The sequence below is a fragment of the Chiroxiphia lanceolata genome, chromosome 13 (genome assembly GCF_009829145.1).
Source record: "Chiroxiphia lanceolata isolate bChiLan1 chromosome 13, bChiLan1.pri, whole genome shotgun sequence".
In the NCBI taxonomy this organism is placed as follows: Eukaryota; Metazoa; Chordata; class Aves; order Passeriformes; family Pipridae; genus Chiroxiphia; species Chiroxiphia lanceolata.
Genome location: NC_045649.1, coordinates 20,961,834 through 21,033,922, shown reverse-complemented (window position 1 = coordinate 21,033,922; position 72,089 = coordinate 20,961,834).

The window sequence follows — 72,089 nt, the reverse complement described above, 5'->3', positions numbered from 1 at the left end:
AACTGCCTCCGATTTCATCAGAGAAACCAGGGCCATCTGCAGAGGAACCTGTGAGGGAAGAGGCCGCCCCTCCCCTCCTCCGTTCCCCATGTTGGCAGCAACTCATACCCATCAACGAAGGGAGGGAATCCCAACCAGAGCCAGCCGTTGGCAGCGTGAGTCTGTGGGAAGAACTCCTTTTCCCCTTTTCCCCTTTCCCCCTTCCCCTTTCAGTGGGTGGAAATCTCCATTTCGGCTCCTCCCTCACAGTGGGGCCCAACAGCGCCTCCTGCTGGCCAACACTGAGCACTGCAGGGATCCAACAGCGTCCCCTGCTGGCCAACACCTAGCACTGCAGGGATCCAACAGCGCCCCCTGCTGGCCAACACTGAGCACTGCAGGCTCTACTCCCCCAGCGATCCAACAGTGCCCCCTGCTGGCTGTGGTGAGCATTGCGCCAAAAGGCAGAAAGTACCAAACTGTTTTTGGAGAGAGCCTTGGGTGCAGGATTGTTGTTTGTTTTTCTTGTTCTTTTTTTTGTGCTGTCTATACACATATATCCTTTAATAAAGGGCTGTTAGCTTTTCCTTCTCCATATTTCCTCAACTGGAGCCTCTTAATTTCTGATTTACAATTGCTTAGAGGGAGGAACTTGATCTTCCTCTTAACTCATCCTCCTCAACAAACACTTCTGTCTCATTAAACTGAGACAGGCTTGTAGCTGACTTGTATTTTGCAACCAATCTTGGTTATGAGTTAGTCCCTTTAGTGCCCAGTATCCAAAAGATGAACTAATTGATTGTTTTGTTGTAAATAATTCCCTACCTTTTTTAGATTGTGACTGTAAATTTTTTGTGTGTTTCTGCCACTTGGGTGTTTATAATATGTTTTCATAATTCTCCTGCTCTGCTCAAGTTTACTTAGCAACAAGGGTTTAGTGTTTGCCTTGTCAGTTTCAAGGAACTATTTTGACAATTTTACCCTTCTTTTCCTGATATTTACTCCTGAAAGACAGTGTAATGTGCTACTCAAACCTTTCAGCTGTTCAGTGTGCTGGAATTTCAAGTCAAGTATTATTTTTTTTGTAAATCCTTTCCTGTGCTTGGTTGTAGTTTAATTTTTTTGGCAGTATTTTGGGACATAGTGTGGCTCAGAGCCATTCAGCACTATGGAATTGGAGGTTTGCACTTTTCCTGATGGTATCTCGTTACCTGGAGTTTCATGATTCTTCCACAGGAAAGAAGAGGTTTGGGTTTTGTTATTTTTCTTTAGAATATCCACATCTGACTAAAACATATTGTTCTCATTTCAAAGCTATGCAAACTACAATATAGGCACTTGTAAGTTCTATTTTATTTGCAATTGCATGATGAGTTTGTGTGCTGAAAGAACTGAGTTGTACAAGATGCATCCATCCGTTTTCCTCTCAGGTACTCCATGCAAAGGAACAGAAGAAAATCAAATGCCTATTGGGGGAGAGGGGGGCATATGGAATTACTGGAACTATTTTAATCCTAATTGCTTACTTTTGGGCTGGAAGTCAGCTTAAAGAAGACAGAAGTTCTCTATCAACTGGCACCTCAGGAAGTCTTCCATCATCCCCATATCACCATTGGCCAATCAGACCTCAAATCAGTCCAGCAGTTTAATTACCTAGATAGCCTCATCTCCTCAAATGGTAAGATTGATGGAGAGATAGACAACAGGTTAGCAAAGGCATATAGTGCCTTCGGAAAACTCCATAAAAGAGTTTGGTGAAATAAACACTTGAAGAAAAGTACCAAGATCAACGTTTACAAAGCCATTGTGCTGTCTACTCTTTTATATGGATCTGAATCATGGGTCATCTACTGCAACCACCTGCGACTCCTAGACCGCTTCCATCAATGCTGTCTCCACACAATCCTAAACATCCACTGGTCAGATTATGTGACCAATACATCTGTTCTAGAGCAAGCAGCAGTCACAAGTATAGAGGCCGTGTTGCTGAGAACACAGCTGAGCTGGGCAGGGCATGTCTCAAGGATGAAGGACCACCACCTTCCTAAGATCCTGCTTTATGGTGAACTTGCCACTGGCTGCCGCAAGAGAGGAGCCCCAAAGAGGAGATACAAGGACTCCCTGAAACAACATCTCAGCCTTGGCCATATTGATCAACATAACTGGTCTACTCTGGCCTCAAATCAGGAGGTCTGGAGACACACCATCTATAACGCTGCTGCTTCCTTTGAGAAAGCACACAGGATCACTCTTGAGGAGAAAAGACAAAGCAGAAAGAATCGTGTCTTGCAGAATATACCACCTAAGGAGTCTTTCTGCTGTGCCTTTTGCAATCGGACACATCTATCTCGTATTGGCCTTATTAGCCACCAGCGTGCTTGTAACAAATGTGGATAGAGCCTTTCCCAAATCTTCTTTTGTGAAGCCCAGCCATGATGATGACTAGCAGCAGTGGCACGTCTATAATGATGCATCTCACAGAACTGAATTCAACAACAATAAAACAAGTAATTCTAATCGTATAAGGCTGGTAGGAGGTTTTGAGGTCATTTTCTGCAAGTTGATCAATAAGAAGTTCATATCGTATAATCCACATTGAATTTATTCCTGTAATACATCTTAACTTCAAGTGCAGCAGTGGTTAATTGCTAATCCATATTCATTGAACAGAATAAATGAGGACAGCAAGGGGAGATACTTCATGTACCATCACATCAAACGTGTAAGTTCTGAGCTTGGTTTTTCATTCAGATCTCTTGTGTTTGTGTATCTTCTGTCCCCATGACTTCAGAAATACTTTAGAGATTTATCACAGAGTTTGACCAGCTACAGTTGGTGCTTTTGTTGACAATGCCTGGTATTTGCATAGGCACTAATTAGATATTTTGAGTTATATATATCTTCCTGAGTGTAGTTATTGTTGATCATCAGAATGTGTTTGCATTTTATAAGATGGATTGTATTTTAGTAATTATTCTTTAGAGTGCCCTTTTAAATCTATATTTATTTCATCTGCAATGTATTAAGCTTGCCATTGAAGCTGCCTAGTTGTTCTTGGCATTGCATAAATTTCATTTTCAGGTTCACCTTTGAGCACAGCATGCTACATTTATCATATAGTTTTTAGGGCTTAATCGAAAGCCCATTGAGGTTGACATTAAAAAAAGAAAAAAATCCTGTCTTTGACTAGTCAGCTGTGGACAACATTCCTGCTCTTCTCCCTTATGTGTGTTATTCTCAGATTGATCCCAGCTGGGTACGGTTTTATCAAGTATTTGCCAAGTAGTTTATGCATTTCAGCAAATAGATTACTTGCCACATATAGGGATGCAGGAATCATTTTCTGAATTATATTTTGTTCACTCTCGCTGTTGTTTGATTTGTAACAGAAAAGTTTTCTACTTGGTAATGATTTGAGCTTTTAATAGGTGAGGAACGAGAAATCGATCGTAGTAACGCAGACACAAATAATGAATATCCTGTAGAAATACTTTTCCTCTGAAGAAAACACAGATATTGATATGAGGAATTGTGTTCTCCAAAATTGATTGAGAAAATAAAACTGATTTATATGAATTTATGTAATCTTCAGTACTGATAGTGTTTGTGATCTATGTCTTATACAATTCAACTTCTGTTTTATTAATAAGTCCCTCCATTAATAGAAAATGGTTTAAATGGAATATTGTTCACGGAATTAAATCCATTTGTGGTGGTTTGGGCTAGGCCTTCCTTGGTGACCAGTTTGTAACCAAGGAAGGGTCCAGATTTACCCAGTATTCCCTACGATTTTTACGTAAACCAGATTATAAGAAGAAAGGAGGAGAGGCCTTCGCCCTCTTTCCTTCCGGCGGCTTGGAGGTGCAGGTTCCCTGCTGTTGAGTCTGCCGTGTTGGGGAGCGAGGCCTGGTAGGGCCTTGTCGACCTTGGGAGGCGGAGGTTGCCGGCGATCGTACCGGAGCGACTCTCGGTTGTCCCAAGGAGAGTGGTGGGATATTTTCTTTGCTAACTCTTAATTACTAGAGCTTGGGCTACTGATTGGGATATATATATATATACATATATTTTATTTTGGTTTTGTTCCCTTTCCCTTCCCCCTTCCCTTGTGAAATTCTATATATTTTAAATTGTATATATTTCAATTGTAACATAAGTGTAAATATATTTATATATATCACTTTAGCTGTCTCTCTTGTTTCGGGTTTTCTTAGTTGGTTATTTTTTCTCCCTCTTCTCCCTGAGGTTTGGGGGGGACTTCTGGTGGTAAGGTTTGGAGACTTGGCAGGGAGCCAGCTTCAAACCATATCACCTTATGTGGTGTTTCTGCCCGGTTTATCTCCGGTTATCTCAGTTTGTTTTGGTTTTGCCATGGTTGTTTAGGAACAAGTCTGGGAAGCGAGCCAAGTTGGTGCAAACACTGCCCATTGTTTGGGAACACTACCGGGAGAGCTGCCAAGAACCTATTGTTTATATAAATATAGCTTTGTTTGGGAACAAAGAGAGAAAAATATATAAACATGGCCTTCTTATTCATTTTCTTGGTTATTTTGGCCGTTTTTATATATGCTGCTGGGTATCCAGTGAGAACTAACCCAAAAGGCATCTACCAATATCTGCCTTTCCTTAATTATGACATCAAAGGCCTGGTGGCTGAGGTCCCTGGAATCAAAATTGGCCCCAATCCTTACATAAATTGTTTGGCAACAGTTATACTATTCCTAAAAGCCATGGAAGTGGTGTTTAACATCGGAAAGGTGGTGCGGTACTGCTTTTCTTGTTGCAGGAAACGCCAAAACTCAAAGGGATTTGCTGGAACTTTGGGAAGGGCCTTGAGAAAACCAGTCCCTGGATGGCAAGGAATCTGGGTCAACTTTGGTAAATTGGTAGGGCACGTGACACCTCCCATTAGTTGGGATTTCACACCAGAGCAGGTGTTTGATCCTGATGAGGTGGCACGTCGTCTGGCAGAAGGGTGTTTATTTTATGAGGACCCAAATATGCAGTTTTTTGCTTTGTACTGGGGCCTGGCGAGTGCCTATCTAGCTGCTGTGGACTATGCTCGGAAGACTAAGGCTGAGGCGGAAACTCAAACCCTGCCACCTGAGACCAATGCCACCTCTACTACATGCACTGAAAGCGGAACCCAGACTACACCACCTGAGATACCTCTCACCCCTGTAGTGAAAAGGAAGTCATGGGTATCGGCGCCCAAAACTTTAAGCCTACGACCAGATGGAGAGCAAAACAGGTCAGAAGATAACGGAGAGGGGACTGATACTGATGCCAGTGCCAGAACTCCACCTCCACGAGCAGCACCATCCCCAAAAATGGAAACTACAGAGTTGCGGTCAATGACCCCATCAGAACTACGGGACTTACAAAAACATTACACTCGTCAGCCTGGTGAGCGAATTCTATAGTGGTTGCTCCGATGCTGAGACCGTGGGGCTAGAGGTCACATATTGTCAACTGCTGAAGCAGAACAACTACCTTCCATCTCTGGAGACCGTGAACTTAATCGCTTAATTGCAGAGGAGAAACCCGACCTCAGTCTTTGGGCACGACTTGTTTTAAGTGTGAGACAAAGGTTTCCATTTAAAGACTATTTACCGTACCCCATGAGGAAGTGGACCAAGATAGAAGACGCCATCCAGTACCTAAGAGAATTGGCATTGCTGGAACTTATGTATGATGACCCTCAATACGATCCCGTCACTGATGACCCAGAGGTTATTGCTTGCACAATGCCCATGTGGAAGAAGATAATCCAGGGTGCTCCTGCATCATATGTCCATATCTTGGCAGGAGTAATGCTTCCAAACATGCCAGAAACGCCTGTGAGCATGCTGTGTACGGTTCTGCGACATCTAAAAGAAACAGTAGAATCTAGGAATGAGTTTTCTAGAGACTATTCTGATTCTAGTTACAGACAAAGACCTGAGAGAGATGGGCCTTACGGGCGCTCTGACTATGAAGATGACTACGAAGACCACAGGGACAGACGCTACAGAGATAGATCAGCAGACCGGTCTCGACCACGATCTCGATCTTGGTCCCGGTCCCACTCACGATCTCCTTCTGTCACACGCAGAAGGAGCGAAAACCCTAAGCGTAGATCTAAACGCAGTGAACTGTGGTCTTATCTGCGCGCCCAGGGAGAAAACATGAGGAAGTGGGATGGTGAACCTACTTCCAGACTTGAGGCCAGAGTGAGAGAACTAAAACGCAAGGAAGTCGATAAGAAAGTTGTCTACGTAGTAGATGCAGATTTCTTTGAAAGAGAACTGAGATCTCCCAGACGCAGGGGGCCTGGAGTCCGCTTCCAGGATGACAAGAAAGCCTCTGAAAAGCCGAAGCAAAGATCCGATGGTGAATGCTCTGACCAGAACCAATAGAGGGGCCCTGCCTTCTGCCAGGAGAAGGAGAGGGATGAGAAAGATAACAGAGTTTACTGGACTGTGTGGGTTCGATGGCACATTGGATCCTCAGAGATACCAAGCTTTAATAGATACCGGCACACAGTGTACGTTAATGCCCTCAGGACATATGAGCACAGAGACTGTTTCAATTTCTGGGGTGACAGGAGGGTCTCAAGAGCTGTCGGTGGTAGAGGCTGAAATAAGCCTGACAGGAGACCAATGGGAAAAGCATTCCATTGTAACAGGGCCAGAAGCCCCTTGCATTCTTGGCATGGATTACCTCAGGAGAGGATACTTCAAAGACCCGAAGGGGTACCGATGGGCTTTTGGTATAGCCGCGGTGACTGAAGAGGAATCCAAACGATTATCTGCCCTGCCCGGCCTCTCAGAAGATCCTTCTGTTGTAGGATTACTGCAAGTTGAGGACCAGCGAGTGCCAACAGCCACTAAGACAGTGCATAGGCGACAGTACCAGACGAATCAAGATGCTGTGATCCCCATCCATAAGATGATCCGCAAGTTGGAAAGCCAAGGGGTGGTTAGTAGAACACACTCACCCTTCAATAGCCCCATTTGGCCTGTACGTAAGTCAGATGGCGAATGGAGACTGACGGTGGACTATCGTGGCTTGAATGAATTCACGCCACCATTGAGTGCTGCTGTACCAGACATGTTGGAGCTCCAATACGAGCTGGAGTCCAAGACAGCGAAGTGGTATGCTACCATCGACATCACCAATGCATTTTTCTCCATTCCCCTAGCAGCAGAGTGCAGGCCGCAGTTTGCTTTCACATGGAGAGGTGTGCAGTACACGTGGAACCGACTGCCCCAGGGGTGGAAGCACAGTCCAACAATCTGCCATGGACTGATTCAGGCCACACTGGAGAAGGGCAAGGCCCCAGAACATATCCAATACATTGATGACATTATCGTATGGGGGGACACAGCCGAAGAACTTTTTGAGAAAGGAGAGGAAATCATCCAGATTCTCCTTGATGCCGGTTTCGCCATTAAGAAGAATAAGGTCAAGGGACCTGCCAGAGAGATCCAATTCCTAGGGGTGAAATGGCAAGATGGACGACGTCAGATACCAACAGATGTCATCAATAAGATTGTAGCCATGGCTCCACCGACCAACAAGAAGGAGACGCAAGCTTTCCTGGGGGCCATAGGTTGCTGGAGAATGCACATCCCTGGGTATAGCCAGATTGTGAGCCCTCTTCACTTTGTGACCCGTAAAAAGAATACCTTTCAATGGGGTCCTGAACAGCAGCAGGCATTCAAACAGATCAAACAAGAGATTGCACATGCCGTGGCTCTTGGACCAGTTCGGACGGGACCAGACGTGAAGAACGTACTTTACACTACAGCTGGAGATAAAGGTCCCTCCTGGAGCCTCTGGCTAAAGGTGCCTGGTGAGACGCGAGGGCGACCACTTGGCTTCTGGAGCCGAAGCTACAAAGGTTCTGAAGCCAACTACACTCCTGTGGAAAAGGAAATTCTGGCGGCCTATGAAGGCATACAAGCAGCCTCAGAAGTGATTGGCACTGAAACACAGCTCCTCCTAGCACCCCAACCGCCAGTCCTGAGTTGGATGTTCAAAGGGAAGGTGCCCCCTATGCATCATACCACTGATGCTACGTGGAGCAAGTGGATAGTCTTGATTACGCAGCATGTATGATTGGGAAGCTCAAATCACCCTGGAATTCTGGAGGTTATCACAAATTGACCTGAAGGTGGGAACTTCAGTCTGGCAGAAGAAGAAGAAGAGCCAGTGAGCCAAGCTGAAGAAGCTTTGCCATTTGATCAGCTGCCAGATGAAGAAAGGCGTTATGCCCTTTTCACTGATGGTTCTTGCCGTATTGTAGGAAGGAACCGGAAGTGGAAAGCAGCCGTTTGGAGTCCCACCTGACGAGTGGCAGAAGCTGCTGAGGGTCAAGGCGAGTTGAGTCAATTTGCAGAACTCAAAGCCGTCCAATTGGCCCTGGACATTGCCGAACGAGAAGGATGGCCAAGACTCTACCTGTACACCGACTCGTGGATGATAGCCAATGCCCTATGGGAATGGTTAGACCGATGGAAGAAGATGAACTGGAGGTGTGGAGGAAAACCCATCTGGGCTGCTGACTTGTGGCAGGACATCGCTGCCAGAGTAAAGAGTTTGAATGTGAGAGTCCACCATGTAGATGCCCATGTGTCCAAGAAGCGAGCTAATGAAGAACACGATAACAACAGAGAAGCGGACCGAGCTGCACAGATAGGAGTGTCACAAGTAGACCTAGACTGGCAGCAGAAGGGAGAGTTGTTCTTAACTCAATGGGCCCATGATGCTTCCGGTCATCAGGGCAGAGATGCCACCCACAGATGGGCACGGGACCGAGGGGTGGATTTAACCATGGATATAATTTCTGAAGTTATCCATGATTGTGAGACTTGTGCCACTGTTAAGCAGGTGAAAAGACTGAAGCCCCTGTGGTATGGTGGACGATGGGATAAGTATAAGTATGGAGAGGCATGGCAGGTTGATTATATCACACTACCACAGACCCGCCAAGGTAAGTGCTATGTGCTTACCATGGTGGAAGCAACCACTGGATGGTTAGAGACTTTTTCAGTGCCCCACACAACGGCCCGGAATACCATTTTGGGCCTTGAAAAGCAAGTCCTGTGGAGACACAGGACCCCAGAACGTATTGAGTCGGACAACGGGACTCATTTTAAAAATTAATTAGTCACCAATTGGGCGAGGGAACATGGTATCGAATGGGTGTACCACATTCCCTATCATGCACCAGCTGCTGGGAAGGTTGAAAGATATAACAGACTGCTGAAGATGAATCTACAGTCACTGGGTGAGGGAACTTACAAGAACTGGGATAAGAACTTAGCCAAGGCCACCTGGCTAGTTAACACCAGGGGTTCTGTTAATCGAGCTGGCCCTGCACAAGCAGAATCCCTCCACATTGTTGATGGAGATAAAGTTCCAGCAATCCATTTGAGGGGAATGCTAGGGAAAGTTGTTTGGGTTACCCCTGCCTCAGGCCAAGACAAACCCATTCGTGGGATTGTCTTTGCTCAAGGGCCAGGACATACGTGGTGGATAATGAGGAAGGATGGAGTGATCCAGTGTGTGGACCAAGGAAATTTAGCCTTGGGAAAAAACTAATTGTATGTCCTGAGTTGTGTTTTTACAGGAAGCCAGTCACCAGATGAGAGAGAGAGAGACCTGAACTAAGGTGATGCCAATATCCAGTGATGAGACAGCTCGGAATGATGAAACAGCCCTAAAATCAGAACTGCAATTGTGACTGAGGAGACCAAAGATCTGGACTGAACTGAACTGATGTCAGTATTGATTTCCAATGACGAGACAACTGCGCCGAGAGACCAACAAGGACTATATATGTATATGTGTTTATATATGCGCGGAATGTAGGCGAACATGAGACATAGGTGTTACGTAAAAATAGTATGGAATAAGGGGTGGAGAATGTGGTGGTTTGGGGTAGACCTTCCTTGGTGACCAGTTTGTAACCAAGGAAGGGTCCTGATTTACCCAGTATTCCCTACGATTTTTACGTAAGCCAGATTATAAGAAGAAAGGAGGAGAGGCCTTCGCCCTCTTTCCTTCCGGCGGCTTGGAGGTGCAGGTTCCCTGCTGTTGAGTCTGCCGTGTTGGGGAGCGAGGCCTGGTAGGGCCTTGTCGACCTTGGGAGGCGGAGGTTGCCGGCGATCGTACCAGAGCGACTCTCGGTTGTCCCAAGGAGAGTGGTGGGATATTTTCTTTGCTAACTCTTAGTTACTAGATCTCGGGCTACTGATTGGGATATATATATATACATATATTTTATTTTGGTTTTGTTCCCTTTCCCTTCCCCCTTCCCTTGTGAAATTCTATATATTTTAAATTGTATATATTTCAATTGTAACATAAGTGTAAATATATTTATATATATCACTTTAGCTCTCTCTCTCTTGTTTCGGGTTTTCTTAGTTGGTTGTTTTTCTCCCTCTTCTCCCTGAGGTTTGGGGGGGACTTCTGGTGGTAAGGTTTGGAGACTTGGCAGGGAGCCAGCTTCAAACCATATCACCATTAAATACATGTAAAACTAATCCATTCAAATAAACTTACAATAAAATATGACACAAACTGGTATTTATATTTAAAATTCAACACTTGATTCCTAAAAACCCAGTAGAAAAAAGACTTCTTATTTGGACAAAGATATGAAGAAAAGCTGATTTGTTATGGACAGATAAATAAGAGATAAAACAGAATGTTTTGGCTAGGGGATTAGCAGGGGCTTCAAGGAGGACATTTTTTAAAAATAAAGCAGTGCATTCCCTTCTGAGTTTAAAAGAGCAAATATTTTTTTGAAATTTGGAATATTTATTGGAAGTTTCTCAGATTTGCCCCTTATTTGATACTTTAGGGAAGATTTCTTTCTTTCTATGAGAGAAAGTATCAAACATTTTTAATGATCACAGTATATTTGTAGAGTCTGATTAAAAATTAATATTCACTATTACATACTGTTTCTATAAATGTGCTAGCTCAGGTATAAATTGAAGTTTTGTTTATGCATCTCACATAACATCTGCTTAAGCTGGATATAAAGCAAATCTGGAAACAAAAATTAACCAGACTTCATTTTATTATGCACTTGGACTAATGTAATAGGAAGTGTAATTACATAATATCTCATCCACATCTGTGACAAGATACACATGAGCTGCCAAGAACCAATGGGCGTAATGATGGCACAGATCTTTAGGGACAGAGTGCAAGGGGACAGGTTCTAGGGAAGGCAGTCCTGTCTGTGAAAGGCAGCAGATCTTGGAGAAGCAAGAGAAAGCCTACAGGCACTTTGTCAGGGAAGGTTTTACATGTTTGAGAAGGGTTTAGAATGGAATACTTAAAATATTGATTTGATATGTTGAATACTCAAACCGAGTAATGGGAAATTTAGGTTAAATATACGGATGAAATTCTTGGCTGTGAGGGTGGGGAGGCCCTGGCACAGGTTGCCCACAGAAGCCCCATTCCTGGAAGTGTCCAAGGCCAGGTTGGACAGGACTTGAAGCAACCTGGGCTAGTGGAAGGTGTCCCTGCCCATGGCAGGGGGTGGAACGAGATGAGCTTTAAGGTCCTTCCAGCCCAAACCGTTCTGGGATTTGGTGATATAAGAATCCCTTCTTTGCATAAAGATCGATTTAGCACACTGGAAAATCTACAGTTCGCGACTGATTGCATTGCCTACACCTCTTTGGATGCAGCAGAAGCATCAACTTTGTAATAAGAAGTTAACGTGTATTTTCATTTGAAATGCTGGTTCTGAGTAAAATTTCCATGACTGATTTGAATTCTGATTAGAGTGGTTACATTTCTTTTCTGTATGTTCTTGTCATACAATTTTTTAATGATTCATTAGCTCTCAAGTTTCCTGACTAGATGGATATCTAAACATGTGCTGTAATTCAGTCAATAAGCAGCACCACAGAGCAAACCACAGAGATCAAACAACATGATGAAAAAGGTTCCTCTGTCTTCAAATCTGTAAAAAGGTTAATGTATTTGTCATAATACAGTGTTCTGACAAGACCTGGGTTGGCATAACTTGAATTTAGCAAATGAGAAGAGCTTACAGCCATCTTTCACTGAAATTGAGGTTATTGCTCACATTGCCTCAAAACTATGCACGTAAATATTCTGTGAACATTAAATCTACCTTGCCTAGGGTGTTGGACAGAACAATATTTTCTGTTTCAAAAGGTTTTAAATGTTTAGTGTCATGATCAAGTGGATTCACTGTATGATAATAGATTTAACTTTTGTTTATTATAATTTCCTGCTTCTTGGGACAAGTCAACCCTGCCAGCATTTATAAGTAAATGAAAAATTGGTTTTAAATGAACATGCTGTTAATGTTTCACAGAATTCCTAATTTGTTTTACTTTCTTTTGACAAGTATTCAGGAATTCCATGGAAGCAGACAGTATAAATCAAAGAGAAAACCTGGTTTATGAAGCTCAATAATAAACTTATGCCTTGCTGTGAAACAAATTATTCCAAATGCCAAAAATTATAATTTAGACTTCAAAATTCCAGGAGACTTATCAAAATTCCAGTGAATTTTGACCTGACTGTGCTTGGTTTTGAGTGAAGAGATGGAACCAAATGTTTTGTGATTTGAAAATATAACAAGTATGTTGCTGTATTTTAAGTATAAGTAATTTTGGAGGTATCCTGATGATAAGCAGGATTAATTGAAAGGTGCATCTGTCTTTCATTTGATTGAAAAGGGCACTGAATTTACTCTTCCACTGCAGTGCATGAAATGAGACTCATACACTGTTTTTCATTCAATTATTCCTATTTTTTTATTGACTCTCCATACTTTTAGAAGATACTGAGCAAATAAACAATGCAAATGGAAATGACAAATGAAATCACAGAACACTAAAAATGTCAAGACAGTTTGCTCTTAACTTTCTCAGCATATATGCAGTACATATCGCCTTATTTGATTTTTAGTGCTGTGCACTAGCTACAAACTTTACCACAGCAAACAATACAATTTTTACAGAAATGATCATGAGAATAGAATGTATTGCAAATCCATAAAGCTACTATCTAGTGTAACAATAATTGACGAAATAATAAATTTGTTGCAGTCTGTTGAAAGATTTGCTATATATCTTCTGAGTGACTATGTTTGAGAAAATCATAGAATAATAGAATCCCTGAGCTGGAAAGGATTCACAAGGATCACGGATCCAAATCCTGGCCCTGCAGAGACACCCCAACAATCCCACCCTGTGCTGAGAGCACTGTCCAAACCCTTCTGGAGCTCTGGCAGCCTTGGTGCTGTGCCCACTGCCCTGGGGAGCCTGGTCAGTGCCCAACCACCCTCTGGGGTAAGAACCTTTTCAGTGCAGAGCAGAGCAGGACAATCCCGTCCCTCACCTGGCTGGGGATGTTTTACAGTCTGATCAGGGGCTGCAACGTGGTTCTTTAAGATGATTACTTCGAAGGTGGGATTAAGGCACAAACTCCAAATGTTAGGTCTCAAACAGACAATTTGCTTTACAAATAAAACAATGATAAAATTGGGACGGGGGTGGGGAAGTGGGAGAGAGAAAGAGAAGGAAAGGCTACAGAAGGAAAGTGCGAAACGGTTACCACCACCAGGGAGAGAACCGGGTGCAGTCAGCCTCAGGCAGTGAGGGAAGGACCGCTGGAGAGAAGCGGGTGGGGAGCAGACTGGATCCAAGGCAGACAGAAGACGCATGAAGGTGGGACACGAGCAGGACGGAGCGAGGAGTGGGGCCAGCAGCCAGCACGGGACCCTGGGCAACACCGACTGGACGGGACGGGACCCTCAGGTAACGCTGGGCACTGCCTCAAATACGCTCCAGTGGGCGCTCCCTGGCCAGCTTGGCTCCAGGCGGATCCTTCCACGGTGTCGATTGGTGAAGCTGCTGGTATCCAGGCAGGCCGGCTCTGCCAGGGTGGGAAAATGTAACACCTTTCTATTGGAGACTCTCCAGGGGGCCAGCAAGCAGTCCACAATGTCCCCTAGGTCGATGAAGGCAGTCTGCAAAGAGCTAAAGTCGGTGTCCCCACTTTGTTTGGTCGCTGGGCTCCAGGGAGGCTCCTGGTAGCCCTCAAAACTTACACTGGGCACGTACCTCAGCTGATGGAGATAGCTTCGTTAGTGTGAAGTGGTTAATTGCCGCTTGTGCAACTTTAAATGGCTTCGAAGAAGCCTTGCCCAAGGCTCTTACTTGCCCCATTAACACCTCTCGCGGCTCGGCAGGGCACCAATTATCAATTGTTTATTGCACCAGTCAATGTAAAAACAAAGTAGCGAGTCAGAGATGGAACAATCTCTTACAGGATGCTTTGCATGATGCCTGCCAGGACATAGTTGGCCCTCCCGGCTACCAGGGCACACAATTCACTCTTAGATCATTAGCTTGGATACTTTTATTACCACCATTAGTAGGACTCCATTGAAAACTGTTACACCTACTTTTCTTGGTATTTCCCTGGGGCATTAGTTCTCATATCACTCTGCATTTTACTCAAAATAAGCAAAAATTTGAACTTTCAAATTTCAAACCTGCTACATCCTATTTGTCGCTTTCTTCTTGCACTGAGATGCAACACGTGGTTTCACTGTAACAGAGCAATGCAGTTTGATGCCAGGCTCTGCTATCATGAAAACCTGGTGGCTTTGTTTTTGGAACCTAACCTGTGCTTGTGCTCCAGGGAACAGAGAAAACCACCATGGCTGTGTTTTTATAATGACTTTGGTGATATGATAATATTAATATATGGTGATAAAGGTCCATGTCTTTTGTCTTGACCTTTCATGTGTTCATCAGTGCCAAAATTGCATTCTTTCCTTTCCTAGTACCTTCCTGTCAGCTTCTAATGTGTTCTTTCAAACTAAAGAAAAAAATTGATTACTGGGCCTGTTGCCCGTAACGAAAACACAAACCAACAGAGTGCCGGTTTATGGGTGCTTTATTCGGGGCCCCGGGAACCTGAGGACTAGCGTCCCAAGTCAGGATTCCGAAGACCCTCATTTTCAGTTTTTATACCTTTACACAAACATGTCTACGTGCAGTTCTTACTTGTAAGCAGTTACACTTAGTTACAAGCACAAACTCATATTTCATACTGGTAACAATTGGTAATCATCTACTTTTAATCATAAATCTGTTTAAGTTGTCCTATTCCATAGAAACCCCATAGAAACTGTTCAGCAGACCCTTACTGTATCTAAGGTAACAAATCGTTATATACATGCTTGGCTAAATCTTTTGATTATTGTTCCTACCTCTTCAGTACATTCCATTCTCACGAACAAGGCTGCTAACCTACTACTTTGGAGTGCTGCTCTCTAGGCCTACTCTCCTACTAAGCCTTAGCCATTCTACTACTAAATTTGAATCATTCTGCAACATGTCCCCCCTTTTGAGCATTCTTCAGGCTTTTCCTGCAAGGATGCTCAAATGTAGCAATCTTCAAGCTGCAGTTTCTTGATGAACAGGAGGTGATCCATCTTGCGGTGAGATTACTTCTTTTCTTGTTATGGCTTTCATGATGCGTCTCGTATGTTGACCTTCTTTTACAATCATTCCTAAAAGACACTTATAAACAATCATGGCTATAACAATAATTATTACAATCAATATTCCGTACTGGATAACAGAAGATATCCATCCTGACACATGAAGACCTAGGGAGCTGAATAATTCTCCTATCCAATTGTGTTCTGCTTCTTTTTTGTAATTCATGAACATTTTTGTCAATTTGTTCTAATTGACTAATATCTTTCTCTACTTCTTGAGTGACATTTGGGATGTGCACGCAACAATGGTCGTCCTTTGCATGCAGGTATCCACAGACTCCGTGTTCCTTTAATAGGATTAAATCTAAAGCCATTCGATTCTGTACTGTCATCCTAGTGGTGGCTTGTAATTGTAAATTTAGATCTTTAAATCCTTTCTTAGTGACCGCTGCTAGCCTTTCAGTTTGCCCCATTAATTTAAACAACATCTCTCTGTTTCGGTATGTTGAGATTGGTGCAAACAAAGATTCTAATACCCATCCAAATTTAACTCCTGCTGATGGTTCATGCCAATCTCCCAACCTCAAGTCATCAATGTCCTTACTAATTTCTCTTTTTCCCCGTGGTTGTATTTCTACTGATGTTAACTTATCCTGTTTCCAGAATGGACAGAGAGTAGGTACCCCTAGTGTGACAGGCACAACAGGACCATCTATTGGCATGTGGGTGGTCCACTGGCCATGCCCCATTACCCACACTAAATTTCCTGGACTCTTAACGGTGGTGGTACGACAATCAATGTTTCTCACAGATCTTTTAATAGTATGATTATATCCTCGACATTCACATCCTAACTGCAAGAGTGTTTTGACTGGTATCAAGCCTATTTCATCGTCTGGGGTATCGCATGTGTATATTCGAATACAATTCCAATTCTCCTTTGTACGTGTTTCTGTCCTCCAATTATGATTTCCTCTATTACCTGCAGAATAAGTTTGATTCTTTTTCCCTTTCCAGTGAATACACCAGTGTACTTTTCCAATATAACTATAAGTCTCTAGTAGGCTGGGTCCCCAAATCGTTTGCCACTCCTCCATAGTTGTAGAGCTAGTAATATTTTGACATACTTCTTCTTGTTTTTCTCGTTTTATTTGGACTTGTACTTTAGAACATGGGTAGATCACTGAACCTGAGACTAAACAATTCCCTTCTAACTTTCCGATTTTCCCACTTTCTATCCAACTGAAATATCCAGGCATTTGCTCACATTGTTTCTTAGTTATTTTGTCTCTTAATAAACATGCATCTGTCATTTCATTCCATGTTTTGGTTACAAATCTGCAATTCCATGTAGTATTCTTAAACATTCTAGGAATTTCTGGTACTGGAATTATTCCCCATGGAATTGGGTCTCCTGCAGCATGAGGCATAGGGAGACATGCAGTGATTTTTGTGACATTCTGTACTTTCCCAAAATCACGAATTAGGCCTACAACTAGGTTTTCCTGTTCTACTTCTCTATCTGGAATCTGCAGGTTACTTACCTGCCGGGTTATTCTTTCAGTCCTTATGTAGACGGCAGTAATTCCAGTATCCCACCAATCATCTCTACTTATCCAGCAAGTATATTGGCCCTCATCTTCTCCTCTTCGCATTTCTTTGATTTTTAAAACTATTGCATCTGCCCTCTTTTCAATCTGATGTCTCTTCCCGACTTTCAAGTTCTGTCCCTTAAACCACCACCCATATTCAGAATATTGTCCTTCTGGAATTTTGCAACTTAAAATCAGATCTCTTCCTTCCTGGGCCGGGTAAACACTGGGTTCTGGTCTGACTCTCACTCCTTGATGTGGTACGGCTACTGCTGTTCTTATCCCGTAATCTTTTTCCTCTCCACATGAGACCACACAAAGAAATGTACCTTCTGTCTTTCCTACTCTGGGATTAGAAATATTCAGCCATCCTTTACCTCCCTTACTATTTGACCACCAGCTAACTCCTTGATTTTGTGATTCCCAAGATTGATTTGCCATATTCAATTTCCACCATTTTACTTTAACTGATTTTTGACAATCATCAAATTGGAAGGTACAATTGATTTTTAAGGGAGGACCATCCCACATGTCTGATTGTTTCCTAGTGGGCATAACTCGCACTTTGGTCATCGTTTTCTGAGTTGTGTTAATCGTGTGTAATTCTATATCTCCATAATCAAAACTTTCCCAAATCCAAACTACACACATATATGTCCCTTCCATAGCTTTAGACACCTTGGGTACCTGCAGAACGGTGTAACCTTTTTGTTGTGTAGCATCCCAAACTGTTGTCACTCCTTCTGTCATAATTTGATCTTGATCTCTCCATCTCCATCTGATGTTAACATCTCTTAATTCAGCTCCCTGGTCATCAGAAAATAAACAGGTTAAATTCACATCAGTGTGTTCTGGTACAAATAAATAAGGATCTGGGGTCTCAATTCTCACGGTGGTCTCTACTAAACTCATCAACCCCAGAAATACTACGATCCTCAATGGTTGGCTCGAAATACCATCCTTGTAGGTGAGAGAGGTTCTACCGACCACGAGACTGGAACCTTCTTGATTCGGGTGTAATGGATCCAATTGTCGATTCCCTCGACCTTCACCGCCGTGTAAGTGGTCATTATCACCTGGCGAGGACCGTCCCATGTTTCCTTTAACGGTTCCACTGACCAGTTTTTCACATAGACTTGGTCTCCTGGAGAAATGTCATGAACCGGATTCTCCAGGGGCAGAGGTCGATTCCACTGCAGCGCTCCTCTGAGGGCTGTGAGAGTTTTATTTAAGGATAACACATAGTTAAACACTGCTTGATCCCCTACCACATGAGGATCCCCTTGATAGGTAGCTGCATGATAGGGCTTGCCATACAATATTTCGTATGGACTTACTCCTATTCTCTCCCTGGGTTTAATCCTGATTCTCAGCAAGGCAAGAGGTAGCGCTTGGGGCCACGGGATTTTTGCTTCTTGACAAATTTTCTTTAATTGACCCTTCAATGTCTGATTCATCCTCTCTACTTGTCCACTAGATTGCGGTCTCCATGTTATTCCTAATATAGCAGATATTTTTTGCACTATCCCTGCGGTAAAGTGTGGCCCTCGATCAGATGATAACCCTAGAGGTACCCCAAATCTCGGAATAATTTCTCTCAGAAGAGTCTTAACTACTTCCTTTGCTTGATTAGTCCTGCATGGAAAGGCTTCTGGTCATCCTGAAAAGGTACAAACATATACTAACAAATACTTATAGGATTGGGCCTTAGGCAACTCAGAAAAATCTATTTGCCAATAGTCTCCTGGTAACTGTCCTATCTGTAACTTTCCCATTTGTACCTGTCTTCTGACTACTATGTTATTTTTGATACACATGGGACACATTGCAATTACTCTTTTTGCTAGTGTTAACATCTGGTCTGAGAGAACTTCTTTTTTCAAAAATTTTACCATTGCTTCTGCACCCCAGTGGCCCTTATTATGTTCCGTTTCAAGTACTGCTTTCATTATTCTGACAGGTAAAATTACTTGTCCTGCAGGAGTAATGTACCACCCTTTAACATTTTTCCTTGCTTCTGTTATTTGAGCTAATTTCTCATCTTCTTGTGAATAATATGGTTTTTCTTTCATTTCTGCTATTGCTGGATTATTCCGAACGGGTAAAGGAGCCATCTGAGTCCATACCTCTCTCGCGGCTCGTTTAGCTGCTTGGTCAGCTTGTTGATTACCTTGAAATTCTCGTCCGGGATCAGTCTGATGTCCTCTGGCATGCATTATTGCCACTGCCGAGGGCTTGTATATTGCCTCTAGCAATTGTAGAATTTCTTCTCGATGTTCAATCGATGACCCTTGAGAAGTAAAAAGTCCTTTTTCTTTCCAGAGTGCTCCATGAATATGAGCTACTCCAAGAACATATTTGGAGTCAGTCCATATATTAACTCTCTTTCCTTGACTTAGTATTAAAGCTCTCACTAACGCCCATATTTCGGCCTTTTGCGCAGACGTACCTGGGGGTAGTGCGTTTGCTTCTATCACTCGTTGTAGAGTGACCACTGCATACCCAGCATACCTGGTGCCATTCTCCACAAAGCTAGATCCATCGGTATACAATTCCCAGTCAGGATCTGTCAGTGGTTCATCCTTCAGGTCTTTTCTACTCGCGTAGACCTGTTCAATGGTCTCTACACAGTCGTGCTCCAGGACACCTTCTTCCTTTGTAGACCTAAGGAATTCTGCTGGGTTGAGATGGTTAGTGATTTTCAGTTCAACATCATCTTGCTCTCTTAACAGAGCCTGATATTGTAACATACGGCTAGAGGAGAGCCAATGCCCCCCTTTTTGTTCCAAAACTGTTATGACCATGTGGGGCACGTACACCACCATGTGTTTCCCCAGAGTCAATTTTCGTGCTTCTTGAATTAGAATAACCATCGCTGCCACGGCTCTGAGGCACCCCGGCCATCCCCCACTTACTGCGTCCAGCTGTTTGGAGAAATACCCCACCGGTCTCTTCCAGGATCCCAACCGCTGAGTGAGTACTCTTAAAGCCGTTCGTTGTCTCTCACAGACATAAAGCTGGAATTCTTTGGTTAGGTCCGGTAGTCCCAGGGCAGGTGCTTCCTGGAGGGCTCTTTTCAGTTCCTGGAATGCTTTCTCCTGCTTCGTCCCCCAGGTCAGCTTGGGCTCTTTTACTGCTTCATATAATGGTCTGGCAGTCAGCCCAAAGTTGGGAATCCACAGCCTGCACCATCCGACCATTCCTAGAAAAGATCTTAATTCTTGATTATTTCGGGGTACTGGGATAGCACATATTGCTTGTATACGATTTGCACCCAAACGCCGAACTCCTTGAGAAATTTCACATCCCAGATAAATAACTTTCTGTTTTACTAGTTGAGCCTTTTCTTTTGAAACCCGGTAGCCTGCTTGCCCCAGCATGTTTAACAGTTCAATGGGTAGACAGAATCCTTGTTCTGTAGCTCCCAAAAAGATGTTATCTACATTTTGTGGTATTATATGTGAAAAAGGAGATTCTTTTACCTGAGCAGTCTTCCATTCTTCAAGTTCTTTTGCTAACTGATTACCAAATATCGTAGGTGAATATTTGAATCCTTGCGGTAACTGAGTCCAAGTAAGCTGTCGCTTCCGTCCAGTTTCTGAGTTTTCCCACTCAAAGGCAAAAATCTTCCAACTTTCTGGTGCCAGTGGTATGCAGAAGAAGGCATCTTTCAAGTCAATCACTGTAAACCACTGAAATCTCTCAAAAACAGATGTTAACAAAGTATAGGGATTTGCTACTACTGGGTGGATATCTTTTGTAATGAGGTTTACTGCTCTCAAGTCTTGTACTAACCTATACTTACCATTAGGCTTTCTTACTGGAAAAATGGGAGTATTAAACTCTGACTCACATTCTTTTAATATCCCTAAAACTAGAAACTGTGAGATCATTGGGGCTATTCCTTTCCTAGCTTCTAAACTAATTGGGTATTGTCGCACTCTAACAGGTTGTGCTCCTTCTTTTAATTCTATTCTAACTGGAGTAGCAGCTTTGGATTTTCCAGGGACCCCTGTTTCCCATGCCCAGGGCACTACAGCCTGTTCTATTTCCTGCGGTATCTCTTCCTTTTCTACCTCTTTTACAACAAAAATTTTTGCTAAGTTCTCTTCCGGAATTTCTATCTTGACCCTTCCTTTTTCAAATATAATTTTAGCTTGCAAGGCTGAGAGCAGATCTCTTCCTAGTAAACAGTCAGGACTGTTGGGCATGTACAAAAATTGATGATCTAATTCTTTTCCTCTAAATTTGATATCTAGGGGTTTTAGAAACGTCTTCTCCTCTATTTGTTCTGAAACTCCTACCACCCATGCAGTTGAATCACTTAATGGCCCCATCAATTTATTCATTGCCGAAAAACTAGCTCCAATATCTATTCTAAATTCTGTCAACTCTCCCTCTACTAATAATTCCTGGTAAATTCTTAACCTTTTATAATCTCCAGACATATTCCGATCCCACTCGGGATCTTCCTGCAGCACGAAATCATTTACTGTTCCCCCCTTCGCTCCAACTGCTTCCCGCAAAGGGGCCATCAATCTAGGAGGTGAGGGCGAAACGTCTGTCTCCCTTCCCCCTCCCCGTCTCTTTTCTCTACTCCTTCCCCTTTCTCTTCGCCCCCTCCGAGTCCGTTCTGCTAGCGGAGTTCTATCAAAACCACATTCTCGCCCTCTCGTTACTTCCTTATCCGAGGACGATTCTAACGGGGGCATGGTGGGTGATCGTGCCCTCCCACGTGAAGAGAAACTATCTCCCGGGGGCGCACTTGGAGTTATGCTGGGGGAGACTAACAAAAACACATCTTCCTCTGGTTCTTGACATCCTATACATTTATCATCTAATTCTTTTAACACCAACATACCACATTCCTTTTGCCATTCAGTCTTAAAACAAATCTAAATACGGTATTTCATTCCACATCTCATTCTCTCGTAAATATTGCATCAAGGGGGTTATAATTTCCAAAGTTAATGTACCATTCCTAGGCCACTGCATTCCTTCTGTCTCATATTGAGGCCATACATTATTACAATAATCAATCAATTGTCTCTTACTTAACTCCTGTCCGAAATTTCCTTCCTTCCAATGTTTTAACAAGCAACCAAGCGGAGAATCACTAGGAATATCATTTTCTGCACAAGATAGTGCCTTAAAGGTTTTAAAAGGCATCATAGTCACACACACTGTACAATCACACAATAAACAGTACAATACGAACAGCAAACAGTACAATACAAATAGTAAACAGTTCGATACGAACAGTATAAACCAATACCTTCCTATACCAACTTGTCAAGTCTCGCTATGAGTGACAAGTGCTGGTTCAGCGCGGCTTTCGCCCCGTCTTACGACCAGCGCCTAGGCTTCCCAATAAAACCTTTGCCCAACCCAGCGGGTAAACTCACGGTCCCGTCTTATGGGCAGGCTCCCAACCAACAAACCTGAAAGAATAAAGCACCTCCGGGCTTACCTGGATGGTTGTCCGGCGGGCGCGGGGTCGGGCACGGGTCGATGTCTCCCCAGAAATCACCTGGTTGCCGGCATGGAGTGGATCAGCTCGTGAGCCGCCCCAGCTACCCCCGGAGTGCCACCTGGGTCGCCAGAAAACTGTTGCCCGTAACGAAAACACAAACCAACAGAGTGCCGGTTTATGGGTGCTTTATTCGGGGCCCCGGGAACCTGAGGACTAGCGTCCCAAGTCAGGATTCCGAAGACCCTCATTTTCAGTTCAGTTTTTATACCTTTACACAAACATGTCTACGTGCAGTTCTTACTTGTAAGCAGTTACACTTAGTTACAAGCACAAACTCATATTTCATACTGGTAACAATTGGTAATCATCTACTTTTAATCATAAATCTGTTTAAGTTGTCCTATTCCATAGAAACCCCATAGAAACTGTTCAGCAGACCCTTACTGTATCTAAGGTAACAAATCGTTATATACATGCTTGGCTAAATCTTTTGATTATTGTTCCTACCTCTTCAGTACATTCCATTCTCACGAACAAGGCTGCTAACCTACTACTTTGGAGTGCTGCTCTCTAGGCCTACTCTCCTACTAAGCCTTAGCCATTCTACTACTAAATTTGAATCATTCTGCAACAGGCCTATCAGACATTTTTCATACCTGCCAAAATTGAATGCATTCTCAGCTCTTGTCTTTCTGAAAAGACACTTTCATAATGGCATTAAACCCAGCACACAAAACAAAGTGTATGACTTGCATGTGAATTATTCAATGTGAATTAAGAATACAATTAGCACTTTGGCAGCTCCACAAATTAAAAAGTGTAAACTGTCTTCAGACCTTGGCAAAACATTTGTAATGAATTGAGCCCTTGACTTTATTTTGAGGAGACATTTCTACATTAAAAAGAGGGTTTATTTATAACTACTCAGTGGAGCACAGTAAGGTGATGAGCTAAAATTCTGCTAAAGGGAACAAAGGGTTTAACGAGTTACTAAATATTTACAATGAGCTTTGAAAACAAGTGTTTCCCTGATTAATTCTGTGGATTGGATCAAGAAATTCAGTTTTTTTGGTCTAAACCTGTATTTCTGGTTAAAGCAGTTGAAAACAATGGGCATAATTATGTATAATTGGTGCAAAGAGCATCTTTTATGAATTATGGATTTCTGTTGGTCAAGAAAGTCTTTATGTCAGGTTCATGTTAAGCAAATGTTTTTAAGAGTATTCATTTTGTCAAGAGGAGAAGAATAGTGAAATGAGTATGATCCAACAGTTCTTTGCTCAACAGGGTTCTTTTTCCTTTTCCAGTGAACCAACTGAAAAAGCACCAACTGTAATGGCAACTACAGCAGCTCTGTTAGATTCAGCAACACTGTTGAGAATTGAGAAATAATTTCTATAACAGAGTAAAGAAAATATTTAGGATTCAAAGCTGGAGAGAAAACCAACATGAGTTACAGAGCAGAATGTCAGAATGTAAAGCTGGATCCTGGAACGGTCTGACACAAAAGGATCTTTGTTGATCTCATGCTATTCCCCTACAGCATATACAGGAGTAGGATACATGAACAAGCTTTTGTAGAAGCTTTACGTTACATGGCTGTTTGAGGGTATTGCCTATGTTTTATTCTTTCCCAATTCTCCCTTATTCTTCTGCCTGAGTCTTACTGAAGAGGTGAAGGGTTAACCTTAATTTTACATGGAAACCTAAGGAAACCTGAATTGTTGATACATCAGAAAACAAGACATTGAGAGTGCAGCTCCAGCACTTCTAACTGTGATTACTGTCAGGTAAATATTCCTTCAGCTTACTTGGAACTACACTGCCCAATAAAGCCAGGTTTCTAAAACATATTATCTCCATGTATCAGAAGCAAAAGTCTTGGTGATTCTTCATGAGAAAAATTATTTGCCAGCTCTCACTCTAGGCGTATGAAAGACTGGCTGTGTTATATAAAAATTTGGAATTTCAGCCCCTATCTGGCATAGTGCATTTCTGTGGCATAACCTAAAGTACCTTTTCTTTCTTCTACTGAAAAGTGATGAAAGTGATGCTCTAGTAGAATATAACGGATTAGAGGAATTCTTAGTGTACTTAGAGACCAAGATCTCATTTCCTGTTGACAGTGAGCCATAAGTTCCTCTTTAGACCTCTTTCAAATATAGGTACTCTACAAATGGGAATGCACTAGTAAACATGCAGACATTGTAAACAGCTGATGGAATGATATACCTGAATTTGCCCACCTATGCACCTATATCTTCACATGGGTTCCTTCCAAAATTCTTTTTACGTTTTCAGGGAAGTCAATTCTTCTTAGAAAAAAAAACTCAAACAAGATTCCTCTACAGTAGCAATGCTAAATCCTAAATAAATATTAAATGTACATGAGTGGAAGAAAGCACATTAATTACATCATCATTAACACGCACAACATTTTCTCCCTATTTTTTTAAAGGGGAAAATATATTAACTGGAGAATTCCATGGGGCTTTTCCCCCTCATCAATTAAAGGATGTTCTGAATGTCCTTTCTGTGATAAAACAACTTTTACTCAGATGTTCATGTTGTCCACCTTTTTGTGAGTTAGTTTAGTGCAAGCCAGTCTCTGCTTTTCCATATTAGATATTAGCCTGAAATCTCGTATTGGCCTTATTAGCCAAGAAACAAGGCAGCAAGCTCCAAGGGTGCTGTGATAAAACAAACACCCCCTCAACTGCGTTCCATCCTGCATAGCCGTTCCCTTCAGCAGGATCTCGTAGTACATAGAGACACCATGGAGCAGTAGCATCTCGGGTTGGAAACAATTTTTAGGGGGGGAGTCACTCAGCAAATGCAGCTGTCCAAACTGATTGGGATGATGCAGATCTGTCCTCCCCCAAGTCCATTTCAACAAACCCTTTCTAACTTGCTTTGAAATTTTGCTTTCTCTGTTTGTATTGTTACTAACTATTTCTTGTGTCACAGCGGGCTGTAAGAGGACTATCAAAACAGATATTTTCTAGCTGTGCTTCAACAAATAAGAAAGAATGTGATGTGAGGGAACACAATTCAGGATGGGAACAGTTCCGGGTGTGGAGAGAAGCGTGCAACGATTGGCGGGACTTTGTCGTGTGGACTTTGCTGTTATTATGTGGTTTCATTGTATTCACACTGCACAGTGCACAGCCTGGACAAATCCAGGCTTGCCATGAGTTTGCCCCTACTCCTCCCCATTTTGCCGGTGTCCCTATGCTGGTTTGTCCCTCTGCTTGTCTATCTCATGCTCTGCCCTATGTTCTGACCTGTTCCGCTCCCGAGCGGATAAAAAGAGAGTGGGTACGCCTGAATAAAGGACTCTGCTTGCATCCTTCCTCGTGTCCCGTCCCCCCTTCGGACCACGGCAGGGCCCCGCTAGACTGGCTGTTCACAAACAGAGAGGGGCTAGTGGGAGATGTGGTGGTTGGAGGCCGTTTGGGGCACAGCGACCATGAAAAAGTATATTTTTCAATACTCAGGGACACAAAGAGGGCCATCAATAAAACCTCTATGCTGGACTTCCAGAGGGCAGATTTTGGCCTATTCAGAAGACTAGTTCAGAGTGTACCCTGGGAAACAAGCCTTGAAAACAAAGGGGTTCAGGAGGGATGGACATGCTTCCAGAAGGAAGTCTTGAACGCACAGGAGCAGGCTGTCCCACTGTGCTGAAAGGCAATCCAGCAGGGAAGACAGCCAGCCTGGCTGAACAGGGAGATTTTGAAGGAAATTAGGGTAAAACAGAGAGCCTACCAATTACAGAAAAAAGGACTGGCTACTCAGGAAGAGTTTAGGAATATAGTTAGGTCACGTAGAAAGAAAATTAGACAGATGAAGGCACAACTTGAACTTAATCTTACCACTTCTTTTAAGGATAACAAAAAGTCTTTCTACAGATACATCAACAGCAAAAGGAGGGGCAAGGAAAACCTCCATTCTTTATTGGACATGGGCGGAAACATAGTTATCAAAAATGAGAAAAAGGTTGAGGTGTTAACACCTTCTTTACCTCAGTTTTCAACAGTAAGACAGGTTGTCCTCAGGACAGCTGGCTTCTGGAGCTTGTAGACAGAGATAAGAAGCTGAATAGCCCCCCTGTAATCCAGGAGGAAAGAGTTAGCGACCTGCTGAGACACTTGGATCCTCACAAGTCTATGGGACCAGATGAGATCTACCCAAAGGTGATGAGGAACTGGCAGAACAACTCGCCAAGCCACTCTCCATCATTTACCAACAGCTCTGGCTCATTCCCAGATGATTGGAAGTTGGCGAATGCCATGCCCACCCACAGAAAGGGCCAGAAGTAGGACCGGGGAAACTCCAGGCCTGTCAACCTGACCTCAGTGCCTGGCAAGGTTATGGAGCAGATCATCCCAAGTGCAGTCCCACAGCACCTACAGGATGGACAAGGGACCAGACCCAACCAGCACGGGTTTAGGAGGGGCAGATCCTGTCTGAACAACCTGATCTCCTTTTATGATCAGGTGACCTGCCTGGTGGATGAGGGGAAAGCTGTGGATGTGTCTACCTGGACTGCAGCAAAGCCTTGGACACCGTCTCCTATGGAAAAGTTGCAGCCCATGGCTTGGACAGGGGCACTCTGTGCTGGGTTAGGAACTGGCTGGAGGGCTGGGCCCAGAGAGTGGTGGGAATGGTGCTGTATCCAGGTGGGATCTGGTCACCAGTGGTGTCCCCAGGGATCGGTGTTGGGCCTAGTCCTGTTTAATATCTTTATTGATGATTTAGATAAGGGGATTGAGTCCACCATTACCAAATTTACAGATGACACCAAGCTGGGGGGTGTGTTGATCTGCTGGAAAGCAGGAAGGCTCTGGACAAGCTGGAGAGTTGGGCTGATTCCAACGGGATGAGGTTCAACAAGGCCAAGTGCCGGGTCTTGCACTTTGGTCACAACTCCCCCCTGTAGCCCCACAGGCTGGGGACAGAAGGGCTGGAGACAGCCAGGCAGGAAGGGACCTGGGAGTGTGGATTGACAGGAAGCTGAACAGGAGCCAGAGTGTGCCCAGGTGGACAAGAAGGCCAATGGATCCTGGCCTGAATCAGGAACAGTGTGACCAACAGGTCCAGGAAAGTGATTCTTGACCTGGACTCAGCGCTGATGAGGCCACCCCTGGAGTGCTGTGTCCAGTTCTGGGCCCCTCAGCTCAGGAAGGACATGGAGGGGCTGGAGCAGGTCCAGAGAACAAGGCTGAGGAAGGGACTGGAGCACAAGTGGTGTGAGGAGAAGCTGAGGGAGCTGGAGTTGTTCAGCCTGGAGAGGAGGAGGCTCAGGGGAGACCTCCTGACTCTCTGCAACTCCCTGACAGGAGGTCTCTTGTCCCAGGCAGCTATCCGTAAGACAAGAGGGCTGGGTCTTCAGCTGTGCCAGGGGAGGTTTAGGTTGGATATTAGGAAGAAATTCTTTCCAGAGAGGGTAATCAGGCATTGGAATGGGCTGCCCAGGGAAGTGGTGGATTCTCTGTCCCTGGAGGTTTTTAAGATGAGACAGTGCCATGGTCTGATAACCATGGCAGGGTTGGATCAAGGGTTGGACTTGATGATCTCAGAGGTCCCTTCCAACCCAGCTGATTCTATGATTCTATGTTTGCACATAGCCTGTACCAAAGGATGCAAATAATCTCCTCAGGCTGCCTGATCTACTACTGCATTGAAAATGAGACTGATAGAAACCTTGCCTGTTACTTCAGTATTAGAAATTTTATTGGTGTTTAAAAAGAAGCAAACCCAAACTTTCTTGCTGCAACTTGCTTTTTGCATTTTTTTCTCCCATAAATGATGGAGGAACTTGTACCCTTTTCCCATGGACATTTTCTGTTCCTGAACACTGTTGTTGGTCTCCTCCATATTTTTCCAATCAGGAGATTTTCTTTCTCCTTGCCTGGTGTTTCTCTGGGGTCACTGATTAAATAAATCAAACAAAAGTGGTCTGGTATTGATCTTTAGAGCATGCTGTTAGTATTTTCCCTCTGCTCTGAAGTGAATAATTTTATAAGTACTTGTCTTTAATAACTGAGCTGGTCCATTATCCACTCAAGCAGCTCAACAGTGCCAGTATTATAATCGTTCCCCTTACACACATCATTGTATCAGATTGCTCAAAGCTCAAGTGAAACATATCTGTGACTTTCTCTCTGTAAGTGCTTTTGTCCTTGTTGTGTGACCCAGAGAAAAATCCTCCCTCAAACAAATCCTTGAAGTCACTGCTCTGGGATTTCTTTGTGGGTTTGGTTTTAAATTCAGAGTAAGATAAATAAGAATTTGTTCCTTTTACTTTGTATTGGTTGCAGAAGCCTCTTTTTTCATTGCGAGTGGTATTTTGCTTAATAAAAATGAAGAAAAGTAAAAATATTTGTTTACTTATTCTGTGAAAGAGTCAAAATCTCAGATGAGGAACAACAGTTTCCCTATATCTCTTTTTTTAGTATCATGGTTTAGAGGCAGGAGGTAGGAAAGAAAAACTATTGATGGGGAATCCAGATTTGTGCTACAAAGCTAAAATCACACCTTTTTGGGAGGTAATGAATCTGCCCATAGGAGAAGGAACAGAAAGCTTGTAGAAACAAAAATTGTGTGCCAGGATGCTACCAGTGTTGAGCATTGACATCACTGAGGCAGTTTAAAGTGCAAATTGAGTTTATTAAAAGACTAAGGGTAGTACATGTAAGGCAAGAATAGTCTTAAATTATTTTCTGTAGCCTGTTTTCTGTGTTCCTTTTCTTTCACTGAAACTGATTCCATGAAATGAAGACATCTCTACCAAGCCAAATTATATTACGGAAAGCAGAATGCAGTTAAATGAGAGTTAAATTACTCTCAAATGGCAGGGAAATGTTCAGCTTTAAAATGTGTTGTGAGACTAGCGCATTATTCCAAGTCAGAATGCTGAGGGGAGGGGGAAATTAAAATAAAAAAATGTAGGCTTGTACAGTAGAAATGCAATTGTAATTTCCAGAGAGATACTTTCTAGGAGAATCTGGTTGGCAGGATTTCAACAAGGAAAATTCTACTGGAAACAATCAGAATAATTGAACAAACATGTTGATGATCAACATTTCTAATTCATGATATTCCATGCGCTGTGTCCTGGTTTTATCCTAAGGCTCTGCTCCCAGAGCTCCTCACTCATGGTGGCCTCTTACAGCATGAGCTTAGTGAGAACCCTGACATGGCCTCTGTGTGGTGTGTGAGCAGGGCTTTGGAAAGCTCCATGGTTTTGACTTGTTGCCAAAATCAAGTTACATAATTGAAATCACAGATGGGAAATCATGACTCTCTTTAGCTTATCACTGCCAAATTTCAATGGCATTTCATAGGACCAACAAAACACATCTGTTCAGCAACCCCCAGAAAATTACCTTTGATACAGAGTCCAAAGCTTCATTGGAAACATTCAGTTTTAAAAATCCTAGTGTATAAAATTAAATTTAAATATTTTCTATATTGTGAAGCATTAGGTGGCTTTCATTTGACCTGGTACCAGTTCTCAGGCTCCCACTTGCATTTTTATTCTTCTCAGCACCTTAAGCATCCTAAGACAGACAGGTGAGTATTAAGAAAAGGCTCAGTGTATTGGAGATACAGTGCTTTGTAGAATCTTCCTCTTGCATTTAAGGATAGCTGGAGGAAGTCCCAGGTCAGAAAGAGTGATTTGGAGCAAGTGCAGAGGCGTCTGAAGAAGCTGATAAATAGTTTGTCCCTGTGGAGTTCGCTAGGAGGACAAAGGCTGTGCAGCAGCAAGGTGAGAGAGAAGGTAGATTAGGGAACAGGAACACTGCTGTGTTTGCTTTGGAAGAACTGGTTCCTGCTGATGAAGTGAAAAAGGGGAGGTCAGGACAATAACTGAAAGAGAAATGGTGATGGAAACCGTGAGGACAGGAATCAAGCATGAGTATGGAGATCATATTCTTTCATTTTTTTCACATTGTTATTAATGAATTCAACAGAGAAAGAAATTTAAATCAAGGGAGCGAACAAGATGATTTCTGGAGATTTTATCTGAGAAATTTTGCTGGGAGAAAGCATCAAAACTGAGTCAACCCCCAGCTGTATGGGAAGAGTCAGAGATGGGTAAGAATTTTAGATATCAAACTTCAGTGACAATGAACAGTAATGAGAGTAGTAAAGTATGGGAGGGGAGAGAAGGTTTGGTTTGCTCCAAAATTCACTTCTATTCATATTTAAGCTGATGGAAAGATGAACCACAGCTGTATACAGTATATCTGTACAATATAACTAATTTGGGGCCTTTCTTCAGGAAATATATCAATATTTATTTTTCTTATCAAAGCAATATAGGTAGTCTTTCCCTTGAAACTGCCATTAAATTTAGTAAGGCTGATCACGGATTAGCAAAATACAAGTCTCATAAATCAATAGTACGGGTCTAATCTAGTAGGTTTTGATAAAAATTGATAGGATTACCATTTGAAACTTCATGAGCTGAAATAACCACATTTTTTATAAATCATAAAATCACATAATGGTTTAGGTTGGAAGGGACCTTCATGATCATCCTGTTCCACCCCCCTGCCATGGGCAGGGACACCTTCCACTAGCCCAGGTTGCTCCAAGCCCCCTCCAAACTGACCTTGGACACTTCCAGGGATCCAGGGGCAGCCACAGGTTCTCTGGGCAACCTGGGCCAGGGCCTCAACACCCTCACAGGGAAAAATTCCTTCCCAGTATCCCATCTAACCATGCCCTCTGTCCATGGGAAGCCATTCCCCCTGTCCTGTCACTCCAACCCTTGTCAATAGTCTCTCTCCATCTTTCTTGCAGGCCGGATCCTGCAAGGCCACAATCAGGTCACCCCAAAGCTTCTTTCTCCAGGTTGAACAATCTCAACTCTCCCAGCCTTTCCTCCCAGCAGAGCTGCTCCATCCCTCTGCTCATCTTGGTGCCTCCTCTGGACTCTCTGCAGCAGCTCCATGTCCTTGCTGTGCTGTTCTGCAGGACTGGAGCAGCTCTGCAGGGTGGTCTCTCCTGTGAGGCAGAGGGGCAAAATCCCCCCCTGCCCTGCTGCCCACACTGGGGGATAAGCCCAGGGCATGAGGGGTTCTGGGCTGGTTCATGTCCAGCCTCTCACTCACCAGCCCCCCAGGTCCTTCCTTCTCCTCAGGGCTGCTCTTGACCTATGAATTGTTTTATAATACAAAGTTAAAACAGTAACTTTTAACAGTAATCAGAGAGAAGGGGATTAATTCTTAGGTGGAACATATTTCTTATCCCTAAAATTCCGACTTTTAATTTCTCTTTAACCTGTGGTTCAGCCTTTGATAGCTGCTGTCAATCAGCATCCATTATCTTGTGGTCAACCAAGCTGCCAAGCACTTGTGCTTGTATCTGACACAGATGCAACCTCCTCCTATTTGCCTTATGCGAAAAGAATACCTTAGACATCTGTTACAATATTTGATTGATTTATCATGCAGTGTGAAAATGCTTTAAAAACATGCTGAAACCCTTGGTAATGTACCGGGAAGTTAAACTTAGATCCTTGTTGTTTGTACCATTCTGAATTTCTTATTGAAAAGAAAACCAGCTCCTTCAGGATGTAAATTTTAAAGATGTCTCAAAAAGGGCACATTTTATTATGTGCTTTATTACTCATTATTAATTTATAATGGCTTACATAGTAACATTGTGGTGTAAAATGTAACTTCGTGGTGAAAACTATGAAACAAGGTATAGAGACGCAGAATCATTTGGCTTTCAAGGCAGTATTATAAATGATATGACCTAACCTATGAATTCGTATTAAGACTACAGTTCTGGTTCCCCCCAACATAAGAAGGACATGGTACTATTTGAGTAAGTCCAGAGGAGGCCCCAAAGTTGCTGAGGGGAACTGGAGTGACAGGACAAGCAAGAATTGATTCAAACTGGAAAAGGTGAATTTTAGGTTAGGGAAAATTTTTGCTCACACTATTAGGTTAAAAAAAAAAAGACAATGTAGAAAGACACGTGCTAAAACAACAGTCTGAATTTTTAATAAGCAATATCTGTCCACATTGCACTTTGAATATAAGACATCTAGAAAACTATATTGGGTCCAACAATATAATTTTTATACCTTTTTAACTGTCAGTACAACAAATAAAATGCATTAACATACTTTATTTTTCTTGACTGATGAAAAAATTAAGGAATAATTTTTTAAAATTATCAGTTAGAATCAATGAATTGATTTTTCAAGATTTTTTTGGCATGGTTTTTTTTTTTGCAAAACACTTTACTTTCCACCTATTTCTACTGTAAGTATTTAATCAATTATATGATTTTAAAGTAGAAAATTTGGAAGTGTTAGTACTCTTGTCTAAGAAAATTATTCAGTTGCTAATACTTTTGCCAAATGGCTGCTTCTGTGTTGATGCTTTACATGTTTCACTAAAAATAATAGCAATTAACTTGTCTCTGAACTTATTTCCTATCAATATTATCATATGCTTTTTTGCTAAATAATAAGCAATAAAACTACCCCTGGGGTCCTTTTGTCACCACAGATGGATTGCTAGGATTTGGTCCAGCCAAAGTAGCACAACCCTGCCAAAGCTACTGTTTTCTAGCACTTAAAGGAGAATCTGTAGATGTCTTTGACAAGGCACATGATGGTGTAGCAATGTTGTTTTTCTCATAGTTTTAGAATGAGGAAGTATGTTACTGATCATTTCTGGGGGGCTGAGTCTGGTCATCAGCTTTTTTCCAATGACAGATATAAAATATTTGTTTTGTGGCTAATTATTTCTGAAGAGATTTCAGTTTAAGAAATTCACTGGAATTCACTAATAACATTTTGATGAATAAAAGATAGTTATGATAGTTTGTGCTTTTAAATGCATAGTCCTGTATTTGTGCAGTGATGTTGAATGAGAATGTGTGTGATCACTTTTAGTCACTATAAATATTTGGGAGTACCTTTATAATCCAGTTCATTGGCAGAAACCTGATAATGGATTGTGTTGATGGAACAAATAGACCCTTGTGCAGACTTTCACACTGTGAGGGCACACGGATCCTGTGACACTGTACATAAATCAGAACCTTCTGATGAAGGATTAGCTAGCTCTTACATCTGACTTCTGGTGATATATTTAATCTAAAAGATCTTTTTGATGTATTGGAAGATAGTGAGTTGTTGTTGAGAATTTTGAGTGGAAGAAATGGAAGCCAAGACAGGTCTGCCCCATTCTGAAGACGTTGTGGATCCTGCTGCAAGTGCTCTCTGTGGCAGAAGAAAAATAGGAGAGAAATATATCCTATAAAGGATGCAGCACATAAACTCTATTTCTTAGCTGCAATTTGGTCTTTTGTGGTGATTAATGTAATCTTTGCAACACTTGCTTTGCGCTTTACAGGCATCCAAGCCTCCTTGTCTTTAATGCTGTTTCTGTACCTGCACAGGTTGTCTCAGGGGGAGAAAGGGCCTATTTTCATCATCTGCTCCTAAAAGCTGTTGTAGTCCCACTTTGTAAGGAACATTTGGCATTGTAGTTCCCTCCCCACTGCAGTTCTGTAGAACTAAAGGCACTGGTGTTTTGGCAGATGTGCTGAGCTCAAAGCTGTGGTGTGTGTTCATGTGTCCATGTAGCATGTTGGGCTGTGCCTGCTGGGTTATAAAAGGGATAGGAAGATTTGAGTTCTCTTACATTTTATTGACTACTGGTTGATGTGCACCTGGTAGAGAAGGGGAAAATGTGTGACTGGTTTGATTTTGTAAAGATTTTTCTTTTTATTTAAAGTGTGTTTAGATGCAGTGCTTTGATTTTCTTAGATAAAAGTTAAGTAAATATTTCTAGACAGGATTTTACTAAATAAAGAGTACCAAGATTTGCAACAATCAAACAAAACCCCAAACATCCCCTATAACTTCAGTGTTCTATTTCTGTTTCAAATTACAGCAAATGATAAATCAGGTTACATCCAAAACCAAGAGCAAATAAGCAACTGGTTGCTGCTGCTGCTCTTTTCAAATCCTTCATCAGGCTGATCCCTGATTCTTGCCCCAGCCTTATTTCAACAATGAGCTTTACAAATAAACCCCCCAAAATGACAATAGTTAGCAAATTTTACTGGTTTTTCAGCCATAAAGCCAATGAAAGGATATTCCTGACGTGGAGTGGGAGGAGATGGAAATAGTAGGGGGAAAAAAAAATATATATACACCCCCCCCCCCCCCCCCATCTTTTATTGCTTTGCACTGAAGACTTTCTTTTTGTACAGTTGAATATTCATGAAATGTTCATGAATATCTGAAGGAATTGTATATATTTTATATGTAAAACCCAAGTCTTAAAGTTTCATATTGTCTTTTAAGATCTCCTTAAAAAACTCATTTGTATCCTCCAAATAAGTTGTCATGAAGGCACTGTTTTTGAATGAATTTTAGTAATATCTACCTGTGTCACTATGTTACTGTATACTTTAGCAGAAATTTTAGGGAGCACAGTAAAATATTGTGGTAGCACAGTTCTTAAAGCATTTTTTAAAGCATTTCTAAAAAATTTCTGGACATGAACACTAGGGACAGAGAAGCTGACTCTATTATATTCCTTGCTTAGCATTCTGGTCCTAATTTATCCATGTCATTGTCCTTTTAAAGGCTGCTACTGTAAGCCAAAGTTTTATAATTTTAGGTAATTCCTTTCTAGAAACTGTGATACAAAAATTATACAATGAGTTCTGAGGGATAAAAATAGCAGATCGTAGTAACCATCTTGTAGCCATTGAAATTAAATAATACATATAATTTTAGGCTACCTGGAGGATTGACATAGTATCTTCCTGTGTCGTGTCTATCCCAGTTAGACTGGGATACAAAATGCACCAGGACACAGAAACCAATTGAACCCCTTATAGAAATGTCCCCATCCACTCCACTTTTGTTGAGAGATATTAGATATTATGTATGTATATAAAATATATGGAGTGCATCACAAGTGTCTTAAAACAACTTAGGAATTTCATAAACTAATTATCTATGAAATCAAAGTGTAGTAGAAATTGTGAGGAAAAGCAAGATTATTTTTTTCCCCAGGATTCTTTTATTAGAGTTTTTGTTTGATTGTTTTTTTTTTTTTGTTAGAGATTAGAGACAAAACCCTGAGATCTATAGGAACCAGATTCCTTGTTTCCAGATCATAATGTGAGGCAAGTTCTTCGCCAACACAAGATATAGGTTTATAAAACATTATCAGATCAACACGGAGGTAAAGTGAAATGCTGTCTATTTGAATAGGTGTATTTTAGCTAGGTTAAAAGCATTTATCTGACCTCTGTGCATATATCAGTTCATTTACAATTTTGTGGATAATAAAATAATAGAAATCTGCTTGTATGCTACTAAAAAAGCCATGAAGCACTCCTGAATGAGATATTATAGCCATGACTATGTCTGAATCTGTTTTGTTGGGTTGTTGTTTGTTTTTTTTCCGGGGAATGCTATAACAAAGAGCTAAAAAATGTACTAAAAATTTTGTTGAGCTATAATGGAATACCAAAAAGTACATGTACAAAATTACTTATTATATTTAATAGGAGTTCCAGAAAGCACTGGACCATCATCACAAATCTGAACAAAGGGCCTGTGCTAAATTTTTTCTAATATGATATTTGTCTGTGCAATATGTAAATGATTTTTTTTTTTAATATGCAGTTGCAATATCTTAAAGTTCATCCCCATTTTCAAGGTTGAGGAAGTTGACTCCACTGCAGAAAAAACTAGCAAGTGACTGGATTCCTTGTGCTTGAGATGTAATTTGAATTTAGACTTATATTCAGGATAAAGCAAAATGAGCCAACCCTGAAATGCGCTCAGATGCAATATTAAAGGAAGATTATTTAGGAGTAAAAGCTAAGACTCTGTTGAAAAGGTAAAGGAAATTAGGACATGGAAAGCTAATTAGTTTCCTTCAATCCAGCACCCAAAGGAGCCCTTCAGCCTTGCAGATTGACTGATAAGTCACTTGGAAGAACGGGATACGAAACTACACAGGGAGAACTGGAGGAGTCAACAGTGTATTAACAGTCTCTGCAACATCCTGCCTGAGAAATGAGGGAGGCCACTGCATATCAAAAGCTTCTGAGATAATTACATTTTCCTGCTAGTATGTCATATTCGACTATTGGAATTCAGTTGTTTACAAATGTACCCTAAAATGACTGTTTTATCTGTGGTTCTCCTAATGTCGTGATTCTAGCGGAAGATAACTTTTAATAGGTAAACACTGCCAGCAGTCAGTACATGGGAACGGGGCAGCAAAAGCACTGAACAATAAAATTGCCAAGCTGTGTTCCAAAAGCATGTCAAGAAACAATTAAACACTGGCAACTGTCCTACGTATAACTTTATATTTATTTTTATATAATAGAGATTATCAGTTGCAGGAGTTGCAAAAATTAAAGCCAAAATATGCAGAGGTTTCCGTAGGTATATGAAAGACAGTAATTTTCCTATGTACAGTACTACACTCAGTCTCACTGCAATAAGAGCTTTTTCAAAGGCTTTTCCTGTTTCCAGTTATGAATTAATTTTATTTTTTCCTCCAAATGCACGCAAAGCAGTGAGATGTGCATCTTTAAGAGGTGATGCTCCCTGATCATTCTTCTCTTTGACAGGACTGTAGTTTTGGTTCTTTAGTAGCACTTATATGGGATTTTTTTTCCCCTTCTTTCTACATTACCCAGAGGTGCTACCACCATTGCTGATGGGCTCGACCTCGGCCGGGTCATTCTTGGAGCTGGGATTGGCTCTGTTGAACACAGAGGAAGAAGCTTCTGGCAGTGTCTCATCAAGACACCCCTGTAGCCCACCAACCACCAAAACCTTGCCACATCAACCCCATGCAGCCTAAATAATGAAGAATTGGCATGAAAGGAAGAGCCTCCGAGAATATGTTAACATTATCTCCATCAAACATTTATTTATAAATAATATCATACATGATTAGTTTGTTAATTGGTGTCAGTGGAGAAACTCGGTTGCTTCCATGCTGTGTTTTTTGTGCCCTTTTTAGATCATGTTCTTCACTTACATTTATCTCTGGGGAGTCTTTTTAAACGCCCCCCCCCCCCCAAAAAAAACAAACACAAGGGCCCTAAAATGAAGAGGGAATATGCAGAAACTCTTTGACATTGCAGCTGTGAAAGTACATGATAGGAGAGTCTAAGAAAAGTCTCCTGCAAATGGAAATACAAATCTAGTTGGGCACATTAAGAAGATACAAGTTTTACCCACTGTAGTTTAAAAGGTGGGAATTAGGAGGGCTCTGATGGAATTATTTTCAAGAAGCAGTTAATAGAAAATTAAATATTTCAGACACATGCAGTCTGTGAGAGAGCTGCTGGGTCTCTGGGTCGACCAAAGAGTGAAGGGAGCACTTAAGGTGAATAAGGTTTCTGTGAGAAGCTAAGTAACTTGCAACTCTTTTAAAAAAATGTAAATTAAAATGTCAGAGGAGGTACTTGAAAAACATTTAACAGGAACAGAAGAGGTCCAGAGAAGGGTGACAATATAATTATAGACCTAGGATGGCTTTGTAAGAGGATAGATTTGGAAGTCTTATTATCCACCCTCTTTGTGGAACAGGGGAGAGTGAAATAGGACATAAGAAGCATGAAAATAATGAATTAAAAAATATATTTATTGCTTTTATAACTATGTACTTTTCCATCAAAACATAAAAATAGTCTGAGGAACTCACTGCCACAAGCTGTAGAATATTTGATGGTTTCTACTTTGGGTGTACTGCATAATATTGGTCTGAAGTTGCAATAGGTAGAGTCAAAGAGTTGCAGAAATTTTACTCCATCAAACATAATCCAGCAATGCACTAAGCAGAATAATGATGAAATTTATTTAAAAGTGGCTTATTCTATTACAGAATTTATAGAAATTTCCCTAAAGTACATGCAAATAACTTAGACAGAGGAACAGATATTCTAACTAATGTGCAAGTTCCATATGGGAATCCAGAATTCAGCATACAGGAGGCTGGTAATTCTGTTTCACTTCAGACAGTCACTTTAAGAATGTGTAGTTTGTTAATACGTTTTCAAAAACTGGCTTTCAATATTTTAGTATGAATTTCTTTTTGCCGATAATGCAGTTCTGCACCAAACAAAACAAAATTCATTCTTTCACCTTAGCTTTTTATATGTGTGCTATATTGCATATAAATTTATACACAGACATAATTATGAAACAAAACACTTGTCATCTGCATGACTGAGTCTTTAGTATTATTCTCTTGTTGGTTTCCCTTCCATTATTGGTTTGTGGCCAAGTTTCATTAACTCATTTTGCATTCCATTAAAGTCTAAACTCTATAGGTCAATACTTTCCCCTCTCTTAGAATACTAGTTCAAATGGATGCCAAAATGACTAAACTTAATGACTCATGTGAAAAGTCAGTCCTTGGGAACTTAGAGAAATGTGAAATACAGTACAGAGGAGTGGTGTGACTGTGCACAGTCTTAGGTGTAGGGGAGGATATTTACCTCCTTCATGGTTTTACCTTCTTCACAAGTAACTATTGCTGTGAATTTACCTTGTGGAAATCAAAATATCTTGGAGGCATCTGGTGAGAATTTGTCCTGAAATAGGGCTTTTTGCAATCTGGTTTGTGGTCTATATGCATTTTAGTGTCCTGTTGCAAATGTGCTGATAGTGCAATTAAATTATTTATACAATCAGAGAATCACAGAATGGTTTGGGTTGGAAGGGATCCAGTAGATCATCCAGTCCCACCCCCTGCCATGGGCAGGGACACCTTCCACTAGCCCAGGTTGCTCCAAACCCCCTCCAAACTGGCCTTGGACACTTCCAGGGATGGGGCATCCTCTGGGTAAGCTTCTCTGGGTAACCTGGGCCAAGGCCTCCCCACCCTCACAGGGAACAATTTCTTCCTTATATCGAACCTACATTTCCCTTTCAGTTTGAATGCATTCCCTCTTGTTCTGTCACTGCAGTTCCTGATGAACAGTCCCTCCCCAGCTTCCCTGTAGCCCCTTCAGATCCTGGAAGGTGCTCTGAGGTCTCTACATGACCTTCTTTTCTCTAGGATGAACAACCCCAGCTCTCTCAGCCTTATTTACCTCACAGCAAATCATGTTGTTTATATCCATTATTCTTCCTGAATCTAAGTTTTAGGAAAAAACTAAAAAGGTATACAAAGTAAAAGTAAGATAGGAATATTCTGGAATATCTAAGGAGATGGTTTGGATAACAAATTAAGTAATGTAGTCTATCTCTGCATTTTAATACAGATAGTATTCAAATAATTTAAATCCCCTTGAGTTTTGCATTTCATGGAGAGACTGATTAACTGGAACCTTATTTATCTCTGAGTATTGGTGTTTTATTTTCTACATGTTTATTTATAGGAGGTATTGTCTTACGATTGAGCACTGGGTTGTTTTGTGACGTAAGTGTGCAAATACAACTGTTAGTTTAGTCCTGAGTTGGTGATGTGGTTCACTTAATTCCTTGCAGTGAGAGATGTACTTCAGAATAAACCCTTCAGATTCACACTTAAAAAAGCACAATATTATTAACAGCTTGTCCATCCAAAATGGAATTGGTTTAAACATGGAAAATATGTTTTAACATGGAAAGAGAAAAAACCAGTAGAAGTGAAAGTTAAATTTGACAGAGTGTGTTGAATTGACATAGAAAAGGTGAAGTCCTCCGGATAACTTTGGCTCTAAATGTAGCTCAAAAGTGTTCTGGGTCGGGGCCATAGAATGATCTGTTCCTTATAATAAACTGAAATAGACACTATTATGTAGAAGTGTATTTTCTTGATACTGATGGTGTTCTATTTTCACAAAGACATGAAGTAGAAGTTATTGATATAAATAATAATGTTGGAATAATCAATCATTCTTAGGGTTTACTTACCAGAGATGGGGAGTAGAGAAACTTATAGCTTAGTTGTTTGTTCAGGTTTTTTTCTAATTGGAACAAAATCGGAATTGAACTTGTGGCTTCTGGTATGATGAGAGTTTTTAATCTAGCGTCTATATTTTGGCTTCTATATGCACTTTGTACAACTGGTTGAGGATTTAGGCAGGGGATTCCACTTGTATATGTCAGCATTTCCATATAAAAGCCATCAATTTTTCCATCAGATGTTTCTGCCAAACTTTGTGCTCAATGGCTACTATCCATGTTCTGTTTCAAATTTAGTGCTAACTCTAGTAGAGCATAAAATAGGTTGGAGTATAATGAGAAATGTACCACTTTATTTCCCTAAGGTATATGCTATACATAACTTCTGCTAAAACTAGTTTTATAAGGAAAGATAAACAAAAAAATTAATCTTCAAATGCAGTGATTTCTTTTTTGTTCAATTATTTTTCTAAGAATTGATTTCCTGCCTTTTGGCAGGTGTTCTCAATATATTTATATTTTGGGGCCATTATGTTTTAATGGAAGAATTCATGAAAGAAAAAGGCAACATTAAGTTCCAGTGTGTACAAAGGGCCTTTTTGTTAAAATAATTCCTGGATTAACAATTATATGTCCCTTCTTTTAGAAGTCAAACCTTGCAAGTATCAAGTGACACCCTTAAGTTGTTAGAGTTTTTCATAAACTGTGCTGTGAGCACCCAATCTAGAAAATCTCTACTTTTACATACATATTTACCTATAAATGTTGTCACATTTTGATATACCTGGGTGTATCAAGGTGTAAGCAGGAATGTGCACATGGTATTAGGACACAACCGGCAATCACTGCACTTTAATTACTTGCACATGTACATATGTAGTTGTAGCCTTGACATGTCCAGTGTATCCAAGTGTGCTTCAGGTGATCTCTAATGGTTTATTGATTAGGTGTCATTCTTTCCTCGCTCTGTTCCTTTGAAATCTCATCTTTTCCTGTGTCTTCCTGGACAATATACACAAGGTCAAAATCCAAAGATACATCCTGTCTTCTGTCAGAATCCCAGTTCTGGCATCAGTGGAAGGCTGAGATCTGCTTTTCAACTAGTTTAAAATCAGCATTGTCCACCCTGCAATGCACCTCTCCACCTATTCTTTCATATTCAAAGGCAAGGATACAGCTGAAAATTAAAGTGATATTGTAAATTTACCACATACTAAATTTTAGCTCTCTGTACAACAGAATTTTGTCTCTTTCCTTTCCAAAATATTCAGATTAGTACTTTTTTTTTTTTATCCCTGCACCAGAGCTTTAATAGGTCTGAATACCAAAAAAGCCTATCACACTGCAGAAATATCATGGCTTACATTTTATCAGACTGAAGTGAATACAGACCTTTCTAAGTATACAAATGATAAATTGTTGTATTTTACAAGTGTGAGGGGCAGGAGAAACAGTCCATCTGTAGCTCTGGAAAGGGCGTCCATTTCACTGAGCTCATGGACTATGGTGAGTTCTTGAACTTATTGGTAGACGTACATATGCCACGTTCATCCATAATTTGCTTTAGGATTTGTTTTAGATGAAGGCAAAGTCAGCTTTAGGGGGCAGTCTCCAACGTGTACAAAATTGCAACTCATACATAGTTGCCTTTAGGTCTGAGAATTTTCTGTACTAACTCAGTATCATTTTTGCTTCATGACTGACCCCACCTGAACTGTTAATGAGTAGAGTTGTATGCTTTTTCTTTTTCTGTTAATATAAAAGGTGAGTTCAGCAAGCTCGCCTTCCAGATCAGCTCCTTCTCCTGTTTTTCTTCTAGTTATATAGCACTTACTAATTCTCTTAACTAGACTATTACATTTTCCAAATCAGTGTCAGTCCTTATTTCTTTGTCTCATGTGCTTTGTACATTTTTAATCACATATAATGTGCCAAGGAGGTTCATGTTCTTCAACTGTATTTAAATATCTTTCTACTTCCATGTATTTGGAAAGTACAGTTCTGAGTGCAACAGGGATGGTGTTTTTTTCTCCCCACTTCCTTTAGTTCATGAAAGAATGGTTGACACTGGGTTCACAACCTAGTGAGTTCTTGTAATGGTCCCCTTTCTCGTGTCTCAGTCCTCCAACACTCTGAGGGAAACCGTTCCTGAGGGAATGGAGGGGAACTAAGGAATGCCAATATGTGTTTTCTTTCTCTTGCAGCTCCTTTGTGTAATATAAGGACTCCTAAGGGGAGAGTCTGGAGGGCAGATGTTTCTTCTTACTGGACAAGGTTTCTTTGTATTTGTATTTATTCTGCTAATGTTTTGTCAGTTTGTGAGAAATAAAAGGGCAGAACAAATGTTGAGTAACCTAAACGGTTTTTCTGCCTTGCAGTTCTGAGAATCTGGTTTCAACTTTGTCATCAGTATTTCTCCAGATAATTGGGCCAGGATAACATTTGGCATTATTTTTTACTTCAATACTTAACATGAGTAATTTCTTGACCAAGAAAGATATTAGGACCATGTTAAATTGTTTTTCTTGTTTGGATTTTTTAACTGTCTAATGAATCCTTTACATTGTTCCTGTACCAGATACTTTTTGAATGCTACTTATGTTCTTGACAAAAAATTTTCTTATTTTACTACTTAGTTCTTATTTTTACCTCTTACAAATCACTGCTACTTGTACTTGATAGGATTTTATTGTTGGTTTTCTACATTACTGTAATTCTAGAGGTCGGGTAGCTTTGTTTCTTCCTCACACAATACTCATGTAAGGACAACTTCAAATCAATATAATCTTCATTTGTAAGAACTTTTTCCATTTTTATTTAGTCTGGTGCACAAGGCAGTCTTGTAAACACCTATTATTACAAGATCAGGCCTTCCTATTCCATATTCTGCCTTCCTTAATACCACATGAAAAGAAAGAAGACAGAAAAGGGTATAATTCCAAAGAGCTCAAAGGGAACATGACATGATCTGAATTAGCAGATCACTTTCAGCTTAGGTAAACCAACCTACTTCCTGAAATTCCCACCGTATTCAGTCTGCTTCCCCTTTATCACTACAATATGGTACCGTATCTCAAAAACTATCCAGTGATTCCTTGACCAACCTGGGCTAAAGAATCTGGTTTGCTGTGAGTTCTCCTTAACTCTTTCTCTCTTCTTTCACTTGAGTTTCACCTCAATTACCAGCTGGTGTTCAAGCACGGTTGAGGTTGTCATCCCTCTGATCTCCTTAAGACCCAAAGATTGAAAGGAGGATTATATATTTTGTATGGGAGATGGCAAACTAAGCATAGCAGTGACCTTCCTGAGGACACTGCATTCATTAAGGCAGTAAAAAATAGCTTTTAAAAAAAAAAAAACCTGAGCTTTTCACAGCAGTGGGAGGGATGTCTGCTTTCAAAGAAAGAAAATCCCAGTGTGTTGAATTCATTTCTCATTCATGCTGAGAGTGGGAGATCTGCACAAGGTAAGCAGCAGAAACAAAATGTTTGAAAAATACATTGTGGTGTGGAGCCTAAAACTGTTTCATGCAACAGTACAGGATACTTCCAAATTTATTCAGGGTAAGATGTTACCAAAGGCTTCAATAGATTGTGTCTAGGAGTGTTCCAAGGACAGCAAGAACAGAAAACCCAACTGAGGCACCAACTGATCTGCACTTGGTCCAGGTCCTGCAGCTGGGATTAAGTTGACAATACCTACAGAATTGAAGCCTTTGGGAAATTTGACAGCTGTTCTAATAATTCCTCTATTTAGTAGTTAAAAGCTCTCCTTTAGGAAAATTGTAATGAATAGTCCCTTGGCATCCAAGGGAATGGATAGGATTTAGGATTTACTATGTCGAGCACAACGTGTGACACCAGTTTATCTGCACTGAAATAGGGCAATGTTAAATACCTGTTAAAATGTTATTTCTCTAAATGTATCATCTTATGGATACTATGTATATAGAGCTTTAGTCTGCACTTAACTGAAGAGAGAGGATGGTTTTGTTTGGCAGGACCGTACATGCTCATAGCAGTTTTCCTGCTAAAAATTATGAAATAAGAGCAACAGGAGTGTATCCAAATAACTCATAGGGAAACTTGAAAACAAAATGAAAACCAGAATGAACTAATGGAAAAAAGTTGGGTTTTTTATTTAGCTTCTACTTTTAATATTTCTTTAGATTTTTAATGATGTAGAAGGGAGAGAAAGACCATTAAATTAATCAAGAAGACCATAAATTAATCAGCAAATATAAGTTTACTAAATCAACTAATTATTCTAAAAATATGTGTTACATGGTAAACATTGTTAAATGAAACTATATTTCTGTTTTAATTGCAGTGCAGTTATTTCAGCACACCACTAATTTGGGAACATGAATAACCTCAACATAACAAAGTACACTGCAATATTCTTCAGCTGCTCCAGTTTCCACATAACCTGTGTTTTGTAGTCAAAGGGTGACCTTGTTGCTAAGGGAATTCATGGTACATGGAGAAAATGGTGAGAGCCATAGATAATTTACTCTGATTCTAAGCCTGCTCAAATCAAATGAGATTTTCCTCTTTACTTCAGTGAACTTAGGACCCACTAGGATTTTAAGAATTCCACTGGTATTTTTCAGTGCATGTGATGCTTTTCAGTCTTATTTTCTATGAGCAGGCATTTCTGAATTTGAGTTAAATGCTCTCTGTAGCTGCATTGGCATGTTTCCATTAGACCGATGAGTCATAAAGATTTTAGAGGCAATATGTTAATAAAAGTCAGATTCTTCCTTTAACAGAATGCATATTGAAGTCTTAATATCTACAGACATGCAAAGAGAAAATATGCTCCTAAAGAATGAAAAACAGTATCCCTTAATGCTAGTTTAGGATTATACATTTCATGAAATAGAAAAGGGAAAAATCAGTAACAGCAAGTGTTATAAAATTACTTTGATTCTAGTTAAATATATATGATGTGGTTCTCTAGAGATGCCACTAAGCTGAGACAGATTCCTGCCTGTGACACTTGGGGAACAGAGACACAAAGCTGAGGAACTGGGTCAGTACACACAGATTATGGAAAGTGACTGCACCAGATGCTGTGCTTCCAAGGGTAGGATATACACAGCCCATGGCAGCGATGACAATGCTCTCCACTTAAAGTGCAGGGCTCCAAAGTACTCCTAATCAGATGAACTTCTTCGTTTTAGTATTCCTTTAAGATGTGGAGGAGAGAGAGAAATTGTGCAGAGTTGATTCAACTGGCAAACAGGTGCAGGAGAAAGAAATTACTCTTCCTGGCAGGTCTCTGCACTGGCTCTTATAGTCCTCTTCTACAGTCTGTACTGCACATTCCTAAAATCTCTTCGAGATGGAAACCTTGAGTACAGCATATCTTGGCTCTCCAATGCATGAACTGTGGTCTTCTCTCATCATTCATTAGTTACACTAAATTACTTGAAAATTAAAAATACATGCAAGTACAGTTTACTTCAGTTAGAATTACTTAAACTGGTAACTTGAAGAGCTAGAATTAGGTTAAAGTTGCTGTTTATTTACTATTTTGCTGTACTGAGGAAATGGTGTGGCATACAGTGTAAGTCATTGTGAGTAAAGTCAGAAAAGACTGCAGCATATGTCAAAGTTATTCTAATTTACCTCTGAGGAGACTTAGAGACAGTGTTTCCATGTAACAACACATATTCTTCCTGATCAGGTTTCTTTGTATAAGCCACTCGAAAATCTTTTGGTGAAGATTTCTTATCATACAATGATTGAGAATTAGCGTCTAGATCCCAATGCTAACACTGGTGTGCATGTCTGAAATACATTTGGAAGTACTGCGGTTGGGATGTTTTGGTCCTTTTGGTCCATATCTTCATCTACTGCTGGTTAATTGTCTGGACAACTGAGCATTTGGACAGTGCTCTCAGGCACATGGTGGATTTTTTGTGGTGTCCTGTGCGGCAACGGTCCCTCACTCAGCACCCTTTTCGGCGAATGAATCCACGGGAGACAGACTTTGTCCAGACAGAGCTTTTTTGTAACTTTATTAGTTCATTTATATACAGAATAAGTATCCGAGCTATCAAGCCAGGCCGGGTGTTACTTATCTGCACACAGTCCACGCAGACGCTCCCGTGGCTGCCTTCAGCCACAAAGAGCAATCATGTTTCATTGGCTTTCCAGCTTGACCTTGCGATTCTTTTCACACACACTAATCTTAGCTCTGGCTCACTCAGGACCACAATATTTTTGCTTTAATATTTGCTTCTTCTTCTTCTATCATCCAGGTGGCTGGTGGTGTTGTGTTTAGTTGCTAGTACAGTCCTGTGCAGGGCCAGGAGTTGGACTTGATGATCCTTGTAGGTCCCTTCCAACTCAGGATATTCTACAATTCTAAGAGTATTTTGCTAACACTCAAAGTGTAGCTTTTCAATTCTGGCGGGAGCATCCCAAGAATGATGTCACTGGGCTTCACTGTTCTTGGACGACATAACAGTCATACAGCAATGGTTTGTTTATTGAGCAACAGTGTAGGTGAACCTTATCCAAGCAGTCCTTGGATAGAAGCACAGTGGAAGCAGCATTTGGACCAGGAGATAGATATTTTAGATGTGCTAAAACTTCCTTCAAAAAGTATATTTTGATAGTATGCCTTTCTTGCAGTTAACTTTTTGCCTACATTCATGTTTAAACAGGGATTCTTCTGTCCTCATGGTGATAAATAGCAAGTTGTTCAACATGCATGGCAACTTTGCCTAAATGAAAACAAATGTTAGGGGAAACAGGGAAATCTCTTGACTGCAGCAAATGTGCTCCTTCCTAATCACTTTCCCTTGTCTCTAAAATATACCCACACATTAGAAAAAGTTCATAAAGTTGAGAGCTGGAAGACATCAATAATAATGCATTTTAGTTGCAAAATTCACTGCAGAATGAGTGTTGTACACAGCTTTAGTTGTTACCTGAGGCCATTAAGCCCAGTCATAATCCATATGCTGATGCCAGAGCAATCAGACAACTGTTTCACTAGGACCATTTATGAAATCTCTCCTATTACACAGGTACTGCAAAGATGCCTCAGGTTTTCCCCCTCCAGAACAAACTCCTGATGTATAGGGCTTTTATTGGCAAGTAAGTTGATTTTTAATCTCTTGATTCTCTGGGATGGTTCATAACACATAATAATAGCAATGGAAGTAATGGTCAAAGTGTAAACGGATTGTTATTAAGCAACAATCTAAATTACTTGCAAGATGAAACCACAGCACACTGGCTTTTAGGGATATTCTCTTCACAGTACCTGATCGGGGTTTTCATTTGCAGTTCTTTAAGACAGTACTAGAGATAAGTGGAACGAGATACTCCTAGATAAAAGATAGTGTGGCTGTTTGAGCCGCATTAGAAATCCAAAATCCAATTTCCAGGTTTCCCCCACCCCTTCCCACAATTTTATCTCAACACCAAAGAGAAACTTTCAGGCAAGAGGCTTCTATAGGGGAAAGGGGAAGTATATACATTTTATTACTATACAAATAAATACTACCCAAGCTAAAAGCAACTATATATATAATATTATACACTTCTATCAGTCCTTTTAAGCTTCTCCCTCAATCAGTCCAGGAAAAGCCCTTCAGGGCTGATAGGTAACCAGTCTCTCTCTCATGGGAGTGTTCGGGGAACCGGAACACTCCCCTCCTCCCAACCTCCAGCTGTTTGCTGAAGTCCTTTCTTCCTCACGAAGTCCAAGAAGATAGCTCTGAGTCCTTTCTCCTTGATTCCATGTCAGTCTCTGTCGTGTCATTCTCTCTCTCACTCTCATACCTTGGTTCGTAGGCTGCTGTAGTGTAGTCAGCTTATCAAACATCCTCCAAGTCAGTTTTCAGCTGTCCCCGGTCAAACCTCTGTAGGGCACCTGCCGAGCCTCTCGCTGGCCCGCCTCCAATTCCGCCTGGGTTTTTTTCCTTCCCCTGGTACCGAGCTGCTTTCATTATCAGTCCATCTCTTTTAGCTCAGCTTCAAAATACTAAACCTCACATCCACTCCCACTTAACAGTGAGAGGGAAAAAGCCCCCGCTCAGCTTTTGCTACAGGTGTTCGGTCCAGTTACAAACTGTCCCAAGCTCTGCAGTCTGGCTGGAAGGGGGGGGGAGAAAAAGGGCCTGGCCTCCTCGCAAGGAGCTTGCCTCTCTCTACCTCTTACCTTCAGGTGTTGTGAATCCCTTCCTTCACAACACACACTCACTCCAATGCTGCCTCCAACCCCGGCTTAGGTAGAGTTGTGGGGCCGCTGGGCCCCCCACCCTCCCCCCCCCACCCCGGAGGGAGCAGAAGGAGGCCCTGCCACCCCTGGTCTTCTATACCCACACACACACAGCAGCAGACATAGACCGATTGCCAACAACTTCCGCTGGTTGTGTATATATGATTTTTCAGCAGAAGCGAACAAGACAAGCTCTGATTGGCCCTCCAGGGAAAACTGCCCTGGCATCCAATCACCTCTGAGCCCCCTGGTCAGAGGGGACCAATCTCAAACTATGACAAGTCTAGGGCAGAATACACATTTGAAAACAAAGATAAACTTTACGTACACACATCTCAGTGATGCTAAGTGGTTTTAAGACAGAAATTCAAGTCAGATGCCCACTAAAGAGTTAAGAAACTCAGTCTTTCTGGATATTATGAAATTAAACCATCTGCTCTGACTAAAATCCATGCAAGATCCTTTGCTATCTAAATCCAACATCTGTTGAAAGTGTGCTGTATGTATATAGTTAAATCCAGGGGTTGAGGAACAGTGGTTGCTCTTTCAACTATAGATATATAACATTTGCTAAGATACCATATGGATTATGGAGTGTGGAAGGGTCTCTCTCCTACATACTTGCTTGGGCTTTGGTACAGAGAGAAGTAAATTTCACTCATAGTGGAAGGATTGAATAAATCCTGTCTTGATAAATCCTTACCTAAAATGGGCTAAATCTGTTCACTCAACTCATTCTTCGTAATATTCATTACTTCTCATCTACCATGTTAGAAAAGGTCATTTGTCTCTTGAGGCGCTCACTTTGCCTTTCTTTTCCCCACTGGCATTGAACCTTCTGTTTGTAACGACGTTGTTTTCCCCTCCCCGTCTCAGCTTCACATTTCTTTTCACTTGTTGTGCCCAGAAAGGGGAAGTCTGTGGGAGATGCACCATCTGGAAGTGCCAGTGTGGTGTTTTTTCTTTCAATAACATGTCTCGCTGCAATTTCTGCCACTTGATGTTTCCAGATGACAAATGACTCCAAAACTGATCCCCTTCTGTTCCCAAGGCATAAGTAAAGAGGAAATCCTTCCCGAGTCCTACATGTGCTCCGGTGCTTCCTTCTGACAATAATTTTGGGAAGTAGAACAACTCTATACTCAGGAACTCTGACTCCTATTTGAGTGGCTGATGAAAGGAGGTCCCATTATGTTTAGCTTTTAATGTGAAATGGAATATCCTACTATCTTTGTCTGGAGAAAGAGGAGAAAAAAAGCAGTTAGATCTCTTTCTGAAATCAGTTTCTTGGAGCCAAAAAAGTGAAATCACCATCATAACAGGGGGGTAAAAAACCCCTCAATTTTTATTTCTGACAAAAAAAAATATTTCTAGTCCAGTGATAATTATTACTAATCAGTTCTGTATTGCTTTTGCATTTTTTCTGATGAAAAAGTCAGCTGAACTTACCACTAACATGGACTAATCACTTGGGGTTTTTTTCTGCTTATATTACATGTAAATCCAGTTTGTTTTGCAGGGAACTGGAAAGTGGATTTGACTTCATTCTGTATATTACTCAATGGCCATTCAAGAATCAGCAATAAAAAAGGGAGAAATTAGTTTTATTCCTGTCTATCTAAAGTTTGTCTAAATACAAGAAGCTTCTTGAGAAAGCACTGCATGATCATGATCTACATTAAGGGTTATGAGAATATGGATGAGGGAGAGAACGGAAAAGACCTTATTAAAATTCTTCATCACAGTGCAATGTTATGCTCAGTTACTTTCATCAAAACAACATAATCGGTGCACACATCTGAGTAAACAGTGACTGTGAATACAAGGATTCTTCATTGTATATTAATTCTCAAGCTTACTATAAATTAAAAGTTTATTTTTATAATTAATACTTTAATAGAAAATATAAATACCTATATTTCAAGCATAAAGCAAAATAACACTGCATTATGATAAAGGTGGATCAACTTTTTACTTCAGATATTGGTGATTTCTGCAGTGTTGTGAATAATTAAGTTTTTTGAGATTAAAAGACAACCCTTGCCCTCATTTTCCATGTGGCATATTAAAAAATTCTTCTGAGGACATTTGGTTGCCTAATGTGGCTTTGAGCTAAATGTTTGCACAATCCAAGGTCAACAGTCAGTCATAAATCATAAATCAGTAGCAACACTAGGTATGTAAGTGAAAAGTTTGTTATTTGACTTCATTTTTATGTATTTTGAAATACAAAAAGACTACTTTATTTGATATTATTCCCCTAAATCCTTACCTAATAAATATTTTTTTCCTGAACAAAAAGGAATTGAATAATTTTCACATAGACCAAAAAAAGGTGTCAAAGGGAAGAGCCACAGTAACCTCAGAATGTAGGTTCATCTGGTATTTTAAACACATTGTTGTACAAGTTGATATTTTAGTATGTTGTGCAGTATTAATGTAATGAAGTAACAAATCATGATCATGGAAAGTGGTTAATTTTGGCTGAAATAGGATCTTGGCAAGAGGATCGAATCACTACAGACAATTGTTTCAGACAGATCTGTGTCCTTTTAAATTCAAATCTAAAAATCTTATAAATAAAAACGTCATTCTAATTAAGGTGGTTATTAACTTGTAGAACTGAACAGGAGAAGTTCACTCCAGAAGATATTCTAACATGTTTAATTACAACCTCATTATATTTTCTTAAAGTTCTATTTATCTTGAATGAAATAAATCTCAGATTTTTTAAAGAAATACAGAACAAGCATATACTAAAATAATTTAGAATTTTGGGGTTAAATGAATATATAATATAGCCAAGGTCAAACAATGAATAATTTCACTGTGAAATGAATAATTTCTGTGAAATTGTGGAGTTCTTGGATATTTGCAGTATCATTTCCAAAACTCACACTAAAACCACAATGGAGATGATACCGTTGTTAGTGACAAGTGTGTGTCCTGGACAGTAATAATCTGACTAAAAAAATCTCTGCAAACCTGGAGTTGTCTCATTAATAAGGGGAGCTTGTCTGAACCATTTCCTTTCCTTTCAGCCTGAGGAAAGTTGTCTGCCATGCAAGAAAAGATATTTTAAAGAAAATACTCTTTGTGTCTAACTAAAAGATTTCAGGTGAAATAATATTTGTAATTTAAAAATTATATAAATTTTGAGATAATTTTTATCATTTGGTTGAAACATTTTTCAACATAATTCAAACTCCAAGGTCCTTCGACAGTGAAAATCAAAGTAATCATTCTAGAGAGTGAACAATATAAAATTTTTTTAATTAATAAAACTTTTACCAATTTGGTTGTAGCAGAGACACTTGTGATTTTTTTTTTCTTTGAAAAAACTACATTCAGGGCCAAAAATATTCTCAAAAGGGATTTCAAGGGGATTTTTGTTCACCTAACTCTTTATGCATTCATAGAATCATAGAATATACTGAGTTGGAAGGGACCCATTATTCGCCCACCTGCTGAGAAATTTACCCCTAAAATAATGTATTTTGTTCCCATTATTTGCTGCACAGGTGTCTGATGACCATTTTCCCATGGACCATGGAAGTATCTTTTCGTAAGAATAGTGAAGTACGTTTTTTTTAAGCAACTTTATGCGAAGACAAAGGCAGATGAAGCAAATACTAGAACTGAAGCTTTTTGCTGCAGTTTTTCAAATTAGGAGGAAATGACAGTAAGGAAAGAGATGGCTAGGCTCCCCTTCTGTAAGTTTTATCATAAACAGAAATATTTTCCTTTGTGGATAAATATTTTTCTTCTGAGGGTTAATCTTACAGTTTCAGTTGTGTGGCTCTGCCTCATGGCAGTTCAGTATCTGTTATGTACAAGCAGGTTCTTGTACATGTATGAGTGGTGAAAAAAAAGCAAATACTTCTGGTAAAATTCATTCATAATTGTTGAGAGTTGAGAAGAGACTGCTAAATTAAGTAGCAAAGCTACTAGGAAAAAAATTTAGAGGAAAAAAAGGCTACCCCAGCTGTTGGAGTGGATCTCAGGAGAGTCTGGCTGACCATGTGATTTTGGCCCAATTTTCACAGAATCACAGAATCATTCAGGTCGGAAAAGAACTCCGAGACCATGAAGTTCAACCTGTGACCGATGCCCCCCTTGTCCTGCAGGCCAGAGCACTGAGTGCCATGTCCAGTTGTTCTTTGGACTTCACCACCTCCCTGGGCAACCCCTGTCAACGCCTGACAGCCCCTTCTGTGATGAAATTCTTCCTGAATTCTCACTTTCTGTGCTCTAATTCCTCCTGCTGCAGAACTGGAACAGAATGTTTTGCTGTCAGACTTGTAAAGGTTAGTGAATAATCCTTATGTTTTTTTGAGTACCATCATATGTCTGAGAATATGCTTATAATCCTTCTCTTTTAGCTACTAGAAGTTCCTGTTCAGCTGGACAGTAAAGAAATACATTTGATTTAGGATAATTTCTAAATTGCTCATTGTTGGAATAGTTTCTGACTGATAATTTTTCTGTTTAATGTAGAATGAAAATCTTAATAGTTTGACCAGCCACCAAGACAGATGATGCTATTTCTAAGACTTCCATAGTGCTTAAATATCCTTCAAGACAGTTTATTTAATTCTTCTGATGCATCCACTAGTAACATCAACAAAAATGGCAAAATTTAATTAGGTGGTGCTGCTACTTAAAATCTGTGCATCCATTTAATACTGTTATTGCAGAGCTGTGGCGTTGTTAATCCTGGAGAAAAGGAGGCTCAGGGGGGACCTTCTGGCTCTGCAACTCCCTGATAGAAGGGGGGAGCCGGGGGGGGTCGGGCTCTACTCCCAGGGAACAAGGGACAGGAGGAGAGGGAACGGCCTCCGGCTGTGCCAGGGAAGGGTCAGGTTGGACATCAGGAGGAATTTCTTGCTGGAAAGGGTGGTCAGGCCTTGGAAAGGGCTGCTCGGGAGGTTTGGAGTCCCCACCCCTGGAGTTGTTCAAGGAAGGCCTGGTCGTGGCACTGAGTGCTCTGGACTGGGGGATAAGGTGGGGATTGGGCACACGGGGGACTCCATGGTCTGGGAGGGCTTTTCCAACCTGAGTGATTTTGTCATTCTGCAAAAATATGTCCTTCGCAGGTGTTTGTTACCTTTTAATTGATACTTTTATAACATTATTTCTCCTTGTGGGTCAGGTTGCTACAGCTGATGGTTCTACAATGCAATTTCTTAGTGTTTAACTCCTGTGATTCTGATATCTACAGCACAGTGGGATTGATAAATACATACAAACAGAGCATATGCTTGTGTACTTTAGTATATTCGGAAATGCATGATTCCATGCAATCAAAACACTGACTACTCTTGGTAGTGGGTGCTGATCTTTTGTGGGTTTGCTAGCTGGTATTCTTTTTTTCCTTCTGGCAAACCCATAAAACTACATGCTAACTAGTGCCTCAGGCTCTCCACTGATCACGTACCCATGGAAAACAGTCTTGTTCATCCTGAGCTGGTTCTTGCTCAAATTATGAGCACTCAGTGGATTGGAACTATTGTTTTACCTTCCCTGCTCCCTGCAGAAGGGGAATTAATCAGTGAGTCATGGTGAGGGACAGAGAGCATCGTTCATTCAGTCATAGCATTCCCATCAACTGTGGGATCTCTGCAGGTTGCTGGCAGTTTCTAACAACTTCTTTCACAGTAATATTCACAAAACTCTAATAGGATCAGAATGTCACCAGGAATTTCAGTTTAAGGTAGAATCACTTTATTTGTCTAACTTTAGTATTTTCCCTGCCTTCAGGCTTTTTCTGCCCCCTTTTATGGTTTGCGGCACTCTGGTAAAGCCCCAGGGGAGAAGTTCCTACTCATAATTGATGGAACACCAGGGACTAGTTGTTTGTATCAATGAGATTATAGAATATAAACCTCAGTAATAAGGAGAAAGTGCATACATAACGGATGAAACTCTGATTTTCACTATTATATTTACCTGTGTATTTTTAAAAGTTTAGAGCAAAAAAGAGCTCCAAACAGGAACCTGATGAGATGGAGTTTTGTTTGTTTGTTTGTTGGTTTGTTTTTTCCTCCATTTACAGCTCTTGTTCTCTGAGAGGTTGTTTTACCTTTCTCCTTCAGTCATCTGAGATGGCCACTGAAGTGGCAATTGCTGTTGATATCTGTTAAGGTATATCTCATGAAAAAGGTCCTGGACATCATTCCAAATGAAATGAATTGAATTGGCATGTACATAAAGATTTGACAGTCTTGCTCTACCAGAAGTCCTTTGCGGGGGTAATTTCTTTATGCTGCACTGCATGGCACACATTGACACGGAAAGCACTGACATCTTGTACCATATTCAGTGCTGCTGGTTTTGATAAGACACATTACTGTCATATGTTGCTGATTGTAGTTTTAAGTGATTAAAATTTGTCAAGTAGGCACATCAATTGTATAAGTAAGGTGTCATCCTGGGCCATCTTCTTCCTAAAATTAAAGGGGAAGGGAGAATAATAAAACTCACACATTTTGCTAATGGCGTGAACCAACTTGGAAACTGTTGGTTAAAAAGCTCACAATACAGTTGAAAGTACATTCAGAAGTTTTAGGTGCCAACGGTAAAAGACATGGAGAAAGACTTAATGAAATGTAAGTCCCCATGAACTCCAGTTACCAGCTGCTATGTCATCACTCTCAAGAAAAGTGCAATACTGACACTCAGCATTTAACAGACATTTCTATTTTCTTAGAAATATGTCCAGAGAACTGTAGAGATAATGACAGTACATTTCTCCGAGAACAGTGTATATTTATAAGCCTTTTTTTCTCTCTCCCTTCTTCATTTCTTTAACTCTAATTTTATATGAAGACTAATAATGCAAAAAAAAAAAAGTCCCAGAGTTCGAATTCCTACCTCAAACATCTTTAATACAGATATTTCATGCTTTTTCCCACCTGTAGTAGTGCTTAACAAGTATTGAAAAAGAGGTAAAGAAAAATTGTTAGATCGAGTTGATCTTATTTCATCCTTGTTTACTTCATATTCTGTTCAGAGTCTGAGTCCATCAGAGATTCAGCCCAGTGGTTATCAGATGCAGTACCTTCACAAGACTAATTGTTCATTCACTTCATACTGGAGCTGTTCTGTTAGTTCTTACTGAACACATCTGAAATCTGAATAACTTTTGTAAAATATTCTCATTTTAAAACTCTGTTTGGGTTATGGAAAATGATCTTAGCAAATATCTGAGGTTACTTATTTGGGAGATTTTTACCTTTAGCCTGTAACACTTGGCACTTTCACAATCTAAACATCTGTTCCCCAGATCATCTTTTTTTTAGTTACATACTTCTAATAATATGAAAAGTTTCTTTCTATTTATAAGAGGAATTTGATAAATTTATAGAAAATGCAGAGACACTAAATCAACCACCTGTGGAGCTAAAATTTGTTTCCATTTGTTCATGCAGATGAAAATGCTGCTTTCAGACAGCTGTGCCCTTGGTGATCTATCTGGAGCAGTTTAAGAAATTAAATTGCAACAAATCTTTGTTTCCATCTTCCCATAATTTACATAATTTCCCATAATTTCCCTTTTCTTGTCACATCAAAATGAAATAGATCAGTATAAAGCCACCCCCAAATAACTGAGTTGGAATGGAAATGCTCAGGTGTTTTAAAGTGCCATTATTTTTCTACGTCTTTATTAGGGAAGAGGAAAAGAAATTAGCTTACAACTAATAATGTTTCCAACAGGTGCATGTGTAAAAGGAATAGAATACTCTGTTTCTAGTGCAGCACTGTTATAAAGAAATAATTTTGCAGGTGCATTTTTTCAGCTTTATGCTGAAATAAATTAAGGGAAAGCGTAAAAAGAAAAAACAGTCTGTCAAGATGGACTATTTATGCTGACTTTTTCTTCCCAACAACAATCTGCAGTTTAAATTCCATTTGCGGTAAAATGTAAAAAGTTAAAAATCTGTATTTAATCATGACTTTGACTTGCTAAAGGGAGGGGGAAATGTATAAAGCACAAAGAGGATGAGTGTATTTAGTGACATGATTCATACTCTGGTACACTTTCAAGTCTTTTTAAATTCAACAGCGATAAACCATTAGAATTACTAACTATTAAAAAGTTAAGCTCTTGAATAGTGTTCAGCAGCCTCATGGAGTGGAAAGGGTTTTAGTTCTACAAACAGCTCTTGCTGCAGAGTTCTCCTAGAACCCTGAAGGTTAATAATTTTGGTCACCTTACAAGTAAGGAAGTACAGAAACCAGATGACTTATGTGAGATCACCTGCTCCTCTCTGGCTTCAGGGACAGTGACATTGGCCAGTCTATTTTTACTTTGTATGTTCATGTCTGTCTGTGATTATCAGGGGAAACGACTGAGTGTACCAACTTGAGATGACGGCTAAAAACAGTCCCATTCAGCAACTGCCTTTTCATGTCCCTAAGCTCTGTTTGAATTAGGCAGTACATGCACTATGTCAGAGATTAGAAATCAGTCCAGTAAAACAGCACCTTCTGGGACAGCAGGAACAGCACAGATATCCCTTTTTTTCATTCCCTGGCAAACATCCACTTACTCCTTCTAGCCCCAAAAGCTGGGTTTCTGAGCCAGAAAGGAGTATTTAAGGCCATTAGTTGAAATGCATCCAAGCTTATGATTTCACATTTTGAGACAATTAAATGAATGAAATCAGGAGGGAACCAAAGAGCAAATTTTGTACCTGTGATCTCATTCAGCTAGAAGAAAAATGCTGAAATGATTTGGAAAAGAACCCCTTGCACTGGTGAGGAAAGTGGACTTGGCTTCAGATGCAAACAAGTTACCATGGAAGTGACCTGTATCTCACAGCTCACAGGTGTGGTTTACCAAAAAAGCCCCCATTTATCTTCTTTGCTTTGCTTTAAAGAGGACAAATGACAAAGCAGTGCAATACCAGCTTGTGTTTATTGTCTAACTTGAGTTTTCCATCTTCTGCTTATTCGGGCATGTATTAGTTATTCCTAAATTGCCACAATTTGTCACGTAGTTCCTTTAGGATTTACAAGCAGAAAAGTAAACGTGCTGCATATTTTTGAAATAGAGCTCAGAGTATTATAGGGAATGCAATTTCCAAATTGGAATCTGAAAAAAATGTTTGCAGTTTTCTGAACTGAAAGAGATTAAATAGTGCATATCTTTGTCAGATTCTACTGACATCAACCAATATTAAATTACATGTTTGAATTTTTAGTTCACCTTTCTTGAGGTGAAATTTGGGCTAATAGAGAATAATATCTCTTCCTTTTATTCTGAAAACATTATATTGGGAGGCATATTTAGAAAATGAACAGCATTTTGTAAGAACTGAAGACAGTATGTCCTGCATTTGTTTTAAACACACATAAAAAAAAAATCTACATAGGAAGAATATACTTATTTTTTAAAACAGAGATTTCAACTGTTCCTCTTGAATGACTATTGAATCTTTGTGTGTTACAAACTACTGAGATGATACTGATGTTTTTCTTGTCAGTCTCTGCACAGTTAATGCCTCTTATTTCTCGATCTAGATTTCAACTGATTTTTAAGATTTTGAGATGAAAATGCTCCCCTGTACCAAATTTAGATGTCACAATCATAACTCACAAAATGCCTATGTAATCCCCCCTGTCAATTTTACAGCAGTGATTGTTTGCTTTATTACATAATGCAACTTCCACAGGACTTAAGCTTACAAAGCTTCCTCATAAACATGAGGAAGATAAGTCTGATTTTTGCCTCATTTAGGCAAATTTTACACCAGTTAAACGAGTATTTAATTGCATTAGACAAAATGGAATTATCAGAAAACTTGTTATGTTTCAGCTTTCCTGTCATCATCCTAGTTTGGGATTTTTGAGCACACCAGGATATCTGTGCTGGTCACATCAATATCATCAAAAGAATTGTAGATTTGAACTGTTTAGTTTTGTTGGGTTTTTTGCCAGTTTAGAACCACAGAATAGTTAAAAAAAGAAAATATTGACAATAAACTGAAAGGTGATTGGGTCAGTTCCTTTGTTCAATACTAATATTTATAACTCTGGCAGGTGTTTGTTTCACAAAATTGCATATTTTTTTAGCAATTTTCATTTGTGCTATTTTTTTTTAATTAAAAAAAAAAAGGTTTCCAAACCTCCACAGATGAACAGTTTTGCTAAGATGCAGTTATCCTGATACTTAAGGTTTTATTCCCTTAATATGCGCTCTTATTCTTCCTTAATATAATTTATGAACATGACAACTTCTCTGAAACCTTTCTGTGTTTTTTTTTAGCTGCCTCCTTCACATATAAAGATTTTCTTAATATCTGATTTTTAATATTTGCGTCTCTGCAATAAAGTCCTATTATTTCAGTACTTCCCCAAGATTAACAAATTATTATTTTCTAGACCTCTAATGATTCTTCCTGTCTCCTCTAGATTCCTTCCAGTTGACTAACTTGTCTTTTCACAAGATGTTAAGAGTGCTGAATAAAGTAAAAGGATTGCTTCAACTGACTTGCATAAAATCTTACCGATTTAGTAAGATATTAACCTATTAAAAAATAAAAAAAGGAAAGGGATAATGCTGATTTTAATTTGTGAGTTGCTGCAAATCCGGATATTATTCAGTGCTGCTTAGCTGGTTGTTCTTGATGCTCTATGTAGCAGGTTGTTTCTACCTAAATTTGATGCTTCTTAGTTTTATATAGAGTATTGTACCTTATTGATTTATGTCTGTTTCTTCAATTTATCAAGATCATCTTGCCCTCTGAAATGGTTGCAATCCTATGTAATTTGATCACATTTTAGGAGCAAATGGTGAATTTTTTTATATATATACTTGTTCAAAAACTCTACATATCCTTCATTCCTGGGTTTATTGGTGTTCTTGGAAATGTGCCCACTACCTGAAGTTGTTCACTGGGGAAGTATTTCACATTTGACAAATGCTCCTGCAGTTTTACAGTGCTCTGTTGATGTGGAGGTGGTGTTTTGTACAATGGATTCTGTAATACAGCTTCCAATGATTTGTAGTGTGCTTCTTTACTGACCAATTTTGCCTTTTCTGTATTCATGAAAATAAGTTTTCACTGTTTCTTTTTCAGCCTGAGCACAGTTTCTTGGGCTTCAGTCAGCCCTCAAATATACCACTGGTTTATCATCTTGCAGAAACATAATTCCCAAAGTGTTTTATGATTAATCAACAAAGTCCTTAGATTCTTTTTTAATCTTTCTACTGTCAGGTCCTAAAAACTTTCTGGGAAATGTGCCAGTGCTATTATATATTCTCCTTAAAATCCCCCAAAACCTAAACTGATGGTTTACTTATGACAAACTAGACTATGTTACTGCATGTCTAAATACAGCTATGAATTCTTGTAGGAATCTTCCAAACAATTCTTTCCTCAATACTTCAAACTTTTTAAACTTCCACTAGTTTTTCCCATTGAATGTGCCTTCTCCCTGGTGAACTCATATTCAGCTGTTGTGCCTTGAGCATGCAGTTGGTTTGACATTGGAATTAGACAACCTCTAATTAGAAAGTTGAACATGTACATATCATGTCAGCAAGTTATTAAAAACTACTACTTTTACAGCTATATTTCCAAAGACCACAGAATCATAGATTGGTTTGGGTTGGAAGGGATTTTAAAGATCATCTTGTTACAACTGCTTACCATGGGCAGTATTGCACCAAAAAGGGAGAGGGATGTTGATAACTTACTTTTTATTACTACAAAATAATGATGGTTAAAACGCAGACAAGTATCTTAGCCATCTACAGCAATACTTGATTTGCAGTGAAAGTGAGGACATTTGTTTTATATCCATCTTTTTTATCCAACTCTTCTACAATTCACATCAATATATTTTAAGAATAGAAGAAGTATGTATGGAGCATATTTAATATTTTCAACTGTGAGTATCAGTATTTTTATGGTTTTATAAAACATTAACTTTATTACAAATTTTATCTTTAAGTCTTGTATCTGGGCTTGATGAGATGTTGCTACTTTTGGTCTGTGGTTGGTCCAGCCACCTCTGAGAGTTTATTCTTTTCCTACCAAGTTAGGAGAAAACAAGCACTGATAAACTAGAACTTCGCCCTTGAAGGGAGCATCTTGTATAAACTATAGTTAATTGCTATCTCGCTATTGGTTGACAGCCCTCCAAGGGCATTTGAAACAGAAAGTGAAGAGGAGGACTTATTTAGAAAAGACCCCCTGAGGTATAGTGTGCAAGCGCAGGGGGAATTCCAGGGTACCCACGCATGTGCAGAGGAGATGCCACTTGCATAACAGGGAATCGAACTGATAATAAATTTTTAGAATGAGAGTTACTCAATTAACCTGGACAGTTTTACCTCAAGGTTAAAGGCCACAGGGAGATGGTACTCTTCTACAATACGTAGATGATCTACTAATAGCAACTGAAGCAGAAGAAGAGTGTGTTAACTGGACTATTTCTCTGTTGAATTTCCTGGGTTTAAGTGGATATCGAGTTTCTCAACAGAAAGCACAGCTGGTACAAGAAAAGGTGGTGTACCTGGGATATGAGATTTCCAGAGGTCAACGATCCCTAGGAACAGTAAGAAAAGAAGCCATCTGCCAAATGCCTAAACCCGAAATGGTGAGAGATCTACGAGCCTTCCTAGGAATGACAGGTTGGTGCCGTTTATGGATTTATCAGTACGGGATACTCGCTAAACCACTGTATGATTTACTGAAAGAGACTAAGAGTGTCCTAGTCTGGACTCCCGAAGCAGAGGGAGCTTTTAAGAGACTGAAACAAGAATTCATGAAAGCCCCAGCCCTGGGCCTGCCCAATGTAACAAAACCATTTTGGCTGTTCTCTCATGAACGGCAAGGAATGGCTTTAGGAGTCTTGGCACAACAGTTGGGACCACACAAAAGAACCGTAGTTTATTTATCCAAACAGTTGGATGAAGTAAGCAAAGGATGGCCCAGCTGTCTGAAAGCAGTGGTCGCAGTAATCATAAATATAGAAGAGGCCAGAAAATTCACATTGGGCCAGAAAATGACTGTGTTAGTGTCCCACATTATATCTACAGTACTCGAGCAGAAGGGTGACCATTAGTTGTCACCTTCTAGATTCCTAAAGTACCAGGCAATCCTAGCTGAGTCAAATGATATAACCATTCAAATCACTAACATTGTGAATCCAGCCTCATTCCTAGAAGGAAGAATGTCAGCAGAACCGATCGAACACGACTGCCTGGAGACCATCGAAGCAGTCTACTCCAGCCGCCCAGATCTCAAAGAAGAACCGCTTGAGGATGCAGACAACTGGTTCTCCGATGGTTGCAGTTTCGTGAGGCAAGGAGTAAGGATGGCAGGTGATGCAGTGACCACAACGAAAGAGGTAATTGAATCAAATTCTTTACCTGCAGGGACTTCAGCCCAGAAGGCAGAACTGATAGCTCTTACCTGAGCTCTGGAATTAGCAGAAGGCATACGAATTAATATTTGGACAGACTCTAAGTATGCCTTCTCCATCGTGCATGCTCATGGAGCAATTTGGAAAGAAAGAGGACAGCTAACTGCCCAGGGAAAAACCGTCAAACATGCAGAGGAAATTCTACAATTGTTAGAAGCAGTCCAAGTCCCAGCACAAGTGGCCACAATGCATTGCAAGGGGCACTTGAAAGGTAACACTGTTCCAGAAATAGGTAATAGGAAAGCTGATGCAGAAGCTAAATTAGCTGCTGCAAGAACTGAAGAATTAACCATAACAACTCTAATACCAGGTGAACTAGATACTAACTTTCAACCAAACTATCAGGAATCAGATCATAGGTGGATTCAAAGAAATAAAGGCAAATTGTTAGACAATGGATGGGGCCAATTAGAAACAGGACAGCTAATAGCACCAGGGAAATTAATGTGGCAATTTGTAAAAACAGAACATGAAAAGGCCCACTGGAGTTTAGATCCACTTTATCAGTATTTGCAAGTTAGAATAGCAAGACCAAAACTGTTCACCACAATAAAACAGGTCACATCCCAATGTGACTGATGTCTGGAAAACAATCCAAATACAGGAACCAAAATACAACAAGGAGCAATAAACCGAGGCAAATTCCCAGGTGAAGTATGGCAAATTGATTTTTCTGAACTCCCAAGAAAAGGGGGGAGGGTATAAATATTTATGGGGGGAGGGTATAAATATTTATTGGTATTGACGGACACATTTTCTGGGTGGTCTGAAGCATTCCCCTGCAAGACAAACAAAGAGAGAGAGGTAACTAAAGTTTTGTTAAACAAAATCATACCACGGTTTGGGGTACCAAGAAGTATCTCTTCAGACAGAGGTTCACATTTTTGTGCAGAAGTTGTGAGAGCAATAAGCAAAGCACTGCAGATCAAATGGCAACTGCATACGCCCTACAGGCCACAGGCCAGTGGGCAAGTAGAGAAAATTAATCATCTTATCAAACAACAAATTGCTAAAATATGTCAGGAAACTAATTTACAATGGTACCAAGCTTTGCCTATTGCTCTGATCAGGTTGAGGGTTAAACCTCGATCAAAAGAAAAATTAAGCCCATTTGAAATACTGTACAGTCGATCCTATGCCATGCAAACTGTAAATAGCGATGCTATAGATTATGTAATTACTGTAGGAAAACATTTTGATAAAAATGCCACTGTAGTAGTAGAACACCAGCCCAAACAACCTGATTGTAAACTGCATCCGTTTAATCTCGGTGATTGGGTGTATGTTAAGAATCTTTTAGGAAAACCCCTTCAAGAGAAGTGGGAGGGATCTTTCCAAGTGCTGCTGACCACCTTCACCGCAGTTTGGATAAAGGAGCGACCCACATGGATCCACTATTCTCGGGTTAAGAAAACTCCAGAGGACAAGCAAGAAGACCCGACATAATGAATCCAACCCTCTCTCCAATCCTCTCAGTGCTGAGCATTGGACTCTCGATAAGTACTATCGGACTTGAGATGTTACTCTGTCTCGAAGCCCTGACCCAGAATGGCCCTGGTCTAATGCCTATTCACCTGCCATATATGAACACCCACCTATGGCTGTTTATGTTATGTTCAATGGCAAGCCATACACGCTAAGGCAATGGAAAAGAGGTAGTGTTCTATTAGGTCGAGAGGGAGACAGTGTTCAAGTGGGATGCTGAGGATTTGATACCCCAGTAGAGCAAATAGGTGAAATTTCATTTCCATCTGAAAAGGTAGGTGGGGTTAAATTAGCTATTGAATCCAAACAAAACCACACAACGCATGCTGTGGCAAGTAGAGCATGACTCACCGGGAATAAAGAATATCTTAACAAAAAAATTGAACTAGTAGGGAAACCCCATTGGTGGTATCTTTGGTATCTTTACGGGATATTCCCCATCAGCAACCCAGGTTTTTCATTATTTGATACACCCAACCTTGATCATATCGATAGCTGTGTTCTTGCTGACCCTTCTGAACGTGTGCCTGTGGTGTAAACTAAACTCCATAATCACAAGGACACAAGTAATCTGGGCAATGATACAAGCTTATCAACACCCTCAAAACTAAAACTCAACGAAAGAATTCGTAAGTTTGAGAAAAGGGGGGAAATGAAGCCAGGTAAAACTTGGAAAGTAAATATAGTATAACAATACGAGAATTAGAGAGTTAAACTCAAAGTGCAGGCTTTAAGCAAGAGCATAGAAAACATAGTGGTGAGAAACAGCGGAAGCAATAAATTCATTAAGGAATACAGGACACACTGACATGAAGGAACATAAGCATGAGTATACAGGAGAACAGAAAGAACTAAAAATGCTAACACATACATAAAAGGAAATATGGAAGGGAAACAGAGGGAGATAAGGGAAAGGATGAGCTAAGAATCAAGTACTCTTGCCAAGATATCAGGAACTTCTGCCAAATATGCTAGAAAGGTAGCCAAAGTAGGAAAGTTCACAAAGTTCATGCAGAAGATGGTAGTAGGGCGAGGGGCCTATGAGGCTGAAGAACAGGAACGACCCTCCCAGATTCTCCCCAAATTGAAGACCACGCCTCTAACTCCACCTAAACTCCACCTGTTATGAATATTAAAAATGTATGTTGCAATATCATGAATATTTATATTGTGTGATGCAATTGCTTGGCAAAAATTGTATAAAAAGACCAGTTGTGGGTTGCTGGAACGAAGCAGTTTTATTCAGGAAGACCTGGCTGCTTCCTGACTTTTGAAATAAAATACGTCCTGCTTAAAGTCTACAAACTTTGAGCAGTTTCTCCATCCGTGCCTTTTTGGGGGCATAAAATTGGCATCAAATGTATGAGTTTATTTTTTTTATCTGAAAGAAGCCTTGCAAAAAAAAACCAACCAAGAACCCAAAAAATGTAGTTTTAAACTGAACTGTTCTTCTTATAATACTCTGCCCTCCTTTAACAAAGTATTTGTTTTCCTGTCCATCCAGATTTTATTTTACAATTTGTTTTGTGTTTTACCAAGAATAAAAAAATATAATACATTTAATAAAGTAGAACAACCTTGAAAAATCTGTCAAGAAAACATGGCTTGCAGTAAATCAATTAATCAATTAATCCTGTTTTGTTCAACATAATTCAAGTGGTTGCATGTTTTCCTGAGTGTATCCAAAAGCTACCACACCTCCTGAGAAATGGAGTAGGAGGAGGAAGAAGATTGTGCTGGAGAATTTTAAGAGTTCTACTTATATGCATGTAGTTTGTGAATAGACCATGTCACGTAACAGAAAATAATTAGAAAGAGCCCAGCTCACTGCCAGCGTTGCAAAGTGTAATTAACTTTCATGTTGAGGAACAATGGAACACAGAGGAGATATTTTCAGAAAAAACAGGAGAGTCTGAGTTGGAGTTGTCTTTGCTCCATTGAGGCATTATCCCATTACTCATGATACCTTCTCTAGTTTCCTATTACCTTCCTCCTGCACTGCTGTACCAACACATCCCAAAGAGGAAATGGTTGTCATGACAGGTGGGATCCAAACCCTTGGGTGGCACTGCTTGTAGCACACGGAAGAAAAGGAGCGACATGTTGAAAGTTATGAATTACCACAGGCTCTCTACTGAGGTCACAAATGAAGCCAAGCTTTCTCTCAGTGAAAGCATAACATGCTTTTTATAGTATAAAAAAGTACTGCAGGTTTATTTTTCATTTTGAATGTAAGTTCTTAATTTTTTAAAATTATTTTTTACTTTCTCAAAAAAAGTAGCAATATGCTGTTTAATGCTGAACTTTAAAAATTACGAAAACTAGAGCAGTGGCTGTTCCGAATCCAGTTATGGTATCTGCTAAAATTGAAACTCTTAGCTTATTCCACCTATTTACTTGCCAAAAGATAAAGATCAAACAATTCAATTGTAGAAAAAATTGCTGATTAGGGCCTGGATGGCTTGGAAGAAGAAGAAATACAAAATAACAAGGAAGACGGTTTTCCTTTCCTCCCTTTGGGAAAACAAGTACTTGCCCTAATGTTCACAGGACTCTGTGATCTCATGTAACCAAACTGGCTGAATTTGCACTTGTTTCTGTGGGTCTGTAGAGAATATTAAATATTGAGTGAAGACAGTTGGGCAGGTACCAGACTTATTCCTATGAATAATGTAGGACTGATTATATGCTGTATTCAGTTATTCAGCATTATTGGATTAAATTTCACAAGGAGATGATGTTTGTGTTGGAGCAATGTAACATGACAGGAATTCAGTGAGCCACAAATACTTGTACCTTGCAATCCTGAACTATGGTTAAGTAACTTTGCATAAATAAAGATAAATAAATATTCCCTGTTCTTCATGGTGTGGGAGTTCAATTTCATTTTCTTTAAATGGCCATCAAGCAGCATTGACTGAAATTGTATAGGAGACCCAGGAGAAATACTTCTTACAGCAGCTTTGGAAGGGCCACCCTTGTATTTTATTATGTCTCACTTTATTGTACATGGCCACAACTGAGGAAGGCTCCAAAATGTGCTGATAAAAATTGTACAGCTGATTCATCATGTAACTAAACACTGTCTAATTGCTTTCCATGGTGCTCATTCTCTTTTCCTAACAGCACCTATAGCAACAAAAGTGACATCTTGGACAAGATCTTGCTTTTCTTTAAACAAGATGATGACTAAAACCTATCTGCACTTAAAGTTATTTGTTTGGATTCTATTCCTCCATTTTTTCTCAAGTAAAAACCTCTGACTGGGGTTGTTAAAAGGGATTTTTGCTTGGACGGAGAAGGTTGAACCCTAGAATTTTTTACACATTTAAACAAGATGAGTAGGGATAAGTATGTTGGGAAATACCCATGTGCTCACCCATGGATTCTGAATTTTTCACTGTCCCTAATTTGTATGGCTTAAAAAAAAACCAACCAGGAGAGAGAACAAATCAACCAACAGCTACATGTTAGGGCTTGCTCAATTTTGCTGCTCGAATTCCTCAGCATATTTGAAATGGATTTAACATAAACAAAATACCAAATCCTGTGAGGAGGAGTAAACAATTTAAAAAAAATAAAAAAAAAATCAGGGATTTCTTAATATTTGGTACTTCCAAGGATTTTTTTTCAGGACAATCCAAGTGTAGTGCACAGCTTTTCCTTCAAAATGAAATGAGTCCAGAGGAGGCACCAAGATGATCAGAGGGATGGAGCAGGTCTGCTGGGAGGAAAGGCTGGGAGAGCTGGGGGTGTTCAGCCTGGAGAAGAGAAGCTTCAAGGTGACCTGATTGTGGCCTTGCAGGGCCTGAAGGGAGCCTGCAAGAAAGATGGAGAGAGACTTTTGACAAGGGCCTAGAGTGACAGGACAGGGGAGAATGGTTTCAAACTGTCAGAGAGTAGGGTAAAATGGGATATTGGGAAGGAATTCTTGGCTGTGAGGGTGTTGAGGCCCTGGCACAGGTTGCCCAGAGAAGCTGTGGTTGCCCCTGGATCCCTGGAAGTGTCCAAGGCCAGGTTGGACAGGGATCTGATTAAAAAAAAGTCAACAGAAATAAGTAGAGAAGAAGATTTTGCCCTCTGGCTTAAATAAATGAGGTACATAATATCAACCAGACATCATTAGCTGTGTAGATCAGAGAACACTGTAGATCCATTATTACAGTTTTAGCATGACAGAACTAAAGTTCTGACTACCTGAAAGCTGCATCCAACACTTACTGCCACTGCTACCAGGCAACCAAACATTGTCCCCTGCGATGACATTTGAAAGCTGCTACAATTGGCATCTTTAACCTCAAAACTCCAGAGTAGAAAGTGTACCTCAGGTCACCAAAGTTATAAGCTTTTCAGTATTTCCTGGTGCTTGTGTAGTCATGTTACAGAAAAAGGACTGTGTGTTGAAACCACCTGAGTATAATGGGGGGGGGGGGAAATTGAGGCTAAGGAAGAGAACAGTCATTTGAAGGCACCCCTATTTATTTATCTCCCACGTGTTTTCTAGCATGAAAGAACATGTGAGTTGACTATATCCAGAGTAAACAGAACTCTGAGTTCCTTTGAAGGTGCTGCTTACACAGAGGGTAAATTGTTTTAACTTTTTCTCTACAGCACTTGAGTAATGTCATCCATGACTTACTGAGGGTTTTATATATGTATTGTAACATAATATCCTTTACTACAGAAATGTTTTAATCTAGACCTTTCAAAATAAAACAAACAAGAAACCCCAAATCTTGAGGTTAATTTTTCCATAAGGAACATGCCTGGTGGTTGTGTGGTCCTTTTTCTTTTTTAATTGGTCCATTAATTGCTTTCAAAGCATGAATTTCATGCACTGCTTGCTCTCTCTTATGGTCATCTGTGAATGCACTGGTTCTCCCTTCCCTGTGGAGTGGAGGTCAGACTATTCTGATATGATTCCTGTTCTTGGAACAACATGTGGACTGTGAATGAAGGCTCCTGTTCACTTTTAGATTTTCATTGGTCTAACGTAATTTTGCCCTTTATACTGACCTTAACAACTACTAAAATGCAGAACAAAAATTCTGTCATATATAATTTTGTATTATGCTGTGAACAAAGATGTGAAATCGCAGAAGGGCTTGTTCCTGTTCACATTCATACTGGTAGCACAAATAACATAAATATTGTTGGAAATAGAAAATACATTGACTAACAAAGCTATGCTGTATGTTCCAGAACAGATGATGTACTTCTATTTGCTTAACTAAGGTGTAAAACTATTTCTAAAATTGAAGGGGTTAATATTGTGACCATATGTAGGCAAGACATGAGTGCTTTCCATCTTCCCATGTGCTGTGGTTTCCACAGGAAGAAAACCCTGGTTCATGGTGTGGAGGGAGCCTTCCTGCTGTCTAATGAGATCTCTGGAGACTCTTCTGGAGGCATCCTGTGATATGAAGTTGTGTCACAAAGTAGTGTTTTAGGTCACTCAGAGAATCACTGGCAAAGGTCTTGGCAAAAGCAGGTTTAACATAAAAGTGAAAAGATGACAAAGTTCATTGGCTAGGTTTGCTCTAATACTACTAGGAGATTTAAATACACAGAAAAAGATTGAACTAAAATCTAAAATCAATCTGAAACTAAAATCAGCTTAAAAAGATATACATGGGGACTGGGGATGGAAAAGTGTAAGGATAAAAAGGAATAAAGAAGACTGTCCTGTTGAGTCTCAAGCTTCAGGAGGGGACACTCTTGCCAAACTTAGTCCTGGACTTCACCAATGGTTTAACCCTAAAGGTTTAACAGCACTGGAACTTAACCGCGCTCAATCAATAGCCTGATTTAAGCAATTTAACAAAAGATTCTATAGAATTTACTATAGCACAACAGTAACTCATTTACAGGCCTAACTTCCTTATGTATGTTGTATTTCAGCCTCTAAGAGAGCAACATTCTTAGTACTTTGCTACAGCATATTAACACTCACACAGACTTAAGGAATATGTACATGGTATACACCTGTGAAAAATTCCTGCCCAAACTGACTCATGTCAGGTGTCTTTGCATATTCTTAGTAGGTGAAGGCTTGAGCCTCAAGGAGTGGGGTATCAGCCCAGACTCCACCATCATTGTCTAGTGACAGTCCTCCAACCACAGCAGACTTCAGAGTTCACTGGCTCTGAGAGGCCCCACTCCCAGGCAGATGCTGGTCACAGTCCACTGCAGTCTAGGACAGCTCAAAGGGTCTCACTCAGCACTGCTGGTTGCAGGAATGCAAGAGTTGGCTTTAGTCATAGTAATTTTCCAACCAGGCCGCAACTGAGGTCAGTAACTTTCACTGAAAGGTCCATAACAAAAATGTTGTTCCACTGGGGTTGTTACTCAGGCGAGAAAAACAAGTTTCCAAGGCTGTCTGTTAGAAAGCAGGAGCTCATTAGCCAGCACTGGTTCCTGGGAGCAGCGTCTCTGATAAGTTCAGGAGGAGCTTAGCCCTGGTGCTGTTGGTCAAGGCCTAATGAGCATTCCTGAGATCCCCGCCCTGCCCGAGGAGAGGGGGTTACGTCACCACGACCTGCCCTGCAGAGTTAGTCCAGAAGGGCTGCTAAGTTTGAAAGATGGAATTAGATAGAGTTGATCGCTTACATCAAGTGCCAGAACTATACCTGTTTACTTTTTTCTACAGCATCCTTGCATGGCCAGAGGTAAGTCATTTTGTGCTACCAGATGTGTGGTTCTGTGTGCGACCCTCTCCTTTGCTGTTCAGGCTTATCTAACTATTAACTTCACACTGTAAACCACGCTTGCTGTTGTGTCCTGTAGTTAAGGTTGTGGGGTTTGTGTTTTCATTACTGTAGTGCTTTTTGAAGGCTGGTGAACAGTCAGTGGAACGTCAGACCACACCTGGGTGGACACACACAGTGGTTATTTCTTTGGTCTACTAGTGACTCTTCAGAGATGTTTAAAAGCAGCAGAGAAGTGCAAGTGCAGGAAATAAGCCCCTTGATGTCTTAATTCAGCTGTGACCTGACCCCTAACATCACCTGTGTATCATAATCAAGAGGGCTGACAAACAACAGGCTGTAGAAAAATCGTGGCATTGGGTTTTGGCTATTCCATAAAAAGTAGCAGCAGTCTGGTTAGAAAATGGGGGGCAAAAAGTGGGTTTTAGTTGAAAGTACTGAGAATTTGGTCTATACAGTAACTGAATTTCAGTAGACTAGCTGAAATAAGTGTTAGTTAAAATAATACTGAAGGAATAGAGAAGGAAATAGCAATTAAAGTGGAATTTAGCATATAAGGTCGGGTTGCAATTCCGGTATATACAACTGATAATCACTGGTCATTAATCTTTGATTTACTTAAAAAAATGCTGACAGAATCTTTATATGCACCCAAGGAGGATCATTTTCTCCCCTTGTTTTGGAGAAAATCAGTGAATCAAGACCAAAATAGTTTCTCAGTTTAATAAATTTATTTTTATTTTTTTCTGTGTCACACACAGTTTTTCATCACAGTACTAACATATTCTCTGGTTTTCTTTCCTGCTGCTGTATGTATAATTAAATGAGCGGTGGGGTTATAGTTTCAGTGGCAATAGAAAGATTTCTGCAAGCTGACTTAGATTCACGGGAGAGGGAGAGAGCGGCAAAGATATAAAATAATATTTTTTCAACGATGCATTGGGCTATGCTGGGCTTAAGCAGTGCTTACAACTAGCAAAACCAGGTAGGCTCTGTGAATATCTTTTAAAATTGAAGAATGCATTCTGGCAGCCTTTGCTGTAGATTTCTTTGCTAAATTACTGGTAATTTTCTGTGCTCTCAGAGCTGTATAATCACCCGTGGCCAAAGTGATGTACTGAGGAACCTAATAGGAAATGGATTCAACAAAACCATGAACCCAAAACTGTAGTGTAAAGTCAAGAATGAAAATGGCAAATTTATGAGAGAGTATCTGGCTGATTTTGTAAGAAGGGAAGCTTTATGTTTCAAAGTGGCTGATAATAAACTGTTTTGTTTAATGTCTTGAAAGTACCTGTTTTGCCATAGAGATTAAGATCTTAATTTCCTAGTTTGCCTCTTATTCCTATTATATTAAAAAAAAATCCTTAGTTCAAAATAAAGAATGAATTCCTGAGAACACAAGAGAGGTAAATTTGCGTATAACTTCTGCAGCTTTGTCTCCACTTTGAACGGGTGATTTCCTAAATAGTTCCCTATCAAAAAGATTCTTTGTAATGTTTTCTGGTTGTGCAAAGGATAAGTTATCTTTAAGTCTCCCTTTTGTCATCATCATATCTGAGAGAGAGAAATGGACATTTTGAGATGTTTCTAAGGGTTTTGTCAATGCAAGAAGAAGAGTTTATTTTTTCCTTTTTTTTCACAGAGGAAATAATTGTAGCTCATTAAAAATCATTCAAGGATCTTAAGATGTAAAGATATTTTCTAAGTGTCTATTTCTAATAATTATGTACACGTGGCATTTTATAAA